This window comes from Fringilla coelebs (genome assembly GCF_963513975.1).
Source record: "Fringilla coelebs genome assembly, chromosome: 6".
Lineage (NCBI taxonomy): Eukaryota > Metazoa > Chordata > Aves > Passeriformes > Fringillidae > Fringilla > Fringilla coelebs.
The window spans coordinates 37,634,119-37,700,946 of record NC_140034.1 but is presented as its reverse complement, the minus strand read 5'-3'; the positions used below and the strand labels follow the sequence as shown (position 1 = coordinate 37,700,946).

General features: G+C 42.2%; 2 protein-coding genes across 2 annotated transcripts; both read left to right on the top strand.

The window, feature by feature from the left end:
- Window positions 1–13,674: 13,674 nt before the first annotated feature.
- LOC311154529 (carbohydrate sulfotransferase 9-like) lies at window positions 13,675–15,061 on the top strand (the record flags this gene model as incomplete). The annotated part of the gene is made up of 2 exons (XM_084207119.1): window positions 13,675–13,768; window positions 14,211–15,061. 2 exons carry the CDS (start codon window positions 13,675–13,677, stop codon window positions 15,059–15,061), a joined length of 945 nt encoding a protein of 314 aa, XP_084063245.1.
- A 16,086-nt stretch (window positions 15,062–31,147) lies between these two features.
- On the top strand, window positions 31,148–66,473 carry ITPKA (inositol-trisphosphate 3-kinase A; the record flags this gene model as incomplete). Its single annotated transcript, XM_084207956.1, has 7 exons — window positions 31,148–31,651; window positions 54,906–55,002; window positions 57,165–57,378; window positions 58,976–59,180; window positions 64,166–64,267; window positions 65,313–65,384; window positions 66,270–66,473. The coding sequence occupies 7 exons, from the start codon at window positions 31,148–31,150 to the stop codon at window positions 66,471–66,473; spliced, it is 1,398 nt and encodes a 465-aa protein (XP_084064082.1).
- Between the last annotated feature and the right edge of the window lie 355 nt (window positions 66,474–66,828).

Here is a 66,828-nt window from a genome sequence, read left to right as displayed (position 1 = left end):
TTATCTTGTATATTTTAGACAAATGAAGAGTTGAACAGAGATTCAGAAAGCCAGGAAGGAGTATCAACTTGATTTTTCTTGGTTCCAATAGTTTATGAAATGTGAAAAATGTATTTTCTCTACAAGATTAAAACTGCTTCAAGGAGAATTTTTTCTGTACAAAATCACTTGAACATGTGCCTATAAGCAAATTGCCGAGGCAGTACAGGTAATGACCAACACTGGTATTTGTTGACAATGGAGTCATATGTCCTTGGAACTTCTGTAATGCACTAGATGTAACATTCCTCTACGAGATTTTCTTTGAGTTTCCTCCCAAATTTGTCCTAAATCAGGATAGCTGGTATGATACAGTTCTTTGGCCAAGAATGTCTGTACTTTGACAGAATTGGATCTTTGGTGGAAGGCAGGCAAAAGGAATTTAATATTTTCTGCCAAGTGAGGATACTTTATTAAACTTGTGTGATCTGGAATTCTGATTAATACAAAGAACAAGCACATGAAAAAATTGTTAGATGAAGCAACCTGATTCTGCAGCCCTTTAACAAGGTGTGTCTCCATATTTTCTGTCCACATCTCATTTCACTCAGTTCTGTGTCTTTCATCTCTGATCATAATAAGTGGCCCCTGAGGCAAATGAGCTCTGTGTCTCGTTAGCAGTTGGTGGAGTAGCTTACCAGAGGGGCGGGCTTCAGCAGATAAGACTTCTCTAGCAGACTCTATTGGAATCCTGAGGAAAAAACAAATTTATGGCAGTTGAAACAGCAGTGTACAACCGTCAAATACCAGATACATTACCTTCTGGAAGATAGCAGTCCTTTTGCCAAAACTCTTCACATTTCTTATGAGAGCTCATGGGATTTACAGTAGAAAAAAAAGTGACATCATGCCAGCCTGGGCAGTGTTAAGCCCCACAGTGGCTTCATTGATTCAGGGTCACTATACTGAAATAACAGTCTGGGTTTGTAGAATTTAGTATGAAAACTTTGATAAATGTAGTTTTTGTAGAGAGGTAATTTGGAGCGTCTAAATTATACAACAGGATGAACAACAGACTTAAAGAAAAGGAGACTGGAAAGGACTTCATCTTGTGCATTCTAAAGCTCCAAAAGAGAATCAACAGTACCTCAGAAATGAAAAAGGATCTAATTTCCTTTACTGTTAACAAGACTTTCTTAATATTTAGCATAACCTTCAGTGTCATAGTTTGAACCCATCACTTCATCCACTACAGATAAAAAAAATTATAATTCCTCCTTACCTTCCTAGAGGTAACTTGTGTAGATGATAGTTCTCGTGTGTTTAGTTGTCTTTCTGTTCTTTAAGCTGAGTAACACCAATTCTTTCAATCCCCGTTCCTTGTGACTTTTTTTTTCGCAAGACAACTGACCATTTTCTCTGCTTTGCTCTGGACTCTTTCCAGTTGGTCTGCCTTCTCTTGGAACAGTTTTGCTTGAACAGGACACAGTGCTACTGGTTGCTGTGCTAGACAGAAATATAATAGGAGGTATTCCTTAATGTATCAACCAAATACACAACCAAAGCAGTTTCTCTTCCTAATATGCAGTTTGCATTCTTGATACAATGAAACACTACGTATTAATGAATTACTTGTGACTGACTGGTACCCCTCTTATCCCTTTTTTGGCAGAATGGCTGCCACATTTTTATGAACTATTATTCCCCCTTAGAACCTAACACTTGTAAACACAACTGCATTGTAATGTGTTTTCTCCTATAGATAATTTATCGTATTTGTCAAAAGCATTCTGAGTTTAATGTATAATGCAATGAGTTTACTGTTCACATGGGCTTATTGCTACCTATGAGGTGGAAGGATTGTTACCTTAATCCAAATCATTAATGACCTGCACCATTACTTGGCCCAGAATGGACGCAGCTAGAATCTTACTGACTATATTTTTTGAGTTAGATAGTGAATGATGAAAAACTAATCTTAGTCTGTGGTTTTGGTGTTGGGTTTTTTCTTGGATTTGTTTTCCTTGTTTGTTCCCTACGCCCAGGTAGTTTTTCACTCTTCCAGAAATAGTTTCACTTTAATATACTTCTGAAAATGTTATGAGTCAATGCTGTAATGTCAATAACATTATTAAAATTAAAACATATTATGTGACCTACTGCATCTGTATTTGTAAGACTTCTTGACATGCTAGAGAAATAATAGCCAACATGCCAAAAAATACAAAGCAATGTAGCTTGAGTATCTCCAACTTTTTATGAATAATCTACATTTTCATTTTTTCTAGTATGTTTTCCAGAATTGATCTCTTCTTTTCTTGACTTTATAAAGCAACGTAGCAATGTTCACCACTTCACACATTTCTGACACAACTTCGGAGGGTTTTCAGACAAAGCAAACAGATCTGACCTTTCTTCTCTTCATTGCCAAGGTACCTTAACACGCACTTCCTCAGGCCCAGGTGCCAGTCTGTATAGCACTTACTTCACCTCTTTAGCAGGCTATGAAGGAGCCTCCTGTATCCGTGCAGGGGTGTCAGTTCCTGTATCAGTCCAGGGACACAGTACTTCAACAACAACTAGAGAGCTCGCCTGGAGACGTGCTGTAGTGGTATATTTGAGGATGATGTGAACTGCAGTATATTCACATTATTTTTGGTCCTGTTCTTTTCCTATTTTAGATAGATTCTTTCTTGCTGAGTTTAGTTATTAGTCATGTAATTACAGTTCACCCTTTTCTGAAGAATGATGGAAAATGTACATCAGCCTTCTGTAAGTGAACTATCCTATCCTATACTAGGTTTTTCTTTTCCTTCCACATTTGTTTTCTTGCTATCTCTTATATCCATTGCTTTTTACAGTTAAATTTGTGCTTTATCCTCTATGATTTGGTTTCAGCATCTACTGCTATTCTTTCATACTAGTCCTTAGGAGTTTGACCTGGTTTCCACTTTCTGTACATTTCCTTCTTGTGTTTCAGGTCACTGAAGACTGTGCTGCTTAGCCAAAGACCAAGTTGGTCTCTGACTATACTCCCTATCCTCCTACTGTGTAGGATTTTTTGTGTTTGTACCCTAAACATAATTTCTTTAAGAAAGTGCCAACTCCGCTGAATTCCTTCTGCTTTGGCCATGTCTCCCATGAGAACTCACCTTCCAGTTCCCAGAGTCTATTGGAGTCTTCTTGTATAGAGTTCATTTGCTTTGAATTGATCTTGCTCTTGTTCTCCATCTAAAAATAATGCATATTATCACAACACAATTACTCTCAACCAAATTACCTTTGCCCTCATATTCCTGACCATCCCCTTTCTTGGTTGCTTAGCAGGCAGCCTCTTGGCAGGCTGCTCTTGAAGCACTTGGCAGTCTCTAACAGCTGCTGTAGACCCTGCGCGGGGAGTGGCTAAATGCTGCTCGTCGTACCTAGAGACAGACACAGCACAGGGCTTTGGAAAGTGCAACTGGAAGTGCTCACCTAAACATTCTCAGGGAAACACTGGCAACTTTTAGTGGGGCATTTAATCAAAGCAGAGACAAATACTACGTGTACAAAGTGCTTCAAATGCTCTCCTGTGAAAGCTTCTGTGTGGATATAGAAGCACTTTGCCCAGCCTTAAAAATCAGGTAAGGAGAACAGAAAATCTTTCCTCTATTTCCTTTCCATCCCTAGGCATAGAATTAAAATGACATGCCTCTCTGGACTGACACTTCTTTGATTCTTTGTTGTTTGTTTAGCATCACTCAGAGGCATGAGAAATCTCCACTGAGGTTGTCTGATTGGTGAGTAAAATTGGATTGTTAGTAGCTTTTCATGTCACATGATTTTGTAGGTATAGGTGAATCTCTGCAAGGAGATTTCTTTTTCAGAGTTGGTTAGGTTTTTTATTTGTTCATATATTTAGAAATTGACATAAAATATTTTAAGGCATAAACTGAGATATTGTTTAGCTTTTGAAATCACACTGTGATGAAATGAATCTACAGAGGACTTTTTTGGCAGCCTATTATTCATTGCTATGGCTTTCCTCAGTTAAGAAGCTGATGTTACAGAGATTCTAGTGCCTGAAATGAAATAACAATGGCTTTCATTCAATTTCTGACTTTATTAAGGGTGATATGCATCTTGACTCTTCTAATTTCAATACAGTTTGCATCTACATAGGATTTTGTAAAATTTCAAGCATTTCAGCAGAAGTTTTTCAGGCTAGATATCTGCCTTAGGGTATTTTTTAATCCGTTTGAGCAAAAATGATTTATTGATTTTTATACAGGAAATCTGTGCTCTTTTTTGTTCCCTTAAATGATTCCAGTGATCTTTTCTCTAAGAAGTTCAGGTACATCACGGATTTTGAAATAAGCCATTTCAAAAATGAAGTGAAGAGTTTCTCTTTTACATTTTCAGTGGAACCTCTTCTGCACAGGAGAGTAAACAATTCATTTTAAAGAACAAGCATGAGCAAGATTTCTAGGGAGAAATTGTTGGGGATTGCTGGCAAAATAGATTCAAGGAACAAAATCAGCAGGAAAATGTGTCTTGATGACTAGTGTGAAAATTGATGTGGGAGGGAAAGAAAAGGAAAATGTGTCAGTTTAGTTTGGGAGATACTAAAATAACTATAGAAGCTGAAGTGTAGAGCCTGGAACTAGCTGAGAACAGAACTGAGAGTGAGAAGCGGTGGGGCTGTGTGGGAATCTTGGAAGTAGAAGGAGAGACAGTTCTGATGAGCTGGGCTAGGAAGTGTGGTTGTTGGGGGGGGGGGGGGGGCTGTGAGGCTGACTGAGGAGACAAAGGGAGGAGTCTGGCAGGGGGAGCCAGCAAAGAGCTGGCTTGTAGATGAGGAAGGCTGAACAGCAGAATCAGTGAGATCTGATGGGTGTTTGGGAAGCTGGAAAACAGGATTTGCTGGGCGAGCTGCCTGGGGACGATATGAGGAAGGCTTTTGGAGGTGAGAATTTACTGGAGAATGGGTTAAAGTTTTGCCTGAGGAGTAGAAGAAGGGACTGGAAAAGACGGGGTCACACCTGGGATGGGGGCTAAGGGAAAATCTCTGGTGCCCATGCAAACATGTGTTGAGCAGGAGTGTGGGAGTGCTGCTGGACAGTGGAGTGCAAAGAGGTGGGGGTACCAGGAGAGGAAGGGTCTGGACAGGCCATGCTAATGCTGGGAGCAGCAGAAGCAGAGATGAGCTGTGCTATGGACCATTTTCCTTCAGTGCCAGGAATGGCATCCCACATGGCCAAGTCTCACTGTTTTGTTGCTGCTAGCAGGCAAAACTGGTGAGTCTGGGACTTGTCACTGTTGATGCTGGGTTTGTTCAGAAGATAGCAATCTGCTGCCACTGTTGGTTTTTCCGTTAGAGTGAGTATCATAAGACTGGTCAAGGGAGCTGATTCAACCCTGAAAATTATTTTTATGCATGTTGTTATGATACTTCACGAATACTTTTTTTGAGTACCTTTTCAACACCTGTTTTTTAAAGAAGCAAAATACTCCACACAACTTGACATGTTTGGTTCAAAGGATGAACATGTTCTTGAGACAGTCAAGGGCTGTCCAGTAGGATCCCCACTATCTATGGCAGATGAAGGAAAGTGTGCAGTAAACAAGGCCAGAGTTTTTTAGGAGGAGAGTGTGTGTTCTTTGTCTGCTATGATAATCCCATGTGGTGTGGGGTACCCACCTTTTCAGACACTCATTGACTGACCATTCTCCATTTTCTGGATACTTGAGCCAACTCCAGAAAGCAGATTTGCAGATTTTTCAAGCATTTGTATCTGCAATAGATTCCACAAGACTATTTTGAACTTAGAGTGTACTGTAGCATCAAATGCTCTGAAATGTCAAGTCTTTAGTTTCAAGACTGTTCTGCCAAAAGCAAGCAGATGCTTCATTTTATGCTCTCTATGATTTAACTTATCACTTTAATCCTACTGTCTCCAAACTTCTTAATTTTTGATACTGCATGTGTCATAGTATGCTATAAAAACATGTTTCATAGAAACATACTTTAAACATAAAATATTCTGCTGAACAGCTTGCCCTGCAACAGAGAGGAGAGCAGAAAGGAAAGAAAGAATAAGCCTAGATTCATATAGGAAGGGAGAAAAAGGTATACACACAGTTTGTCAGTAAGTGTCAGGATGTTTCAGGCAAAGAGGTTATTTCTGTAAAAGAGCAGACACCGAATCACTGGTGATAGGACTTGTACATGATTCCTGTAAGGGAGTCTTTGAAGGAGTATAAAAAACAAAGAGTGGGGGGTAATGAGAGTAGAGGTATGGTTTCAGACAAAATTAGTTTTGGATCCTGAAAATAAGGTTCAAAATCTAGGCTAGAAAGACAAGAGAAGCTGGAGGAGATAGGAGCAAAAAGGAAAACCATTTAAGCAGAAATGCTTTGTATTCACTGGAGTGTAAAGAGGGAAAGAGAGGTCATAGCTGTCATCAATTATGGTTAAGGGGTATTAGGGGTGGGGACACAAGGGTATAACAAGGTGAACAGCAAACAGGAGTTTGCCTCAGGGTGGTGTGCTAAGTAACTGGGACTTTTACAAACAGTTTTGACTGTGCTATTTGGTGTGCAATGGCAGGAATAAATGAATTAGGCTTGCACAGGGAGGTGGAAAGCAGGAGCAGACAAAGAGGATCTAGGTCTGAGACAAGGCAGGCAGACCTGAACGGCAAGGAAAACATTGCTATTAGTAATATTAACTGTGAAGAGAAACATGGGAGGGGACACTAAGACATATGCAAAGGCAGAGAGTTAGTTATACACGTGACAAAGCAAAGGAATGTTGTGAGGCCCATCTGTTATGAAACAAGCTTGGGAGGAGATAATTCATTTTCACCCTGGCCAGGGTGCATTGTTCTAATTCTTCCGTGCTTCCTTTTTTCTCCTTTTTCCTTCTTTCCAAGTTTTTTAGGCTTATCTATATTCCATAAAAGAAAGCAGTGAAGTTTGTTCCCCTGTGATTGGTTTTGCAGGATTTAAATGGCAGTTGATGAGTGCATGCAATTTTGAATTTAGTGTTTAGATAAAAAGGCCCCATAGCCCATTACCAGATGTCAGGCGCCAAAAGCAGTAACAGGGCACTGCCCAGTCCTCTGGGGCTGCCCCCACTGGCCACAACACAGGACACCATGTCAGCCACTTGAGGCCACCAGTCCCTGCCCCCGTGATGCTGCAGCAGAGCTGGTATCCAGCTTTCCTGGTTCCAGCCAAGCTGGGCCCACCCATGAGCCAGGTCTTCTCACTGAACCTCTCTCTTCTTAGAAAATCAAAAGTCCATGGCCTTTCTGCCTGCAGTTCCAGGAAGGAATTTTGATCACATACTAAGGGCTGGGTTCCAGTGCAAGAGTGACTGCAGTGTATATAGTCTCATTCCCTTTTAAATATCAGTGGTAGTTTATTGGATAATTAGCATACTGCTTTCTATACTCATTCCTTTGAATTTGTTCTTCATTATCTTCCCTGAGTTGTACTTTGTGTCTTTTTCAGTCCAGTTCTCAACCTCCCTTTTCCACAACTTACTTAGAGCAGGCTACAGAATCTTTCTATTTCCCTTGGCCCCCAGCTCTACCATTTTTCCTTGGGTTTCTGCTTCCTGCCTCTCTCAGGAGCCACACTGGCATCATAACTGGTGTTGGCATCCCTGAAAGGGAAAATTTCTAGGTGTGATTTTAGGTGAAAAATGTAATGGCTCTGTAGGTCCTTCTTAAACTTAATCCAAAAGCAGGGGCAGCAGAGGAGAAAGCAGGAACTGTTTCTTTGTTATCAAGGGCTAATGACAACAGGGGCTACCAATATGATGTATCAGAAAGTAAAGCTGAGCTTTTATTACTGCATGACAAATGATAGATAACAAAAAACTTTTAAAGGTAAAACAAGGGGATGACATGGAAGCAAGTAGAGAAGGAAAAACTAAAAGGCGGGCATAAGAAGTGGTGTAATGAGAACAATAAGCAGATTAATGATGGCAACAAGGAAGGTATCACTACAGCTGCTGAGACCAGAAGGAAGTCTGACGCAGTAATGGAGGGCTGAGGTGAGTGCAGAACAAGAGTATTAGATTGTGCTTGTAATGGAAATTGTTGCATTGTACCCACCTCAGGGCTGTGTTCTGTAGGACACCCTTGTCAGCCTTTTCCTCAGGAGCTCCCAGCCTAGCCCATATGTTGTCTCCCCACTGAGCTTCTACCCATTCTCACCTGACACCATTCAACCCTTGCTGCAAATGAGCTGATGTCAAATGCTGTCTCTTATTGGCAAAATGACACAGATCAGACACTTTTCCTAGCCCTTGGCTGTCTGCAACTTGCGTGAGTTTCCTAACCAATTACTGATTTTCCACTTCATGGACAGGTCAGCCTGGCTGCTAAGGCTCCACTTTCTGGGATCTTTCTCCCTCCTGTCCATCCATCACAAACTGTAGAGAAGCAAGAGTGCTGCAAATTTGGTTGAACAAGGGTCTTGCTCTTGCAATTCACTCTCATAGAACAGCACATGACGAACTGCACCCAGAGCTTGGTTTTCCTGTACAGGCTGTTCTTGGGGGCTTTCTACCCATCATCCCCTCCTCACCTTCTATTTACCCATGCACATATCAGTATGTATGTATTTGCAGTTGTCTTTTTGAAGGGATTAACAGGGCTTAAGTACAGAATGGGGTTCAGCAACTGAGAATGTTATCTGTTTTCAGAGATTTTTCCCTACCTTCCACTGAGCTGCTGTACTGGTACTTTCTTTTACTTCTGGCTTCAAATGTATCAGGAACACAAATAAGTATTGTTGCAATTTCATTCTTTCAGTCTGGAAAGTTTCACTTATCAAATGGGTGCAGAGGATCACCCCACACAGTCAGCTCTGACCAAGGTATGTCTGTGAAAAACTAGCTTAAGACACACCTTTGTAAGTTTATTATCAGAAGACTTTAAATCATTATCAGCCTACTTAGTTAGTTTACTTGGAGCAAATAATATGCCAGTGTAACTGATATTAATGTGTTTTGGAACTATTCATGTGTGTGTGTGTATATATATATATATATTTACACATGTGAGTGTACATGTGTTCCTGTACTTGGGTAATAGGTACCACATAAAAATACTTAACATTATTCAATATTTCCAGCTATAGTACTTCTTATTGTTTATGAAAGTATAAAAATATTCTAAAGTTGGTTTGTTTTGCTAAATTTCTTTAAATACTGAAGATTTTGCAATTGCAATGGTTCAGAAACTCCAGGAGAAGGATTAGGGAATGCTATATTATGAATCATTGTTTCAGCACTTCAAGGACAGAACGGTGTAAAAGTGATACCTATGCAAGGCAATGTAACCTATTCCTTTGGTGCCTGTTCTGGAAATAAATCTGCATGGCAGGAGGAAGAACTTCAGTCTGAGTGTGGATGTATTGGGTCATGTACTCATGTGACTATTATTAAAACATCTATGATGGGGTATTTCCTATCTGAAAGAATACTAGAGATTTTCTATCAGACCTGGTTTTGGTCAGAGGGAAAGGAACTCATAATAAAGCCAAAGCTGGTGGTTGGATAAGTGTGACTGGTTGTGGTATAGCTCAGTAAAAGTACCGACCACTAACAGACAGAGAGGAAGGTTGCAGAAAGTCTAGTAACACAAAAAGTAAAGCAAGCATGAGACAAATGAACCAATAAAAAGCAATTTAACAGAAAAAATATTCCCATAACTTCATCATATGACAGTTTTTTGATACCCCTGGAAAAGTACAATACAGAGATAGAATGCTCTTCTGAGTCAGTCTCACCTGCCATGCAGGGGATGTGCAAGTAGGTTTCCAGCGTACCATGTAGAAAAGGGAGTTGAAAGTAATTAAAAGCATAAAATTATCAGAAATTTCTTGAAGTAAACAGTATAGGAAGAACATTTTATGGTCAGCAAACTAGATAACAAAGATATGAACAACAGGATACAATGTTTTTGGCTTTGTTACTTGCAGTGTGTTTGTCAGAAAGAAAAGAATCTTTAAAATGGAATTGTAGAGGGCCTTGGTGGAATTATCAGCAGTGCAAAGAAGGCTTGAATTCAGTAAATATTTTTAATTTTATGAGGGCTTCAGGCCTTTTCACCATTTTGTATGCACATGAGATGATTGGCATTGCTTTCTCCAGTAATCTATTCCCCACTTCTTACCACTCTTGACTAGAACAATTGCTCTGGTTGTTATCATATAATATGGATTATGTTATAGGAAACAGATGTCACCAGACTGACGTACTATTTTTGCTTGGCTTTGGTTGATTAAGGCAATAGCGCTGATGTAGTGGATTTAGTACTATAAAAGTTGTAAATGCTTTAGTATAAAGCATTTGACAGGACAGCATGTTCTGGCTTAGGAGCTAGAAAGACATCAAAACAGCTGGACACACACTGAAGAAATCAAACACTAATTAACTGACAGGCCTCAAAAAATCTTCTGATAGCAATCCTTCTGAAAGACTCCTGCAAGAAAGGATTATATGAGGGTGATTCTTGCTGCCTGGCTTACTCTTTAGTAATGACCAAAAAAAGAGTCAGAAAATGATTTTTTATGTAATTTGCAGAATCTAGTAAGACATACAGATATCAAAAATACCAAACCATACCTATGTATAGTTATTTTATAATTATCTGATTTGAAGAACAAGGGAAAAACAACAGTACAGTGTAAGGCTCTTATCTGGAAGATTTTATGCTTCATTAAAAATTCTTTTTAAAAATTAAAAAAAAAAAATTCATCTCTCCCTCTGCTTTCCACCACTATGTACAAAAACAGTGCAGATTAATGCCTTATATTTAATTTTAAGGATCTTCTTTTCTGGGAATGTGTAAGATTCAAAGAGATATTTAGATTCCCCTGTTTCCCTGTTTTGTTACTTTTCAGTAGAAGATGCTTCTGCTTTTTTTGTTTCATAAGTCTTATGATGCTGTCTTTCCATCTTGCCTGGGAGAGCCCATACTGCTGCCCTTCGGTTACAGCAGAAATAGTCTATTCAGTATGAACTTGTTGTGTTTATAGATTTGCCATTCCTTTACTGAGGAATGCCTTGGAGTTACCTAAAATAACACTTAATTCAAGGTAGGATGAGGGAAAATACAAAGAGAAGTATTAACTCATTACATCTTAAACAGCAAACAAAATTACATGGGAAGGCCATAATAAATATATGGAAAAGTTCATCTGATTTACTGACACTAAGACCTACGGACAAAAGTGCTTTCCATTTTGGATTTTTTCCCTCCTTTTCAATTTTCAGGTGACTTGTCCCTCTTTGACAAAATGGCTCTCAGAATTTTCTTTCCTCCTCTTCCTCAGGTTTCCTTAGGTGATTTTCATCAGTGGAAACTTTTCATTACACAGATTTCCATACTGGGGTCTCACATCTGAAAACATCTTCTGAAGAAGGCTTTGGACTTCACCTTAAGGTAGCTTCATGTCGTGTTAACCTCACTAGTTGAGGACAGTGTTAACTTTACTGCCAGTCTGCTCTGTGAAGTTTTCTAAGGAGTCCAGAAAGATTTCACCTGTCAGCTTGGAGCTTGTTCTATCCCTTCTTATGGTCTGATTGTTCTCATGAATTTAATTAAAGATTCTTTTGCTTCCACACATATGCATAAGTCTTAGGAATTGTCTCCTGTGTCTAACTAGCTCCTAAACAGCTTCTTTCCCCCAAGGAAAAAAGTCTCTTCTATTCTCCTGTGGTGAGTCATTGACATGTTTCCATATGAAATATGTCTTATAGCAGACCTTATATTCTCTAGTGGTAATGTAATTATTAAATATGTATGATACAAGTATCTAAATAGGGTAAAATTAATCTAGTTCATTTTCTGATTCCTGAGACAGGTATGATAACATTATTTCTCTGAAGTGACAGCATTTAAAGTGAACAAAGCCCAACATCTTTCCCCTAGGCATACTCTAACAAGGAGTTTATGTACAGAATTGTTTAGTCGTATTGATTTTAATTGCTACAGTGTAAAGTTGTGTCTTCAAACTGCTTCTGAAGATGAATAAAAAGGAAATACTCAGTCTCAGTCCCCATGAGATCAATGAACAACCTGACTGACTTTAGCTGGCCTTGAAAATGGTGTCTGATGCATTAGGACTCAAGGATCACATCATGAAATGAGAATTGATGCACAGTCAAGGAAAGGTTAAAGGCAGATCTTCCCATAACCTTTCCTGTAGCCTTTACAATGATCTTATACAGCCAAGAAAATGAAAAAAAGTATAGGCTAAATGCCATTGTGTCTAAGAATACTGCATTAATTTGAATGAGTATTGTAACACTTGTAAATATGAGTAAATTTTTAATTCAGAGGTAGTGAACAGTGTCCCTCTCCATTCCCCAGGTCATACCTATGCTAAGAGAGATTTAATTGACAGTAAGGCTGTTAACTCTGTGAGTCTGCAGATATTCAGTAAAAGTGTGTGATATCAAAAATCACGTATCAGCCCTGAAAGGAGGAACTCTTGTGCTCGAGTACAGATTCAGCAATGTAACTGGTACTGCCTCTACTGCTGATTCAGAACACACCAGAAACCAGAAGTGGTCCTATCATATCTTGCCAAAAACAAAATCAAATAAGAAAAATTGAACAAAATTAAATTACATCCTAAAGGAATCCAGGCAATGATGTGTTTATTGCCAACAGGTTCAGGGTGAAAACTTGAGAAGTGGGAAAGGAAGACAGTGCTGTTTGACTTTTTTGATTGTGCAGACTTTATGGAACAGAGAGAGAATGACATGTTTGCCAGTAGTTATTGTTTTGCAATCAATTTTGCGAATTCCAATAAAAGCATGCTGATGAAGAACTCTCTACTGGGAGAAACAGAGTAAGATTGCACAGAGGATTTAGATGGGTCTCTCTCCATGAAGTGCCAGGAGACAAGGAGCACAAGAAAGAAAATTTGTTGTGCTGGAGTGCCTTCTTTCCTTCTTCTGTCTGGGAATATGGAACAGATCCTTTTCTGTTGTTTACCACTTTCTGCATTTCCTATCGTACTGAACCATTTTGGGGCTCTCCTGCTGCAGCAGCAATGGCAACAAATATATATGCATGGGTCTTTGGAGAGGGAAAATGGGAGAATTCAAGTTAGTGGTGTGGTTTCTCTGCAGGAATAGGGAAGAGTTTCTCCTGCAATAATTTATTTGTCCAAAGTACAAAGCTTCAGGGCAATAAATGGAAATAAATTAATCCTGAATGTGTCCTTGTCTTTCGGGATACACCTGTTACAGGTTATAGAGATCTTTATGTTCCCAGATTCTAAAGATTATAAAAAACTGCAACTTTGTAATTCTAAATGAAGTTATTGTTCCCCAACAGCTTTAAAAGACGAGGGAAGAGTATTTGCTCATAAGCAGTTCATTGTTCTGAAAAAAGGAGGAATTCTGGAAGACTTCAAAATAGACATATTATTTATCTATTTGGTTTAACAATATAATTGTTGTGAGTTGTGAATCTTTTCAATAAGAGAATTTTTACTTATTAGCAACATCTATTTCTATAGGGCTTGAAAAGTCTTTCTGCAGTCCTAAATTCTGTAGGAGATATATATGCTATCTCTGTTATATCAGTCATACAAAATCTAACCTGAATTATCTTTCCTTGTTGACAGAAAGACAGAGTTCCACTTTAGACACTACGTCATTTTCCTTCCTGTGAGAATAACATGAACCAGAAGGTGTTAGTTTTCCTTCTCCCAAATTTTGTATTTGGAATATTTCTTTTTGGGTTTTTCTGTAGGAGACAAAAAAACCTAACAGGTGAGTAAAGCAATTACGAACAAAATTTAATGTTTTATAGAAAGAGAGACACTTTTTCAAAATGTGTTAGAAAGTAACTATGGAGCCCAAGATATAAACAATACTGTGAAAATATTTAAGGCCTAGTCATTTGTCACTATGGTAGTTATCTCAGCAATATATGAGATGAGAGCACTACAAAAGCATGATGTTGGAACACCAAACTTGCTTAGACTAGTACTGCTAACATATTGAAGCTTTCATTTTAATAAATGTTTCACTAGGGAGGATAGTTTATTGCAAGTTTGCCATAGTCTAATCTGATTACAGTAAAAAAAAAAATATTTTGGCATCTTCATTAGATTTTGTATGCAGGGTGATAGAGTGCTATGATTGTCACAGAAAAAGAGATTTATACAAGCCTATTTCACTGAAATGGCTTCATTTTCTTCCTTAGTTACAGATGCTTTTTCCAATCCTACTGAAAATTGGCTGGCAATTCAAAATGGTCGGAAAAACACACTGGCTTCTGTCTGCCTGAAGAATAACCTTAATAAACCAGGAAGCATATTGGATTCTCATGTTACAAACCAGCTCTTCGTGGAGCACAAGCATAAATTTATCTACTGTGAGGTACCTAAGGTAGGCTGCTCCAACTGGAAGAGAATTATTTTTCTTCTTCAGTCAGACTTGAATGCAGAAGCTTCTGAAATTGAGCATGACAACATTCACCGTACCTCACTAATGAAAAGGCTTGTGTCTTACCCTCCTGCCTTACAAAAGGAATTTCTAAGCAATTACACCAAAGTGATGTTCACCAGACATCCCTTGGAACGGCTGGTTTCAGCTTACAGAGACAAACTCCTGCACTCTGAACCATTCTACAGTAACGCTTTTGCTAATAATATTAGGGCAATGTTCAGGAAAAATAAAAATTCTTCTGAAAAAGTGAGTTTCCAGGAGTTTGTCAGCTTCATTTTAGCAAAACCACCACATAATCTTGACGTTCACTGGAAACCAATGTTTCTGCTCTGTGATCCTTGCAACATTCACTATGATATTGTGGGTAAATATGAAACTCTTGGGTTGGACTCTGAGCATGTTCTGAAGGCCATTGGTGCGCCAGAGAGCCTGCAATACCCCAGCTTGAAGAGATATGCCTCAGAGAAACGAACTGATGGTGATATCACCTTAGAGTACCTCAGACAACTGACCTCAGAACAAATTGAGAAGATAAAAAAATTGTATGAAATGGATTTCTTTTTGTTCAACTATACTACGAAATATGAGGATTATTTTTCCCTGAATGACTAATGTAGGTTAAACAAAGAGCAGTTTCCTTTGTACAAAATGGGCAGAACTTGCCCTCACAGGCGCTTGATAGGTGGTTTGGTGACTGCTGCTGAGGTTATCCTGAAGTTTGTAGATATGGTTTGTCATTCTAAGCACTCTTATATAAAATCCCTGCCATGATCTCTTGTTCCATGCAGACCTTGACCTATTAAAATTATTGTCCTCCTATTGATCTTTAACAGCATATATTTGTTTCATGAAAACTGTTCATAAGTGATAGATTTTGGTCCATTGGTAAAAGATGTGGGAAGGATGAAGAATGTTGTATTTCACAATGAATATTTTAGAACACCATTTTTACATCTTTTTTTTTTTTAATTAGAAAACTGCATAAGAAGGAATAAATAATCTGCTTGAGAGTTAAACCACTCTATCTGCAAGAGCCTTGATCATAAATGCTGTAGGAAAGGAGCAAATAACTTCAGATGCTTGAAGCTGCATTACATAGAACCTAATGCCAGGATATATTCCTGTCTAGCTAGCAGTGCTCTGATCACAGCCCATCAGCCTCATCCCTCAAGCAGCACAGTTGTCAGCCTTATAGCTCTTAAAAATCTTCTGATGAGCAGATCTGGCATTCATGGTAGCCTTACAAAAATCTTTTCACCAGTTTTGTAAGCATTTTAGCAGAAGGTCTGAAAAATGCATTGGAGTTTTTTTAGAGAAGTAGTTAGAGGTACCTTCTAAACTGTTCAACTGGGCTGGTGCATGATCTAAAATCTCAGTGGAAAGGTGATTCTTATTTATTCTCCAAAAGCACTTAGCACCCAGTCAATGGACAGTGAGTGCAGTGGGGACAATGTTTGGGCTTTCACATTTGTACTGCTGGGATCCACAAGCCCCTGGGAGCATGGTACCTGAGCATGGCACTTGGGAGGAGCTGGGTAACCTTAGATAATACATTTCTATACATTTCTTCTACTTGTTGCTTTCTCACATTACAGGAGAATGACTGCAAATAAATTGTGGAGTTACGGTGAGGGGAACAAGGAAACCTGTGGGAGAAGCAACTCAAACCATTACCCTCTTATATTCCTAGGTGACTTGGTTTGAGATCACTGAGGGGTCTATAACTGCTATTATATTAAGCATGAGATTTGTCCCCTTTTAAAAAAATCTGTCTAGCCATGTTCAAATATTAATTTGTGACCAAAATAATTGTAACAAGTTTCAGCAACTAATCGTGACTATTTGCACTACTTCTAAGGGATGTCAGTCTCTCAGCAGCTGACTTGAAAATCCCACAAATGCACTTAGTTCCTCTCAGCTAAATCTGCAAGTGCTTAAAGGCTGGCAGAGTCTTGGACCCAAAGCTGGCTCTCAGCTTCTCATCACACAGAAAAGGACAGATGCAAAATAAGTTAACCACAGAGTAGCCACCAATCTGTACAGCCTTTGCTGCCAGCAGCATGGGCAAGGGAGAGGCAAGAAGAGACTGTGAAAAATTGACACAATGGGGTGTAAGTTATGAGGGTTTGGAGGAGCCCTCCCAGTGCAGGAAGTGGGTTGCAGGAATTATCTGCTCCAGTGGGAAGGTGCAGTGATATACAACATCAGTTGGAGGCAGTGATCAGGCCACAGTGACAGAGGAAGGCCCAGAAGGAAATGCCTTCTACCCCCCTTGATAGCAGATTGTACACAAGACAGGACTAGCATTCAGTACATCTGGCAGGTCTTGCCTGGCTATTTCCTAAATGGGGCAGCTTTGGCACAAGGAGAGATTCAAAGTGAGAAGACCAAGCAAGAACAGCAAAACAATTAGAAAAAAAAAAAAGAGGTTATGATTTTATGCAGAATTATTCATATTTGTGGATCTTACCCTCACCATCACCATATTTGGTGTCCCCATAAATCTACTATCCCCTGATACCAGATTGTTCATGCTTCCCCAGCAACTCTGTAGTCCATATAGGTTTTTCTTTTTCTTTGCTTGTTAGTTTTCTTTAGTCAGGGGAAGCTGGAAATTACTCCCATCAAAGTTAAGGCTATGCAGGAGGACGCAGTCTCTCTTTCCTGAATCACAGCTACATGCTTCAGATCATGCAGAGGTAGAGGGGAATAAGATTTGCTTCATAACTCACTTCTACATGAGAGATCTCTCCAGAGCTATATCTGAAGCTGCAAGAATATCTAAAAATTCATGAGTATTCTGGCACCCTCATCCAGCCTAGGAAAGCTCTGAAGAAATTATACTGATAGAGTTTTATAGATGTCTTTGCTATCAGCACTGTGTTAACACCCCCCTCCAGTTTCTTGCTGTTAGATGTGAGTGGTTTTCTATTCTTATTTCCTCTTTCACACATTCACATATTGTTCCTACAGTGGTTGCAGAAAAATGATGGCTAATTCATTCATCACAAGCATTAGTCAGTAGCAGAAGGGTATCTATTAAGGCAGAAAAATCTCTAACTTTTCACAGCTGACTTGGAGTTTTGCCATTTGCCTATAGGGAACTGTAAGTAGCACGTTGCCTCAGCTCACTGGCTGCTGTAACGCTGTTTAGCTGCTGTGAGTCTGAACAAAAAAAAAAAAGTTGCAGAGGACATATGTGTGCATGTGTGCCCATATGACAGCAGGTGTAGTCATTCCTACAAGTGCACTGTCCAGAACAAGGCTCTAAGCGGAGCTAGGCTCCCTCCTGACTTTTGCCCAGAGAATAATCCTCAGTGGAGCTTCTTTCCTTTGGATGCTAACCCTTGGTGATGTGTTTCTGGGAAGAAAATGGATTCTTGTAGTTGGGAGCAAAGGTGGAGGCAGTGTGGTGAACCTCCAGCCCTGGGGAGGATTTGAATGGGGAGGGAGTGTCATAATTCATCTTCTGGTTTATTGTTATATGCCTGGAATATAATCATTGCAATGTTCATTTCTGATTACCTTAATAAACTGTAGAGTTAACACATTAATCTATTTGTTCATCCTTCTCAATAACATCTGTTTGAAAACCTACCTCTAAGTTGTTCTATCAAATCAAAGCAAAGGCTGCACACTATTAGGCAACAATCAATACAAAACTTCTTGCCTCTGCTTTGCTACATTATTATGTCTGACACACAGAAATTTTAAAGAATTGAAAGAATTAGCAAATACTAATGCATGTTCCAGTCTGGAGAAAAAATACAAATAAGTAGAAAAAAAGGAAGAGAAAGAAAAAGTCTTGCAAAGTCAAGCTAGCATCTTTCCCACAAATCTATCTATCAGCAGTGAGAAAATAAGAGACCTTTCCCACTCTCATAGAAATCCTCACATGTGCTTTCAGGATAGGTGTCCACAAACCTGACATCGCACTTTCTTCATGGAAGTATAACAGATCTAACAGATGATCCATGTCTGTCAGCAATGGAGACCATATCACCAGCTGTTCCTTGAAGAAGATGTTTCCCCCACTTTAAAAACAATTATTCTGCCTGCAAGCAGTCATAATTTTTCACACAGTTTTGAACTTGGGTCTTAACAGGTAAACTGTGATTAGTGGTTTCTTCCTCAGAGAACTTCAAAGAGCAGGACAGCTGTGAAGAGAATAAAAGCTGTGAGCAGTGAAACTTCAAATGTCGGGTTTCCACAGAAGTGTCTCTGGCTAATGGGAAAAAGAGGAAACAGCACCCATGCAAGTCATTGTACATCAGACAAACCGCAGTACTCACTGCTCACAGCTACAAGGTGATTTCTGTGTTTAGAGTGTTAATAAGTCAAAAGCTTTTAGCTTGATGATAGCCAGTTTTTTTTGGCTTGTCTGTCAAAGAGGTAGAAAAAGAAAATTAAACAGGAAAAGAAAAAGGCACCAACACCCCATGACCCTGCCTTTGGCCTGACATGATTTCTCTCTGTCACAGCAGTTCTTACCTCCCTTCCTTCCAGAATTATAATTTAGGACATGCTTTAGTATGAAACAGAAAGTTATTGAATTGGGTGACACACATAAATCAATGTAAACCAAATAAAATAAAAACAGGCAGAGAATTTACCTGATAGAAATGTCTGAAATTTCAGGAACTTCCTCTTGCAAGTTCTGAACAGGTATCAAATGTACACGGGGGGAAGTTGCAATGATGCTTCTAGTAGGAACTATTTTTATAGAAAAAGCTCAAGAGATCATAAATCTCAGTCAGTATACTAAGGTTGAAATTCTAAATGAATCAGCAGAGCAAAAATGAGTGATGCATAACAGGATCAGATCTGAGAAAAGGAAATGGCTCCACACTGTTTCAGCACTACCCATGCAGACCTCACCTCTGCTCACCACTACAAAAACATTTCCTTTACATATTCAGGACCCTGATTATGGCTTCTTTTGGAGATGTACCAAAGCTTAGCAAGATGAAAAGGTTTACTCAAAAAGTCACATTTCCCATAACCCTGTAAAGCCATGGTTAACAAGAGTATGCAGCATTTGTGGAGTCCCATCAAAGGAGCAACAATCCAGCCAGAAGTGGGGCTCAGAGCAGAACTTTGCATGAGTACCCAAATCCAGGTAGGCATACTCCAGTTTATATTTCTGTTCTGTAGCAGAACTAGGGAGAAAGCTCTTTATGTACAAATCTATGACTAATATCCCGACTCTTACCTCACTTGATTGTGTTGCCCTCCATTTTTTCCAGATCCCTTCTTCAGTATTCACCTGAGCTGCATGCATGGACTCCTGCTGAGTTCCTACAGCTGGGAGCCTCCAAACAGGTGCTACAGATGCTAACTTACTCAGGCACAGGTTGTTGTCAGGTGAATTTGCAACTATTTTCAGCAGGCTTTTTGTGTCAGAAAGTTCTTCAAGCACCTGCTCCACCAGTGAGATATTACCTACTACAAGCTGAGATGTAAATATAAAGTGAAGGATGTTTTGAAGGCATTCCACCCCCTTAAAAATAAGCTCATCTTCTATTCAAATAGGTTTAGTGGTTAAGGAAGAAAGTTCTTTTGGGGATTTACTTCAGGTTTAAGAGGCTTCTGTTAATCATAAACCAAAAGCACCAGGCAGCCTTTTCTTATGAGGGGCCATCATTCTCTGCAGGGTTAAATTTTGTTTACCCTCAGAGACCTGTTAAGATTGGTCCTTAGGGATGCCTGCGTGGCAAAAGAGCCCCTAAAGATTTTTAGCTTGAAATAAGTATGGAAAAGTAGAGTGACAAATTTAAGAGAGAATCTACCTGACACCTGACATTAAACAATTTATTTTAGGTCCATCCTATCTCAGAAAGACAGCACGGGCAAGAAACCAATACAGGGAAAAAGCAAACAAATTAATATAAGCAGATTATTATCCCAACAATAACTTCTGGCTAGAAACTTTAACTCAGGACCCTGCCCACAACGCCAGCTGCTGCCTGCAACTGGCCAACAAAACTCTTTGTCAAGCTTAGCAAGCCAATTTTTCAGGCTTTGCACGCCAGCAGTGTTTCATTTCTGTTCACCTGTGCTGCCCTCCTTTGAATTCTCTGCAGATCCAGGTGTTTTCCAGCTCTCCTGGTGCACCCAAAGCTGGATGCAAACCCATAACTTTACAAATGCCACATAGATTGAAAGTATGAACCCAGGTATGTCACATATTATTAAGTTCCCATTTGTACTCTCAGTTCAGTGCTAATTCAATGCCAACCCTCGTAGGAACAAATCACTTATTGTGATTTAAAAATTGAACCATGATACTCCTTGAAAAACATCCCAGGACTTGAGATGTGTATTCTAATCCAAGCTCTTGAACCTGGACTGTTCAAGCTCTCCAGCCTCATAAGGCCAGACTTTTGGACACTGGAGTTTGTTTCTGTTTCGTTTTGTTTCCCGGTTGAAAGCTAGGATTTAGGCACTGAAACACCCGAAGTCTTTGGAGGAAGTATCCAATTATCATCCGCGTCCTTGTGGGGCCATCTGGTGGCGAAAGGGCTCGGCAAGGGAGGCTCTCCCGGACAGAGGTCCTTGATGGGCGCTGTGTTTCAATTCTACCTTTTTTTTTTTTCCCTGAAGCCTTGTATCTCAAGACTCTCATGTCTGTTCTTTCTCTCCCTCTTCTTCTCTCCCCTTCTCCCTCTGATTATCTTCCTCTTTCTTTGGACAAGAATTCAGTTTCAACTTGACCACTAGTTAAGCTTTCTTGTCCCAGTAGTTTTTTTACAGGTTCCCCACAACTTTCCTACCTAACTTGCTCGGTGGTGAGGACTGACCAGCTGCTGACACTGGAAGTTATGCTGTGCTGTCCCAGCAACAACTTTTTGTTTCTGTACTGCACTTAGCTTCTTCCATGGTGAAAGGAAGAAGCTACCTTTGTAAAAATTTTTTCTGGCCTGTAACTGGGCAGGAAAAAAAATGGCATTATGGATTTGATTTACAATTAAGCTCTAACTGAACTTTATGGTTCCATTTTATATAAAATTATTTATGAAGACAGTTAATATTCATTTAATTATATTTGGAAAGGCATTTTCTTTTGTGCTGTGACTCAAATCTGTAATTTTTTTTCAGGAAGATATTAATCCATTCAGTCTCTCTGAATATCTCTTTATGACTTTTATCCTCATTTGACAACCTGAAAAACAGATATGGTATATGGTAATATATGAATATGTAACCTGTCATTAGGCATTTTCTGTATAAAGTGCAACTCAATACCTCCATTATTAATTTCAGCCAAAGTTCTGCTGAACATGATGAAAGCTGAAATAACATTATTTTCCAGGAATCCATATGCATGTGTATCAAAGTGAAAATGTTTTCATGACAATTACAGACAGCTGCCTATGAAAGAAATGCAATTTCTAGAGTGAAAATGAAATCCAGCAAACAAACTGCAATCGGTGTCCCTGTATTATCTCAGCCAATTTCTGAAGGTGCTTATGCTCTCAGAGGCAATTTCTCAAGCTTTTTGGCAAGACCCTTGATAACATTATAAGGAAAATAGGATTCATTATTACTCCAACTGATAAACAGAAAAAAAAACTACTACAAAAATATTAGCTTCCAGTTAGTAAATATCACAGCTAACTAATAGCCACACTTATCAGCTTTGTAAAGCAAAACCCAAAAATTGCTTCTTCAGCTTGATAACTACCCCATTAGGGAAGCAGTGGTCTTCTGCTTGGAATTTTGAAGAGGATGTGTGTTTCTCTTTGCTTCCCGTCTAGTCATCAGGCAGCCTTGCAAAATTGTACTTACCTGAGACAATGATGCATTTGATGCATGAATAAAACACCTCTGACAATTTTTCTTCATTTTCCTTGATGTTAAATGCTATGTTAATATCTTTTATGCCAGAAAAAGCATGGAATATTTTTCCCCTGCTACTTTTGCAGGGCTACTTTGTTTATCACTGTTGATAAATTGTGCTACTAGTCCCATGGAAAAGACAAAACAGTGGAAAATACCTGGAGTTCGGGAGGCTGGAGGAATGCTTGGTTTCTGTGCCACTTACTCTCTCTGAGGAATTAGAAGAATTTGGTGAGATTGGCTACCCCTGACTCATGCAGCTCCTTACAAGGAAGAATGGTTGGTTTATTTGTCTTGTTGTCAGTGTCTTTTTTTCTAGCAATCTGCTCATATGGGAAGAGAAACAGATGGAAATCCAATCTAATGATCTACAATCCCAGTTTAGTTACTGAAGAGAACTCTGTGTGCTCTTAGCAATAGTGGGAGCAGCAGAGACAAGACTGCTCCTGGCCAGCTCCCCCCAGTTTATGTACAGGGTGTGATGTTCTGTGGGATGGAGAATCCCTTTGGCCCGTTCGGCTCAGCTGTCCTGGCTTTGTTTCCCCCCTGCCCGGCTGTTTGTGCTCCTCCTCACTGGGAGAGCCTGGGAAACTGAGAGGCCCTTGGCTTGGGGTAAGCACTGCTCAGCACCAGCCAAAACAGCAGTGTGCTGTCAACAGTATCCTCATACTGAATCCAAAGCTCAGCACTGTTACTAGGAAGAAAACTAACTCTATTCCAGCCCAAACCAGGACACTGTTTAAGAACCATATCTGACATTTTGTAAAGGCATTACTAGAGACAGTTGTGTTGGGGATTTCAAAATTATGACAGAATATGGGTACCCTGTTTTGAAGACAGAACTACATATGTAACTGAGTATAAACATTAGGGTCTGTGTTGGTTTTAAACTCCGCTGTGCCGCCAATGGCCCTAGCTGTCCCAGTGACCGTGTCCGGCAGCGCCGGGGACCGGCCCTGAGCTGTCCGCGGTGCTGAACGGGCCCGGCCCGGCGGCCGCGTTACCGGCGGGGCTGTGCGCCCGCCTCTCTGCCCGCACCTCATTTCTTCTGCTTTTGGGGAGTTTCAGAGGCCGCTCTTTCCCCTGACACGTTTATGATCGACTGGAGGAAGCCGTTATGGAATGCACTCCTATGCAACATTCTCTGCCTGAAAAATGTCCAATACCTGTAGGCAAAAACTTCTTTAAGACAGTGACAACATGGACATACTTAGTGCAAATTCAGTTCCTGTGACCTCAAGTGAAGAAAGTACTTCTCCCAGGCAAAAAAAACATAAAGCATGCAATATTTGATTTTATGAAACAGAAATGTCAAAAACGCCAGGAAAAAAGTTTTCTTGGTATTTTTTTCAAATTATTTTACTTTTTATTCTCTCTTGCATTACTGTTTTTATTCTATATTTGAGTTGATTCCAGAGACAAACAGTCAAGTCTTGTGAGTAAAAATCTCTGTCAAGTTCTGTGTCATGCTGTGGTCTAGTCCACAAAGCTGGGCAAATGTGTGTGCCAACAGATGCTGGGAATACAGAGGAAAGAGTGATCTTTGTAAGAGATGTATTGGCACTAATTTGGAGTTATGGTCATGCCAAAGAGCACCTTTATATCCTAAAAAAAACTCTACAAACCATTTGGAATCCTTCTGCACAAGCACAAACCAGACCCTTACATTAAAACAAAACTGTTTGCTTGTTGGTTAGTAGTTACTCATGCTTAGATTTTTTTCTTAAATATACACTCATGTGGCATCATTCATCTCACTAGGGTGTGTCTATGAGCTTTCAGGATGTGTTTGATTCTTGATGCAGCACTGTCAAATGAACTGGCAAAGCAAACTGTGTGGACAAAAAAATATTACTGTACTTAGTTCCTCTAGCTCCAGCATCCAGGTAGTCAATTGCTCAGTAAGAAGTTTTATGAGTTTTCCAGAGATATCCCTCTTGCAAAGGGAAATAAAAACCTGTGACTGTTGAGATACAAATTTTTGGCCACGTTTGGGTAGTAACACCATTAAAAAGACTATTTCAATTCAGCTACCATGCCACATTGTTGTAAAAAATAATAGTAGTGATGGTTTCCGTGGAAAATATTATATTTAGCTTAAATCTTTAATAAAATCTAGTTATTTCAGACTTTCAGTTTTGTTGGGTTTTTTCCCCATAATCTACTGAGGGTTTTATAATTTTATTTGGTTTGTAATATATATGGGGGCTACAGGATTGGCTTCTTTGAGAAGCTGCCAGAAGCTTTCCCTGTGTCTGACAGAGCCAATGCCAGTCAGCTCCAAGAAAGTTCTGCTGTTGGCTGAGGCAGGCAGTGATGGTAGAAGTGCTTGTTTCTGGGATAACTTCTGAGAAGGAAAAAAATATTATTGTGCAAAGCTACTTGCAGACACAGGAGAGAGAAGTGAGAATATGTGAGAGAAACAACTGCACAGACACCAGGGTCAGTGCAGAAGGAGGGGCAGGAGGTGCTCCAGGAACCAAAGCCCAGACTCCCCTGCTGCCTGTGGTGCAGACCTTGGTGGGGCAGCTGTGTCCCTGCAGCCCATGGAGGTCAACGGGGGTGCAGAGATCCTCCTGCAGCCCCAGAGGACCCCAGGCTGGAGCAGGGGGATGCCCAAAGCAGGCTGTGACCTGCTGGAAGCCCAGGCTGGGACAGGCTCCTGGCAGAACTTGAGGACCCATGGAGTGAGGAGCCCATGCTGGAGCAGGTTTGGTGGCACCTGTGACCGTGGGGCAGACCCATGTTGGACACTGTTCTTGAAGGACTGCAACTCATGGAAAGGGACCCACACCGGAGCAGTTTGTGAAGAACTGTGGTTTGTGGGAAGGACTCGTGTTGAAGAAGTTTGTGGAGGACTCTCTCCCCTGGGTGAGACCTCACACTGGAGCAGGGGAAGGAGTCTTTCCCCTGAGGAGGAAAGAGCAGCAGGAACCACGTGATGAACAGACCGTAATCCCCATTCCTGTCTCCCTGCATCTCTGGTGGGGAGAAGGAAGAGAAATGAGAATTAAAAAAAGCCCAGGAAGAAGGAAGGGATGAGGAAAGGTGATTTTTAAGTTTTGTTTTACTTCTCCTTGTCTTAGTCCAATATTGATTAATAATAAATTCAATTAATTTCTCCAAGTTAAGTCTGTTCTGCTTGTGATGGTAATCAGTGAGTGATCTCTCCTAAGCCTTACCTCAGCCCATGACTTTTCATTATATCTTCTCTTCCTTGTACAGTTGAGGAGGAGGGTGATAGAATGGCTTTGGTGGGCACCTGGCATCCAGCCAGGGCCAAACCACCACAATACTTTATTTCTTTAAATGTCTCAAAAGTGGAATAGTCTTTTGCTGAAGATGTCTTTTAACAATAGAACCATGATTTGTTCATTAAGCACACCCACAGTTTGCAGGATGAGCAGGTAAAATTAAATTTCTTGAAACAGTCTGTCTGTATTCACTAGACACATTCCCCTCTTCTTTACACTATTATAAACCAGGAGTAAGTCCACAAAATTTGATGTGTCACCACAAATACAGGCAAATACATCCCAGTGTTCTGAGGGGTTACAAATGGCTGGTCAAAAATAACAACTATGCTTAATTACAAAATTTTTGTGTGGATTTTCTGCTAAAATGCCAGCTGTGGAAGATAAATCCTTTATTTAAGGCAAAAACAGGGAAAACATAAGCAGAAATCATTAGAGGATCTCAGATGCTCTTCTGTGGAGCTACAGGAAATTTGAGGAGGGAGCGCACAATTCACATGCCAAACCAACAACCTGCAGCCAGCGATGCTGCTACCTGGTTGTTCCTTTCAGCACACATTTCCTGTCATGGAATACTATACCTGGGGCCCTTTCTCCTCCCCCATTTTATTTTATTGCCTGGATACACTGGCCCCAAGGGCAGCAGTAAGACTGTGAGGGATAAAAGTAGTGAGAGGGAAGTGACAAGAAAAGGCATTTCTCTTCCTCTTCATGCCGAAGAACAGCAACTGCCTGCAGCATGACATGGTGCAGATGTGGGAGAAAAATGTCTTTTCTCCCAGGTTTTTCCCTCTCTGTGGTGATGTACACCTTCTGTGTAGCTCTTTCTTTCCAGAGTATTTCCCTACCCTTTCTTACAGAGTCACGCTATGCTCTATACACCAGCAGACATTTTGTTAGCAGGGGTGCTGCACACACTCTTTCCTCCCCTTAGGAGGCCTCACCCTTTGTGTCCTTTCCCACTGCCATAGCTATCACCTCATGATCTCAAACACTCGAACCCATTTTTCCAAGGGGACATTGACTGTGCCTGAGGCGCGTTGTCCCCCTCTCTCCAGTTTAAGTATGTGAGGTAGCTGAATAGTCGGAGATACTTTGTGCAGGCGTTACTTGGAAATGCAACTTTAATTCCAGCCACGAGGGGACCTTCATAGTTTATTGTCTCTTTCCTGCAGGTTCGCCTGATCCATACACTTAGATCAGTTACAGTTTTGCTTCTTCTTTGGTGAAAAGACATTCCCTCCTTTTTCTTTTTAATAGGATTTCATTTATTTGGTGTCCAGAGTTTATATCAAAAATATATAAATGCCTTGCATAGAGAAATTCAGCAAATAGTCTACAAATATTAATCCCAAAAATAAAGAACTTCCACTTATTGCAGCAATTGCTTTCATGTCATATGACCTGTGTTTGGAGTCTCATTCTCCTCTTGCATGCAGCAGCTGTGTACTTGCATAATTTGATCTGGTTGTGTTTGTATGACAAAAAGAGGATGTGATTGTAACATGCACTAACTTGCTCACTTTTTCTAATGTGCAGCAAAGACAGAAAGACTAAACCACGTGGCCAGGGTCCCCAGCCTCTTTGGAGGTGGTGATGAGCCACTGAGGCTGCCTGCTGTCCCTGCTGCTGCTCCTCTGCCAGCTCCCCCGGGCTGGTCCTGCCTTCACCTGCCCTGCTCCCACCTCCTTGTGCAGAGAAGCACCATTCCCTGGCACAGCTGCTCCTGACACCATTCCTGAGAGGCAGGCAGCCCACCCACCACTTTTCCTCTTGGCTTCCCAGGAAGAGATGTGCTCTTCATCTCAGCCACAGAGGGGAAACTGCCTCAGGCATGAATGGCTGTGGGCAAGTTGGGATCTTCCCTTAGGCACTGCCAGCACTTGGGCTAAGTGCCTTTCTTCCAGTTCTGAAAAAAGGGACTTTCTGTATAAAAACACACCCAACTCTTTTCTCCTCAGCTATATCCTGAAAGAGATATGGTAACTACTAATAAATGCTTGTGTTTGTTGCATCCTGGAGAGACTTGCGAATCACAGCGCCCAAGTACTTCCCAGGCATTCTGAGGTCACGCTCAGCATGGAATTGAAGAAGGTGGCATTTCTCAGCTGTCATGCTCTAAGGTCTCTGAGAAATCTCATGTGGGAGTGAAGAATTATATACATACTTTAACCCAAGGCCCCCCTCTAGATCATATTTAAACTGCTGTCTTAATGAAATCTTTCTAATCTATTTAGAAATGTCCGCTGCATCTTTGTATTGTCAAGGCTTAGACACCCTATGGGAACACCAACTGAAAGGAAGTAGAAATAAGCCATATGTTAATGATAACAATGTTTAGAAAGGGATTTCATGGGAATGAAATAGACTTTTATTTTTGCCAATATAAATAAAGGCAGAAAGCTGTTTTTGTAGCAGGCGTGTGTGAAATGTGAAACCCTGGCAGTGCACAGCAGTACCGATGTGAGCCAGAATGACTGCGATAAGCAAAACGCTTCACCCCTGGAGGTGGGAATGTGATCTGGCAGTTACAGTAGCACAGAGCAAATCTGAAGCTCCCTGCTCCTGCCCCCGACTGACTATATATCTGTAGTCAACTCGTGTACCGTCTATCAGTTCACCCATCTGTACAACAGGGACATATTTATCTGTATCTCATCAGAGCCAGCTCTTGGCAAGCATCACCAGTGGATGCGGGCAGCCCTGTCCTGTCAGGAATGCAGGATTTCACAAGTGAAAAGCACAAGTCACCAGCACTTTGTCAGGACACAGAGTACCATTCCATTTGTTAAAACTGCTGTACACTTACAAAGAAATGTGGTGATACTGACTGAAGAGTCTCTTTATTCTCTGGGTAGCTTCGAAAGATTTTGAGTTAAATCTTATACAAACTTCAGACACCAGTAGCTCTCTAGAGCGATATGCTATAAATGAAGTTAACGAAATCTATCTAACCCTATCCAAGCAATCACTACTAATCAAAATTACAAAAGAGCAATTTTTATTCATGTATTTATTAATATGATAATGTATTGCATGTTTTTGTTTTCATCTTTAGTTGAAAGTAAATTATATTTTATAACTGAACCAAGTTGCTAGTCCCAGAACCGTTGCCAAGGTTAAGGTTTCCTAAATAAGGTTTCCTAATCATAGACCACACATAATCTTGTAATTGCAGTATTAGCAGACAGAGCAACGGCTAAAAGAGACTGGAAACTGAAATGTCCTTCCATATGCAGCAGGCCATCTCCTGGAGGGCTCCTGTTTGCCCTGTGAAAGCTCACATGTAACCCCTCTCCTGTGAATAAATTTATTTTTCCAGCTTGCTTATTTACAGACAGAAGCTGCCACAGTGACATAAAAGTTACATGGGTCCAACCTGTGTGTATAATCTTGAATACCCATTTAAAACTGCCCTCTGCATTTTCTGCTCAATTTATAAATTTATTACTGTGAGTATTCTTATAAAACCATCAATTATAAAATCATGCTTTTGATTAAACTGTTATGGCTTTAGGTATATATTAGATCTAATAAATTTTCATGTTTTGAGACTGCCTTTCTGCTACATGAAATGTGAAACTGATTGCAAAATTAATAATAAAAGCAGTGACTATCTTCTTTCAGAAAGTAAATCCATTACAGTTTACAATGAACGAATACCCTCCTACAGGTACCCACAGTGGTGCTCTCACTGCCTGCTGGGGAAAAGTTGCATTGCCAACCACTTTACTGTGCACTTTACTGGTTGTGTTTTCACAGACTTTGGCAGCAGCTATCAGCCCTGCCTCCCCCATCACACACACCTTGGGAGAACTCCCACCATGGCTTCTACACAAAACTAAGTCCACCACGAAGCTTGGCCATTTAAGCTGAAAATCCAGACTTCCCAAAATCCTGTCTAGGCACCATGTAGTTTCAGAAAAGTGTCCAAAGATGACCGATTTTTTTTTTTTTAAGTTTCTCAGCTGCCTTTCTGTCTGCTCCTTAGCATTCAGAAGCTCTGGGCCCTGTGAGAAGCACAGCAGCCACCTCAGGAGAAGGCACGTTGTGTGGTGCCTTTTGGAACAGGCTTTTTCAAAGGTAACCTGAAAGATCAAGCTGTAAAATAATCAACTGATTATTTTACAGATAATCTGACCGAATCACAAGACAGGTTAACAAATCATTTATAGCATCATCAGAGGGAGGAGTGCCAGCCGCGGCCCGGGCTGGGACTGCGCTGGGTGTGGTGGAGCTCCACAGCCCCTTCGGCAAGGAGCTCCTAGCCCAAGCACCAGGCAAGAGAGAGCAGATGGTGAGAGACAGATGGGAGAGGACAAGGAAACAATGAGATAAATGAGCAAAAACTCAGCTGAAGACTTCAGCATTTGGTTCCAAAATTATTAATTTTAGTAATCATTTCAGCTGATGTAACCCTATGGTAGAACGCCTTCCCTGTTCCAAAGGTCTTAATAGCTACAATTACAATACATGCGGCAGCCCAGCACGGGTTACATTTAGGTAAAGAGTGGGAGTTCAGCAGACAAGAAGTACCAAGGCAGGGGGTGTCAAACGCTGAAATTTCGTTCAAGGGGGCTTGGGTATGGCAGCAACCGGCGGCTGAAGGCAACCTGATTGAGCACTGCTCAACAGTAACTCGCTGACAGACAGACAATTCGGGCTTCCCGGAGGCCGGCGCTGCCCCAAGCCCCGGGCCCACGCCGCTCGCAGCCCGCCGGGGATGCTACAGCGAGGCGTGGGGACCCGCAGCGCGGCCGGGGGAGCGCCCTCAGCTGCCGGCACCGCGCGGTCACTCACGCACCGCCACCGGTCCCCCGCGGGCTGGTGACAGCCCAGTCACATCCCCGCCCCGCGGGGGGCGCTGAGCCACCCCAGGATGTCGCGGTCCCGCCACGGCAGCCGCGGAGGCCTGGAGGTGGCCCCGGTGCCAGCGCGCACCGAGGGGATGGCCACCCACGGACCCCAGACCGCCAGGCGCAGCCCTGAGGGGGTCGAAATCCCCGGCGAGGGTCAAAGGCCGCCTCCCTCGCGTCCCCGGCCGGGGGTGGGCTGTGGGGCCGCGCCGCCCCTCCGGCCCGCGGGCGGCCGGGGCTCGCCGCGCTGCGCAGCCGCCGTGCCCGGGGAGCCGCGGCCGGCGAGGGGCGGCGGGCGGGAGCGGCGGCGCGGAGGTAAGGCGGGCGCGGGGCGCCACACTCGGACGGGCACCGCGACACCGCCAGGCCGCTCCCCGGGGGCCGCCGCAGGGAAAGCGAAACCAAAAGGGCGGTGATGGTGCTGGTGGTGGCGGCGGGAAGGGGCGGGCAGGGGTTCCCGCGGCGCGGCTCGACTCCGCTGGGCTCGGCTCGATTCGCTCCTCCCCTCAGCGCCGAGGCGGAGCGGGGCGGTGGCGGCGGGCGGGCGATCGGGCGGGCTCAGCGCGCCCCCATGGCCCTGGCGCCGGGTCAGCGGGCACGGTAGCAGCCTCCGGCTGTCGCCGCGGGTGACTCAGAGCTGCCCGGGCAGGGTGGGTTGGAGATGCGCCTCTCCGCCGGGCTCCGGGCAGCCGCGGGAGACTGACTGAGCCACAAAGAAGTTTCCCCGCCGGCGGCGGCGCGGTTCCCCCATGCACGCCTCCGGCCGCCGGTCCTGGAGCGCTGCTCGGCAGGCGCCCGGCGCCGACCCCGCCATGGAGCCCCGCGCGGGGCTGCACAGCAGCCCGGAGCTGAGCCGGGCCAAGCGGCTGACCGTGGGGGAGCTCTGCTCCCTCTTCGAGGCTCGCTGCGCCGCCGTCGCCGCCGCCGCCGCTCGTCAGCTGCCCGACCGGCCGAAGAGGGGCTGCCGACCCCCGAACGGGGTTCTGCCGCCCGTCATCCCTCGGCTCACCGTCACCGCCGAGGAGAGCGAGGAGGCGCAGGGCAGCCCCCAGGCGCGGCAGCCGCGGCCGGAGGGCGGCGGGCTGAGGACGGGCAGCTCGCTGCACCTGCAGTCCCGCCGGCTGTCCAACTCCTCGATCTCCTCCACCGGCTCCTCGTCCCTCCTGGAGGACTCGGAGGACGACGTGCTGAGCGACACGGAGTGTAGGAGCCAGGGCATCGTGCACTTGGAGCACGGCGAGGACACCAGCCAGGTAGGGGCGCGGGGTGAGAGGTTCGCCCGGGACGCGCTGCCCCCTGGCCGGGCAGCTGGGCGCCTGCCGGGCTCCTCAGGGGCCAACAGATGCTCCCGCTTGGAGTGAGGTTTCTGTGACCCAACTCCAGGAAAGCTCCATGAAACTCCTGTCCTGGGCTGGCAGCAGTGCGCTGCGGTGCACAGGCTGCTGTGCCTGTTGGAAAAGCGGTTCTGCACGTGGGCTCCTCAAAAACCCGGCCAGGTGTGCGCTGTTTCTTTCTGCTGTGGAGTTGTACTTTACGTCCCAAGAATATGGGGAGATGTTTTTTGATCATGAGTGGGTTGTTTTTTTTCTTTTTTCCAGTCTCCTGTGTCAGATGCTCAAAATAAAATTTTACCAGGCATTTCCCAGCAGGTATTTTTTGTCTCTTTCAGTCCTGGAGTCTGTGGTTGTCAATTTTTGAGCCACTTCTTGCTGTGAGCATGACAGGAGATGGGGAGGAGCTTGGAATGGATAGAATGCATGCTTTTGTCCATTCTGGCAGCAACACATTCTTCTCAGTAAATCCCCTCTGTAATTTGGCAGCTTTCATCCATGAAGTGCACTTTTAAAGGCATATAGTTAGTTGCTTTTTAATAGTCTTCAATGTATATTTCCCTGACTCCATATAGCGTGCTTTTCAGGCTTTTGTACCTGAAAAATGTAGCTTTAGTGAATTCCCCCTCCCACCCTCATTGACACTGCTGCTTAAATTGTTGTTCTAGTGCCAACTCATTGGTGCTGAATTGTTTTCAAGCATAACATATGCTTTGGTAAAAAAGGTATAAAGAAGAAGTAATGCAACTTGTAGGTGATACCTCCAGCTGGACTTTTCTCATGGTAATTGTGGGTTTACTACTTTAGAGGACACATAGTACAGGAACTAAAATGCTGTGCACAGTATTGGTTTTGTTTGCATCAACTTGTGGCCTGATTTTGGAAGAGGAAAAAAAGGGGTTTGTATTTTGTCATTTTGAGTATAAAGAAACCTCTAATAATAAGTCTTAGTTTGTGCTTTTGATTCTGAGATAGAATCTGGTTTGCACAAAAAAAAAAATCACTGTTGTTTTGCTTCCTTTTCTAAAAGACATGCTATGCGATTTTGTGAAAGGAGCAGGAGAACAGAAATTAAAGATAATAAAAGGCCATGGAATAACTCATTATCCCTGCTATGGCAGTTATGTGTGCAGTAAGAATTAAGTGATGGTGCTTCAGCAGTAAGAGAACTCTGAGATGGCATTGTGGCATCTGGTGTGTGAGTATAGACTGAAGTAAAACTGATTCTTCAGATGAGAAGCTGTGCTACGTCAGAGCTTATGCTTCTGATTCTCTGAAGTCATTGGTACTGAATGCAATATTGAGACCTAAATGATTGGGGCTGTATCCTTCCCTGTAGTCTGACATGCATGTATCATGTGAGTGCTACTACTTTCTTTTAGGAAGTCTTTGTAGTCACCTTTTAATTACAGGGAAAGAAAATATTAAAAGAAGAAGATCTGTAACACTGATTCATAGATAAAGTAAAAATATCCACATTATTAATGTTTTAAACTCTGGGAGACCATCCTGTTCACTTAGGTGTGTGGAAAAATGAGAACTTCAATAGTATTATAACAATTCAGTTTTTGAAAAAGTTTAGTGCAGCTGCAGGACTGTTTAATTCCTCCTTGGTAAAGTAATTATTCCCTCAACTCAAGTGAAATGATGTTTTAAAAGGCTGAATTATGTTTCCATACCTGCAGTGTAGGGGAAGATGCAAACTGCACCCAGGAACTTGCATTCTGGCTGATTTTCTTTATCTCATTATCCCTTCTATGGCAAGTTGTCAAACCAGAGCAGGGACTGGAATCTAGGGCTCTAAACCAGCAGAACTTCATGGCACTACCTAATAAATTAAATGGGCTCACCTGGTCAGTGACTGCTTACATGGTTCATCCCTCCCTTCCTTGCTGCATTACCCACCAAGAGCTCAAATCCCAGGAATCTGCTGTGGTCAGGTGCACTGCCCTTCATCTCAACTGGCTGCAATGCTTGCTCACCAATACCTGGAGGCATCCAGGACAGTTCTTGTGATTGATGTCTTTTGGTCCTGGACAATGCTGTCCAGTCATTTCTTCAGCAAAACAGTGACCTCATGCTGTGCCAAAGTTGGAGTCTATGCTTTGAACCTCTGGGGGTTCAACTTTACGGGATGTGTCCTTTCAACTCATAAATCTTGAGGCAGGATGAATGTTTATTTTAGAGTGGAAGGCTTTGGGTTCAAGGCACTCACATGCAAGTGAAAATAACTACAAATTTTAGGATAACCTATGGAATGGTTTTATATTTTGAAGATTTTCTTTAGAGGCAATTTGAAACATTTTGTTTATATTTATTGTTTTCAGTGTATTTTAATAGGTGAAGATTTGTTCTAAGAGTGGAGCACAAAGCATAGAGACTTTTCTGAAGGAAACGAATCAGAGGTGGGCCAAAAATTCTGTTTCCTAATTCATGGGAAATTTTGACATTTTAAAATTTCTCTTGTATTGGGGAATTCCCTGAGACTTTTCTCTGGAAATGTTAGAAGTTAATTTGGAGCCTGGCGCCTTATGATTATGCTCAGTCCAGTGCTTAGAGAACTGCTGGGTTGTCAAGCCTACCAGGCTCCCCAGTGCCTACCAGGGACCTTGGAAACTTGCCCAGGTCTTCAACTGTGGGAGTAGAAGTTCTGATAATGTTCCTGTTATCAGAGCTTCAAGGCTTCCATCTGGAGACCCAGGAACTTGAGACCTAAGATGAAGAAGGCCCTCCCAGGGCTCTGTACTGTTGACCTGGAGATCAAGACCCAGCTGAGTCTGAAATTCTGTGGGCTCTCAAGCTACCTGTGCAGGACTATGTGTGAGATGGGGAGCTCAGGAACCTCTGTGTCCGAGGCTTGCTGTCCTGGGGTTCTCAGGCCTTAAATCCCAGGATGGTATGCTTGGGAGTGCTGTCTCTGACTATATTGCTTGGAGGAAAGTTCTCCTTGGTAGTTCGCTTGGAAAACAGCTTTGCAGGAGGAGGAGTGATTCAGTTAAGTATTTCACAGAGCGTTTGGGGTTGGATGGATTGACACATCATGATGATGTTAAATTTTTGTTTCTTCTTGAGCACGGTGTGTGGGCATGTCCCTGGAGTGTTGGGGGCAGTGAATACCTTGAGGCTGCTGGCTGACAGTGACAGTGCAGTCCCAGCCTGGCTCCGCTGGGACAGTTCAGCATCTGGGCAGGCCCACCTCTGAGAGCAGCTCAGTGGGTGGTGTTCCAGTTTCTCTGCATAAGTTATTCATGCCATTTTGCAGTAATTAGCAGAGGCTTTGAAGTGGGGCTGTCCTGGCTATCCTGAAGGAAGACTCTTCCAGCAGTGAAGGGATGGAAGTGTGAGAGAAGCATATTCTGATGCTGTCCTTTTTTATGCAAGTTGGGGTTTGAGAAAACCAGTGGTACAAAGCTGTGGTAATGGAAACTGCATAATGCCATATTTGGAGCTTTGTAACTCTTGGCAGTAACTTAAAAGAAGAAATATTGGTTATTTTTTAAGTAGCCAATTGAAAGAATAGATTTTGCCCTATGGCAAAAGCTAATGTTTCTGCATTTAAGTGGGAAGCATACCTTTGTAGCCTTGCTTCATGCCACTGGAAGGTGCATATACACACCTGAATCTTGCAGTGAAAATACCAGTGGTGCCTTTATAGTAATGGAGAGGATACAAGAGTTATGCATTTTTGTCTTTATTCTGTGAATGAGCAGTTTTAAGAAATACGAAGTCTGGTTAGCACTTTCTTTGTTGGGACAGAGACTTTAAAGAGTGGTTTTCACAGAGAATAAATACCATGATGATGTACAGCAGCCTCTTGTCCTCTTTATAGGAGAATGTTATTTACTAGATAGAAATATGCCAAATAAATCCACTCATTTTCATAGCTGTGACCTGTCATTCCAAATCCCTAGAACCGTAACCATGAGAACAGCTGACAGTTTGCTAGAGAAAAAGCAGTTCAGTTCTTGCTTGCAGTGATACCAGTCCAGAAACTTTGGGGGATATTTATTAGTGAAGTGCATTTGGTTTGGTTTCACTGATCTTCTTAACTGTATTTTTCATAACATCAAGTACCTTAAAATGGACAAGTGTATAGAAAGGCACACAAATAGCTAACAAACTAAATAAATTAATAAATACAGGATGAAAGTTTTAACTACTTTGTCTCAGGGGTGGGTTACATAAGCTAATGCAGTAGAATGTAATTGTTATTTTTAAATGAAGAATAGGAATGACGGGATGACATAAGTAAGACTGTTAATGGGATTTTAGCCTACTCTCCAAAGGAAAGAAGGCTTGTGTAATCACTCTATCAATTCAATTTCAACTGCTTTAGTAGGTTTCAGCCAAATTTGGCAGTGGCATAGACATCTCAAAGTTTCTTCAAGAGCTCTTTAAAGTTTCACAAAGGTCAGACTGGGTGGAAGAGAGGAAACCAAAATAAGTGCACACTTTTTATTCTCTGGGGAGAGAGAAGGTGCCAGAGGAGATAAACAGCTGTCTTGTGTTTTGCTTGTTGACTGGCAAATTGCCATGTGCATACTGGCTAGTCCATAGGTGCTTCCATGCTGAATCCAGCTGCCGCAGATAGTGTCTCCTCTCCTGAGGGAAATTTGGAGAAGGTGTGGGAGGGATCATACACTGCTGTGGGCTGGTGAGGTTAGGGAATGTGGAAGGTGCTAGTTGAGGAACAGGGGTGAAAGGGAGGAGGTTATGAGGAGGTGTGGAGATGTTAGGGAATTTGGAGGGCTTTTAGAACAAGTGTATAGGAGACAGTGACAAGCTGTAGATACTCTGATAAGGGTGCAGGACAGTAAATGCCAGTCAAGTAGAAACTAAGCTTCTCTAGTGTTCTGCTCATGAGGCAGCTGCTTTTGATGGAATACATTTCATACTCCTAAAAACACGCATATTTGTAATGGCAATCCAAATACTGAAATCTTCCCGTTGTATACTGAACAAATTTGAGGCAAACAGCAGTAATGTTCCATGTTTGCACAATACTTGGAACAAAACTCTGAACTAGGAGTCATCTCTCACTTTGAGGATGAATTCTTCACCGCTGTACATTGCAGTGGTGGAGTATATCAAACCATCAGCAGTATCAGGTCTAATGGTGACTTTTTATTAGTAGTATGGATTCTTGTCTGTAAGGAAATTACTTAGCTGTTCCCAAATCAGGTGAGAGAAAGGCAATTAAATGTCTGATCAGATAAGAGTTTATATCCTGGATATATCTGAAATGGTGACTTAGACGTTGCAAGATTCTTCTCTACTGAATCAATTTTGCTCTGATAGTTTTCGTTTTTCATATGTTAAAGGACATGTTGTTTGGGCATACAGTCTAAAGCTGAAAGAATTCTGTGATAACTGTTTCCTTATGGACCTGCTGTGTTGGGTGTATTGTAGAAGTTTCTCTGTATCTCTACTTTTATAATTCAAACCTTATTATAATGCTTGTTTCAACTGGAAAGGCGAGAAAAAAGTAACAGCAACTCAGCATCACTGGATGATGCATATTTAAAGAGGTCATACCTAAGTGTATTTTTCTCAAGCTATCATTGACTCAGATTTATTTGTGAAAACCCATGGCAGTCTTAAAAGGAATGAGGGTAGTGGTTGGAGCAATAGTTTGGAGATTTTGCATGTCTGTATATTTTTGGCTTCTGACACTATTACCCTGTTAGACTGGTTTGATTAGAGTTGTTATTATTTTTAAACTGGTTTATTTGATTACCACATGTAATTAGTGTGGTAGTTAACATATTCAAAAATCACCTCAACACATCTAAAGTTTATTATAAATTGAATGTGTTAAAGTGGAATGGTTTGATTAAATGCTCACAATGTGATGCAATTTAATGTTGGAAGCTGAGAATGCACATTGTATTTATATGGTAAATAGGGGCTTTGTTTAGCAGTGGCTGAGAAAAACTAAGGATCATCATATGGCATTTTGTAGTGACTATCTGTAAAATGTGGTGGTAGAAAGAGTAATGTTAACCTTAGACATCTTGGAAGGAAAAGGTGATCCTATGTACAGCAGCAGTCAAGTCTATCTCTCTTCTTCCTTCACAGTCAGGGTAGTTCTTGCAGTGAAAGGGGGCCGAGGCAGAGAAAATTGCCTTGTCAGTCCATGTTAATTTGGATCTTGCATAGCGTAGGTTTAAATGGAATTTTTAAGTGCTCTTCTCTACCAACAGAGCTTCATCTCGAAAGCTCACAAATTAGGTAAGATAGCATTGTCTCTCCAAAGCATAGCATACCTGAGGAAAACATAATAAAAAAAGGAGGGGAGTGGGAGCAGGTGTTTGTGTTCATCAACTCCTTGAGAATAAAAGCATAGGGAACAGGAAGAGGCTACCTGTTCACCCAGTGTCAGGCTAGCAAATAGCCTGGCACTGGGTGAACAGTGTGGTGGTGGTGTTTCCAGTGGTGGTGTATTGGTATATTATTTCCAATGCTTAGCTAGTTAATTCCTGTCAGTACTGGAGAATGCTTTCTGGGATAACCTATAACCAGCATTTGAGTGGATTTTTGTACTGATGAGTGATGAGCTTCTCGCAAGGGATGAAATCTTTTACATTGTGAAACATGTAGGTGTGAGACAGATTCTGTAGAAATCTACCCTGAACCCATCAGGCCTGGCTATTGTTGCTTGTTAGCAAATCTTCTGTTCCTTTACAAGCCAAAGACAAATTGACAACTCATGTGAAGCAGTGATCATAGACTTGACATGATCCAGATATAGAGCTTGGGACAGACTCTCCAAGCCAGTTGGTGACTATAGCAAGCAGAACACAGACACTGCTTTGTGGGAGCTTGGCATTAACCCAGAATCCAGGAGCACTCCATATTTACAGGCTGAAATATCCAAGTAAGGTGATGCAGTGATGCAAACACTTTAAACAGTTTACCTCAGCCCACCATTATCATGTTTATTTTACTCACATTCAGCTTCAGTCTGTCGCTCTTATTCAGCCTTCTGACCTCATCTGTATGTGAGTTGCATTCTAACAGAGGTGTGGTTAGAGGTGATAAATAATATGTATAGAAACTTGTTTGGTCTGGGTGTCATTGGTACTGAAATGTGTCTGATTGATCCAGAGGATTTACAGGAAGCTGGGATGTTGCAGAACTGTATGAGTTAGTTAGTGGGAATAGCACAATTCACTTGGGATGTATCAGCAGAAACTGCTTCATACAAATTCATGTGTACTTTGTACAACTTTCATGTGATAAGAATAATGTCTCTTGATAAATTACATTGAACATTGCATGGGGAGGGAAGGTCTTTGTTTTCCGTGATGGTAGAAAATTATCATTCATTATCAAGATAACTGATTTTGTCTCCTGATCTCTGCCACATCCCAACATAAAGTGATCCACTCTTAGTTACAGCTGCATTCACTACTCTGAGCTGCTACAGAGAACACAGCTTTCTTTGTGTCTCAGCTCTTTTCAAGCAGCTCCGTATAGCTGAGAACACTGCAGCGGTTCTTTCTAGTGATGTTCACTCAAGACAGCACTATTTTCTGTGCTCTACTTCGTTTGCTTCCTGTGGTGGAGTGCTGAATCAAATGCAGGCTTCTACTTCTCACCTTTGAGGTGCTGGTGCTAGTCAGAGTCTGTGTGTTGTGGGCACACAAGAGATCGATGGAGCTCAGCTGTGAGGGATGTCTTCATCCCACTCCAGGCACAGGAGGTGAGCTTGAGGAGGCTCAGCTGTGCACCAGGCAGCTGTGAATTGGGTTTTCCCATACAAGAAGGCATCTCTCACCAACCAGCCAGCTCTGGCTCACTCTGCAGCACATACTTTGGAAATGGAGGGAGCATTGTTGCCATATGTCAAGACCTTCCACTACTGGAACCACTTCAAATGCTCTGAAATCACCACCTCTGCTGAAAATCTTCAAAGATTTTGAAGCATCTGGCACAGATCTGAGCATGTGGCACAGGTAGTGGTACTGTCATGTGCTTTCAAGTGACCAGTCTTATGGGTACACGTATTGCAAAGGGCAGCTGCAAGGTTCTGATGCAGGCTACTCAAGAGCAAAACTTTGGAGATGCAGGGGGTAAGAGGGTTGTAACAGCTTCAGGTTATGTACCATCAGACAGAAGGGGAGTGACTGACAGGGGTTGGGAAGGTTACTGGAAATGCGAGGGGAAGAGCAAAACTTAATAGGCAAGCAGATTATTGCTTTAAAATGCAAGGAAAATACGTTCTCAAAAAAAGCAGGAGAACATGTGACAACTATATTAAGAAATCATCAGTCAAACATTGAAAGTATATGTAATGAAAGAACTCACGTGCCTGCAGTGTGGGTATGTTAATGTTCTACTGTCTTTCATTACAAGTAGGCATAGCACTTGATGCACAGAATTCATGACTTTCAACAGTTCTATATTTTCCGTCAACTCAAAGGATAAGTTACAGTTCCACAGTGACTGATGTCATGTATTGCAGAACCTCTGTTTATTCACAGATAGCTCTGCAGCAGATCACAGAAGGGAAAGGCTGACTTCCCAATTTAATGCTGCTGAATGCTGATGTGGAGAGCTGCTGCCTTTCACAGTTTCACAGTCCCTCTTTGCCTGGGAAGAAACTGGGAATGTTATTTATGGAGACTTTCACCATGGCCAATAACTGTATTTTTTTCATTCTCCTTTAACTAACTTGAGAGCGAGCCTTACGAGCAGAAACACTGAACATTTGTGCATACAGCCAAAGTTAATGGGAGCTGTTCTACAACAGTATTCTACAGTATTGTATAACACTGGGTATTAGGAAAAGCAAAGGTTGATAGCTCAGTTTAAGCTTTCAAAATTAGTTATACTTTTCACATTAACCTATCTTTCCTTCGGTATTTTTCCCTATAATATATGAATAAAACCCTTCATTTAACAGGTTGTGAAAACAAATTCGCTAACGTTTGGGAAGCAGTGTACTGGTGCTGTAATGGTTGTCTTTAAGTTTGTACCGAAAACTTCAATTCTGAAAATTTCCAACTTCTGAGTACTCAGTTTTGCGTTTAAGGCATCATTAAAGTTCCAGCTCAAATGTAATTCTGGATCTGAACGTGTTCCAGGAGCAGAAGGTGCTGACATCTGGCAGTGATGTTTCGTCCTCCCCCCATTCCCGAGGCAGCGCTGCCTGGCCCAGGTGAGGTGCCCATGCTGGAGAAGGCACTCACAGCAGGGCTGCACTTGGAGAGGCTCTTCAGGCACTGTGGTAGGTGTGGGGAAAACCTAGTTCACAGCTGGGCCTCCTCAAGCTCCCCTCTTGTGTATGGCTGAACACATCCCTCACAGCTGAGCTACACTGATCCCTTGTTTGTGCTGTGCCGAGCAGTCTCCACAGAAGGTAATTAAATACTAATGAGAGTCTACTGCCAGTTAATTTGAGGTTCTTAAAATTTGCCAGGCTTTGTCAGGTTGACTTCTCCTCACATTGCTTACTCCTGCTTTGAAAACACTCCTCTTCCTAGATTTCAGGTTCCTTCCTCAAAATTCAAGGTTAAAAAGCTTTTCAGAGGATTCACTAGAAATTTTGTAGCGGGGTCAATATGAATCTTTTTTTAGCCTTGGAAACAGCTAAAGTTTTTGTTAGAATTGCTCAATCTGAAGCAAACCAAAGAGTTTTAGCTCTTTTTTGAGGTGGTTAACTTAGAGCAAATCACCAGAGAATGAAACACATATAAAGAATTCTTGTGCATTGGTGCTTTGCTGATTGTGGAGGAAATCTGGGTTTTGGGACCCTGGTCCTCTGAAAGAGGCAGAGCTAGAAAAGTCTGTATGGCCTTTGTACTCTTCTCCATCATTCTGCTTATGTGATGCAGCAGAAAGGATAAAGATCTGTGTGAACAGTGTTTTTGCATGCAGATCAGCTGTTATCTTGTGTGGGGTTTGAGTGGGTTGTTGGCTAAGTGCACTTGACCTGAATATTCTAATAATGTTAAGCTCTGCTTGGTGTGGGCTCCCTCCTTTGCCGCCCATGTATGGTCTGTAGGGACGGTGTTGCTGACCCCACAAAGGGTCAGCTTTGTTCAGAGGAAAATATAATCTGAAGAAACTAAGAAACCTTCCTATGCTTCAGCTCTCACTTTTCATAGTGCAAAATGCTGAGTATCAGAATTTTGAGCTGATAATTTGATATAGTTTGTATTGTCGTGCTCTGTGGCATTTAAATAAGGAACTTTTTTGCCTTCTTTGTACTAACCCAGAAAGAGTAAGCAATTAAATCCTGAGGTACTCATTTCAGGACAGATCCTGCCATTCTGTTGAAAAACCTATAAAAGGATTTTAAGTGACTCTCAGGTGCTTGAGTTTGGGCACTAATCAGGCCCCTATAAGAGTTTCATGAGTTGTTTTCCCAAAATTGATAGCAAGACCATAGAAAATTACTTGCTTTCAGCAAAGACGCCAAGAAAGGGAGCAAGTCCTGAGCTCTGTAACAGTCCAGTGATAGTTAATCACTATGCCAACAGTCTCCAAGTCTTTTTCCAGTAATAGGACTGGCTAATGCCCTGATTATGATTTCTCATTCCAACTCATATTAAAACCGGAGTGACAGATAGTTAATCATCTGTCCTCTGTCCCTATTTATCCATTGGGATTTTCCACATCATCTCTAGAAATATGCCCACTTCCATTGCTATAGTTCTGTGTCTTGCTGCTAGTCTGCCTTTTCAGTCCTCTGATTTTGCAGAAAACAATCCTGTCTGGGACTATAGGATGAATGTAGCCAAATCACAATATTCTTTTTACATTGCATTCTTCAAGAAAAAGAGTAGATGGGCTGCAAAATCAGTCTTGTCTTGTGAAGTAACTTCTCTGCGTGGCCTGTTCCCCTATGTCCAGCGTAGGTCATCGCCCATCTGCAGATGACATTTCAAATGTCTGTCTTCTCTTTGTTGAGCCCTGGTAAATTGATATTGTTTGCTCTTGGGTTTTGCTACCCGTGTCCAATGTGGCACAGAAGCTGCTGCTTGGTCCATATATCAGGAGGCTGGTGTAGGTGGTTGTGCAAGATACGGGAGTGTGGCTTGCAGTTCTGTTGCTAGGAGCCAACAGTATGAAGTTCTTTGAAGTTTTATGGGGGTTTTTAAATCTCTTTTACCATGAGATAATAATTTTGGTAAATAAATTGTCCTTATAAACGACAATCTTTTTATTTTACTTTATTTTTAGGTGAGTTTGCATCTTAATAATTGGCAATTGATGTTTATGCTTCTTCAAAGGTGGGATCTCCAGTATCCTGATGGTGAACACACATTTACCTTCCGGGCAGAGGAAGCATGCTCTATAAAACACATTTGCTATTGTTCAAACACCCACAGCTCTTCAGGAAGACAGATGCCTTGTTTCAGTTTCAGTCTTTAGTTGAGTCACTCGTGCTTATGTAAGGTTTGAATTTGATTCTCTTTCTTAAGGCTACATTATGGAAATTAAAATCTTAAATAACCCCTTGTCTCTGGGGCTAGCTGCTACTGATACAGAGGAGGAATTCAACTCACTTCTCTTATGTTGTTCTGTTAACAGAAATTGTCTTTTGATCCTGTAGCTTTGCTCAAGGGGGAAGTCATCTTTTCTCTGTATTCCTTACATAGTTCTTAGGGCTGACTTGGGGAAGGAAGAGTTTCTCTAATCTTAGGTTTGCGTCAAAAACAAACCTTGTAAGCCTCTTGCTCCAATGGGATAAGGTGAAGAGTCCTAATTTCCATAGAGTTACAGGCTTCTTAATCATTGCCACATTCCATTAATAGGAGTGTGGATTTTGTTTGGTTGGGGCTGGTTTTTGTTTGTTTGTTTGTTTGTTTGTTTGAAAATCCTTTCAACAGAGAGGTTTGGAATAATCTCAGAGTTATACTGTGTTGAAGCTTGGAGTTATTAAAGTGGTTGAAGGATGTGGCTTTCCCCTAGGTAAACACCACACCCTGCTCAGTAGCAGTGCCTGTTGCATGTTGACACTTGCATTCCATTGCCAGGGGTGGGCCCTGTTTGAACAGTGCAGTGCACTGCAGGTGAGGCAGTAACTCCTTATGCTTCCTTAGAGGATATTGGAAGAGGCAGTTCAGAGGAGACAAGGCAGGAGAGGTGGAGTACTGGACTTTGTCTTATGATAGATGGAAGAGCATTTGGCAAAGTGCTACTAGTATACGTGTGGTCTGTTTTTTACATGACATATTTTTAGACTGTCATAATCCTTTTCACTTAACACTGGATTGTTGCTTATTTGAGTACTTGCCTGTCTTATTTGAGTGCCTCTAATTTAGTTTACAAGCACTAATTACTGAAATTATTCAACAGCGCTCTGAGGTAGAGTTGTTATAACCTGCAGTTGTAGAAACTGGAGCAGAGAAAGGGCACATATCTGGACCTAGATTCCATATTTAAGCAGTGAAATTTGCTGAGATCTTTTGCAAGCGAGTATCTGACAGTTTAGGATGTTAGAAGCTGAATTATCTTGGTAGGAAAGAAAAGTTAGGTAAAAACGTTTTGAAAATCAATATCTATCAGTAACCTCTCTATATTTATGTGGATGTATACATGCAGGAACCTTAATTCTGTCCTTGTGCTTCCTGTCCTTTCCTATAGAAAAAATTATTTACAGTACAATAGTCTTCTACTGTTACATTTCTTTCAGGCAGAATCTCAAAGTTGTGTGGGATGCAGTTTCTGAGACTGTTACATGAGGATGTGCTGAAAGCAGGGTCAGCTTTCAACAGGTGTCCACTAACCCAAACTGCTGGGGATAGAAAGAGAGGGCGGGATCTTTGACCAACTAGTAGAAAACAGTTTTGCAGTTCCTGTTGGATGGTAGTGGTTTCTGGAAATAGGAAAGTGTAAGAAAGGATAAGCGTTAAAATTTTATTTCTCTTTGTCTGTTCAGACTGGAGGTTCTGCTGTGGCCTCTTGAGTCCGTGGGATGTTGAAGTGGTGGTGTGCCTAGCCCTGAGCTGCTGGGCAGGCAGGATAGAGCTGTGTCTCCAGGTAACAGACTGCACCACCATTGCAAATGAGATGAAGCACATGCTCAGCTTCCTTCCCAAGTTCACTCAGGGGAGATTAGCTTATTGAAGTTATTTCCTGGCTTCTTGCCAGAACACAGTCTCCCTTGATGTTACACAGAAACCACACCTGATTTAAACTGATTGGCACTTCTAGTACGTTTGGATTTGAGGTCATGCACAGTTCACAAATGACAAGTTTGCGCCTTGTGATTATGTTTTAGGCTAAAACTGTTTATTGGTCTGTGCACAGAGAAATGTGGATCTGTTGGGTTTTAAGTATTCCCAGATATTCATCCTGTTTGGAACTGATAGTTCTGTGTCCTACCTGATAGGATGTTGGGCTGATTTTATCACGTAAAGAGTGTTGTCTTTCTAGATGTCCCCTTCTCATGACTGGAGATGTCAGTCAGTGACCCTTGAGATGTGGAAGACAGGCAGAGAACTGTCGAATTGCTAGACTGTTTCTGAATATTTAAACTGCAGTTGTTTTGGAGGTTAAGAAAGATTTCTTTCCTTCTGCCACACCATCTGCTAAAGTGATGTTTGATTTACCACATATCTGTTCTGGGTGATGGACAGCCTGAATAAATCTTGAATGTTTGGGCTCTGAGTCAACTTTCTTATAGTGAGAAACTTTCCATTTACTTCTTGGATAGTAACATTTCAGTTTCCAGCAAGACTGATGTTCTGGCAGAGCCCTGGTAGGAGCAGAATGTCATCGATTCAGCTTTCCTGTGCTCAGTAGGGACAGGTGGCAGAGCTCCATCCTGTTAGAGACCCAGCGTCTCTCAGAGCAGACCACAAGCTGTGAAAATAGGGATAGTGGCCATATTTATTGCCTGCTATGGAAGACAGACAGTTTAGTATCCCTTCGAACAGAAAACATTTATTCTTGTTGAATTAAAATCTGTCTTTCAATCAACAACATCAGCTTTTAGAGCATATCTGTGAGATAAATGAAGGAAACCCTTGTGACAAGGCACCTTTGAAGCCATCTAACTTTATTATTTTGTCTTTTGGCCTGGGAATAATGTAGAGGTTGCAGAAATTTCAACTGGTAATAACTGGAAACAAAATGCCAACATAGATCCCTGCAGAATAGTCAGCAGATTGTGGCTCTCGGTGTTCTTTGCAGGAGGGCAAACAAGGCTTTTGCTTCTTTGTAGTTAATTTTCCTCTGATTTAGAAGGGATCTGCTCCTGGACTGTACAAGTAGAATCCAGCTATGGAGTGGGACATGGGATTTTGTGCTCCTAGTAATTGAGTCTGATACTGACCATCCATTTCTCTTACCTTCACTTCTTCCTTTAGTCAAGACATAATGAACACCCAGCAGGCTTACAACGTATCCTAAAGAGTAGCAAAACCAAATTATGTGTGCATCTCACTGCATGGTAAGGCACCACGGGGGAGAAAACACAGGAACCTGAGGCTTCTGACTTGCAGTGTTGTTTCTGCTTATTGCATTGAGTGTTTCTCATGACTCTGAAGATTTAGCCCAGCCCATCCTGAGTGCAGCACAAACAGGAAATGGAAACCCTGCAGTCAGAGGATCCACCTGCCAAATGCTGGTTGAGCAGCTGTGGCCCTCACCCATGGCTGAGTGCAAAGCCAGAAGCATCAAGGGCTAAGAACAGGCTAAGCACTGTTTCTTCTCTAAGGCTGGAGGCTCTAGGGTGAAAGAGAGGGAGGGAGAGTTGAAGGTGTGTTCACGGTTTGCCTGGCAATCGGATGAGAGGTGCCGATCAGGAGGTTGCTTGTGTAGCATGCAAACTGCTGCTCTTTAGGAGTGCATGTTCTCCCTTGCTGTTGATTATCAGTCTTACAGCTCCAGCTGGCACTCCTACATCATGGGAAGATCAACTGTGTGACAAAGCAGGGAGTGTTAAGTTCCCTTGGGAACTTAGGTGCAGGGCTGCAAAGGCATCCAGTAGGTGGAGAGGACTCAGGGATATCCTTGACCAGGGATGTGGTTACACTATTCCTTGAGCAACAGCTGACAGCATTTGAAGTAACACAGCTTCCCTGGCAGAAGGCCACTTGCTGTGATTTGGCCAGATTATCAGTTTGCATTGTTTGGCGTAGATCTCAGTGTGAAGAATGATGCAGTTGCCTGTCAGGGCACAGACTGACTGCCTAAAGCCGGTGCTCGCAGCTCCGGACTCTGGACCAGGATCGTACCCCACTCATCGCAACGCAGCGTTCTGGCCCCAAACTGCTTTTTGTCTAGTCTGAAGCACTGGCTCCTCCATGGATCAGTGTTTGGTGCTTCAGGAACCAGTTTCCTGCCCAGGACCAAGAGAGGGTGAAATGTGGTAATAATGGGGCTAAAGTGAGTAGCTGTAGGAGCCTTAGCCTACCTTGGGAGCTGAATCAAGTGTTGCACTCAGAAGCTCAGTGATAAAGGTTTGCGTGAGGGTTCACTCATATATGTTTGGGGAGCATTCTCCTACTTAACTTGCTCTTTCACCTCCCACCCATTGAGATCTTTGTCTTGATTTGTGATTCATGTCTGATTCAGCCAAGTGGGTAGTAGACTTGGCAGCAAGAATCTCCTGAGCTTGAGGATTCCAGGAACATTTAATAGGGGGCAAGAGCACAGAAACTGGCTGCTGAAAGTATAAAGTGCCTTCTGTGGTAAATTCAGGGATTTGCTGCCGTTGTTGTTTGGGGCATTTTTGTTTTAGCTGTGGGAGAATCTTGCACCTTACTTCCCTGCACAGAACCTTTGTGGATATTTCAGTTATTTTTCTCCCAACAAATATGGTAAAAATGTCACATATGCTCACTTGCTCCATGTCTTGTAATGTGTTCTAAGTTTCTTCACATACCAGATGATCCCAAGCCTAGGACTTGTTATAGTCTGGATAATTATTTTAAAAAGTAATGGAATTTTGATCATCTGCAATTAAAGGCTTTTACTATATGCTTTAGGTATTTTAAAAGCATGCACAAACGTGTATACATATATTACTAGAAGAAACAAGATAATTTTGTTTTCCTTACATTTGGCATAAAAATGTCAGCTGGTTCAGGATCTGGATCTGACCAAGATGACTGCCTGCCTGTTTCATATCTGCAAAGACAACTACACTAAGCCTCAAACTGAAAGAACTCAAAACCAGAATCCCTTGATAGGCAAATTTTGTGACTGTAACCGGAAAGATACTGTGTTGCTCAGCAACTCTCACTATCTTTTTAATTTTTTTTTATATAACATCACTCAGATCCTCGGTTCTCTCCATGAGGTGAAACCATATGGTGAACTGTCCCAGAGCTATACTCCTTGAGAAAATGAAATCCCTAATAACCATTGAAGCTGGCTGCTGGGAAGCTGCACCCATGGAACAGTATTTGGTTTGGGGAAATTGTGCTGATAACAACTTGTCTTGGTAGAGTACTGTGATTTTGACAAAGCAGGAGATACTTTGCTTAAGTGTTATGTTGTTTATTTTTTAGTTGATTGTAATTATAGTGCTGTTGTTATTGACTACATTCACACAGAGAAAGAAGCAGATCTAATTACTCAGTAATTAAATTAGGCCAGTAATTTTCTTGGTTGTGATTTGCTCAAAATTTTTTCTCAAAGAACCTTTTTATAGTAGTGGCAGGTATTGACTGTGTTGAAACAGATGAAAAGAAAGTTTTGTTTCGGCTAGGTTTAGTCCATTAAAATAATATGGTTAATAGCTTTAGACCTACATTTAAGTTCTTTACCTGTGTAGGTCCAATATGTCGGGTCAAAGCCAATTCAAATAAAGTGGCAATCAGTAGTAGTGCAAGCAGAGAACAAATATATTATTTTAATTTTCTAAATTATTTAAATAATTGAATAAAATGCCATAAATAATTAGGAAAAACAAGTCAGCTTTCAAACTGATTTCAGTTTTAATAAACTATGGTAAATAAAGCAGCCAAGGGTTTTGTAAATAAAATTAACTCAGAGGTTTTAGAAAACATTTTAAGTAAATGTATGTAAAAGTTAAAAAAGTGTATATAAAAAGAAAAACTGGAGGCCAATAAGGCCAGTGGTATCCTGGAATGCATTAGGGAGAGCATTGCCAGCAGGTCTAGGGAAATGATTCGACCCTTCTACTTAGCCCTTGTGAGGCTGCATCTGTGCTCCTCAGTACAAGGGAGACATGGAGCTCCTGGAGCCGGTCCAGAGAAGGGCTTTGAAGAGGATTAGGAGGCTGAAGCAACTCTTATGAGGAAAGGCTGAGGAAGCTGGGCCTGTTCAGCTTCAAAAATAAAAAATTAGAGGGGACCTCATCAATGTCTATCAGTATCTGAAGGGAGGGTGTCAGAGGATGGAGCCAGGCTCTGCTCGGTGGTGCCAAGCAATAGGACAAGAGGCAGGGAGCAGAAACTGAAGCACAGGAAGTTCCACCCGAATAGGAGACAAAACTTCTGCAGGTGGCCAAGCACTGGAACAGGTTGCCCAGAAAGTTTGTGAAGTCTCCTTCACTGGAGATAGTCCAGAACCATCTGGATGCAATCCTGTGCCACGTACTCTAGAATGACCCTGCTTGGGCAGAGAGGTTGGACCAAATGACCCACTGTGGTTCCTTCCAACCTGACCCACTCTGTGAAGCAATAATAAAAGTGTAAAAGATACAGAGTTTAAAAGAAACAGTTATGAACAGAAAGTGACGGGCTGCTCATGCTGATACTTAAGACACCTGTCTGAGTAATATTGTGGACCTCCTGAGGTTTTGTTGTGTCACTCAGAGTAGTGTGGTGCTAGTGTGTGATCAGGAAGGAAGAGGAGAGGGGCAAAAAAGCCAACCCAGCAGAAAGGTGAGCCTCTGGAGAATGACTAATTCTGTGCCTAGATAAGTCATAACTGGTACCCAGTTTAGTAATTCTTGGTATTATTTTTGGGCCTCATAGAAGGCCGTTCCAGCCATTGCCTGGCCTGATGAGCTCCCAGACACTTTTTACTTTTCCAGACACTGTTGTGGTTACTGTGCCCCAAAAGAGGCCAACACATCACCTTCTCATGTGCCTGCTGCTCACTGTGTTGGCCAAGATCCCTGGGCAAGGGGTTGCTCAATGCTCCTGCATTTTGGGCACATGGCTCTTACAGGATTGTTCTGAGATGCACATAGTAACTTTTTGATAATTATAGTTTTCTGTACTCCTTACAAGTCCCTGTGGAGGAACTTTGTTCCTTCTAGGAGTTGGTGAGACACTGAGTAGGCAGTGGCAACCAGAGTTACAGATTAGATTTCAGCCCCCATGTCCCAGAGTGACAGAATTTAGCCTAAATGATGTAAAGGCTTTAAGAGAACAGTAGATAATGATGACTGACAATTAAGTGCTCTTTCTTAAAGCCTTCTTGGAAAAAAAAGAATTACTAAAAAAATTTCTCATTATCCTTTTGTTTCTTGCTGTCATAATAGCTTTCTTATGTAGGCTTTGTATTATGCACAAAAACAAAAAGACAAAAAAAGACAACAGGATCTTGGGTAAAGATACGGCTGAAATTTACCCCATAAAATGATTCAAGGGTCATTGTTTACAATCGCCTAGCAGAATTTCCATGATGATTTACCAGCTCAGGCAAGAAACTACACCTCCACTCTGCTGCTGATGGAATCATGGATATTTTTAAAGACCCTGTTGATTTATATTGAGTTTTAGTGTTCTTTTGTTCTTCGACTCATTATAGTTTCAAGTAATATGCTAGAATTTTAAAAGCTGAATTACTTCATTTTTCTGAAGAAAAGGTTTTTCTTATTCCCCCAACGCTTCCTAATTTAGATGTGACTGATGTTTTTAATTATTGTAATTGCTGAAAAGTCCTAAGTGAAACAAATTCATATGTATGTTACCTGTTTGTCATTTCTTGCCTGAGGGTAGTTACGTGTGTTTCAGACATTCACAGAACTGAGATATTATTGTTTTATCTTTACCCTTAAATAAGTGAGATATTTTATTTATTTTTCCATAGAACAGCAGAGCATTCAGGTCCCTATCCACCTTGCCTGTAGGAATCAGAGTGGCTCTCCTGTTCCTGAGGAATTCAGCATATGCTCAGAGAGATGCTAGTTGTTCTGTACTGCCTGTAAAACAACCATAGCAACTAAAAAAGCCCCGTCCAGTTCATGGAGTTTGCACTAATCTCTTCAGTGAGCTCGCTTGTTAGGATGTTACAGCTCTTGTCCTGCAGCAATGGGAGGGTTTCAGGAAAGCCTGGTAGTTCTTATTTTTGGCAGCAGTGGGGTCTGAGGCCAAACGCCTTCAAATGGGTGAAATACCTCCCTGAGAGTTCAGTGGATTTTCATCAGGCAAATCCTCTGGTGTATTTGTGCAGGCTCATCATGGCTGTGCCTATGCACACTGGTTGTGTGTGAAGTTGCATGATTATCATGAGAAAAGATCTGGAGAAAGGTGTGCTCACACAAACCACTGCTGCTCTTTGCTCTTCCTTAATGGATAAACACGATGGCAGCAGCAACCTTTATCCAGAGTGGAATAGATGGGAAATACCTCATCCAGCCAGCATCTTGTCTGTATAGGTACTGAGCAGGTCTCCACATCTGCTGGATGGATGTGAGCTTCTCTTCAGAGCTGTGCTTAAATTTAGGAAAGTGAGTCAAGAGAGTAATCCAGCTAGCAGATCAGACACCAAACCACAGTTCCTTTGCATGCACTGTGGCTGCATTGCATGAATTGCTTCTCCCATTCTCTTCCCTGAAATTTTGTCCATTTGCTGCCAGGGGCCCACTTGCCATGGCACAGACTGTCGCATGGTCTGCCCCACTGGCAGAAAACTTGATTTTCCCTCTTTAGTAGCCCACACCTTTTATTGCTCAGGGGGGTTTATATCATGTGTCAGTTAAAGTTCACATCGAGGAACTTACGTGCTGAGTCTAAGAATGTTAATATTTTTCAGGTTTGCTTCTTCACTCTTTTGGAATGCCTTTCTTCTTACTGTTGGAAAACTCATGAGCATATTGAGGCATATAAAACAGCATCAGTGATGTCAATTCAGACAATCCTGAGTGCAGACACAATACAGAGATACCTGAGTTTCTCTTGGGAATCTAGAAGAAGTGAGGTCTTGGAGAAACCCAGGCAGAGAAAAAAATCAAGGAGGAGTGAGCAGGAATCTAGAAGAAACAGGGGCAGAGGGAGATAAGGCTGCAAATACAGATGGGCAGTGGTAGAAGCCCTCTTTGCCATTGCAGCACAAAGCAGTGATTTGAAAAGCACATAATGCCATTGCTAACAAAGAAGAAGAGATCTTGCTTTAGAAATAGAAGTGAGAATGATTCCTCCTACAGCAAGCACACAAAGTTTTCATCTTCCCACTCACACCACTGCTCTACCAGCATGCAGCCCTGCTTGCATCCTGGCAATTTGTACCCTGGGTTGAGTGAGCTGTGAGACTAGAAATTGAGGTAGAGGAAAGTGAAACTGCTGAACTCCTGCTGATGGCAACACTCCCCACAGTACAGGTCTGAAGGCAATCCTTTCCCTCCTAGCTTGAGCCTTCTGCTTCCCTATTTTTAGGGGGAGGAGAGGTTTGTGAAGAGATTACTTAAAATTAAAAAAGGTAAATAAAAATTGTCAGTGTCTCTTTATTGGATGAGTAGCTTAAACATCCTTATCCAAGGCAGCTGTAATCTAAGCAGCCAAAGTCCACTTGAGCTAGGGCTGAATTTGGCCCATTGTCTCTCCTTCACACCCACAGTACAAATAAAAGCTTCAGCTTCTTAGCATTTGGTGGGAGGGAGGAGGCAGGAGAGCCACTGGAGTGTGATGTTGCACTGACAGTTGATGTGCATTCGTTGAGAATCTGTGGTGCCTCTCGTTACTGATGCGTGCAGCAGTATGACAAGTCCCTGGGAGACAGGATGCCGTTTGTTAGGAATGGAACATTATGATGCGGGGGGGGACTTCATGGCAGAGTTATGGAGCAATGTTGACTTCTGATTAAGGGATGGGGAAAAACCAGTGTTGCCCTGAAAGCTGGTCTGGAATCCCAAAAAACTAAATCTTTGTCAGGCGCTACATGCAAAGAGGTCATTTTACTTCATAATGGGTTTTTTTCAGCTATTGTTTAAATAACTTGGGGCTCTCTCCTTCTGAAGTAGAAACAGCACAGTAGCCTGAAGAGTTTCTGCTATCAGTGAAATCTCACAGATAAACTAGACAAAAATAATTTCTTTGCTACTTGAAAAACAGTATTTACGTTGCACTTTCCTCCAGAAGGAGGCTATGGACATGTTTAAGTGGTCTACAAGAGTCTCTCTCATCCTCACAGAACAGCAACTGGGTCTGCAATAGACACAAGTCACTGTCAGCACTGCAAGGCTGCAGTTTGGAGCAGCTTAAGGCAAATTTTAAAAAATATGAAATCCAAATAATAGAGCATATGAACCTGCAGAAGTTAGTTATGCAATTGGAGTTGAGCTAGAGCTAGTAATGTCTGTGGAGTTCTAATAAGTGCAATTGAGTCTTCATAATTCTCAAACATCCAGGATTTCTCTGGTTGCTTCCTCTCACTGGCGTAGTATGTTTTCAAAAGTATCATTGCTGCATGGGGCACATATCTGACTAAGAGTGAATTAATTTCAGCTTGAATTCCATTAAAACCCAAAGTTTAATAGGTAGAAGCAATCTCATTTCACAGTAAGTATGATCATATGGCAATTTTGTTGTTATGTCAGTTTAATTTGAAGCATTACTTAAAACTTTCTTGTGAAGGCAAATTCTTAAAAAAGAAATCACTCGTGTCTGTGGGTTCATATATGTTCTTGATACAGTCTAAGATAAAACTGCAGGTTTTTGCCCTCACACAGTGACCACTGTTGCTGGAGGGTACCTTATAAGCAATGTTGTGCAAGTTTGTAAGTTTGGGGAAGCGTGGCCAGGTCAGAGAGTGATCTGAAGAGCAACATTTTGCCTGTGTATCATTTCCTGCAATTTCACATTTTCTGCTTTACACTTAGAGTGTGGAAGACAATAAAAATTACTTATCCTAATCTTCAGATCAATATCCATGCTAGAGAAGACACAGTTGTTTTGAATGTGTATTTTCCAGTTGATGAGCATGCACCTAAACTTGTTTTCAGTGACATTAATACTTCCACTGATTTTGGTGATTTCCAGTTGAGCTGTTGATAAACACTTCTGTAAGTGCAGCCTAATCCCCAGCTACACCTGATCCCGACAAAACCCCCTGAGCACTAAACTGTCATGCCATAAGTATAATGCAGCTCCATTTTTCTTCTCCAGCAGGGTGTTATGTTCTAGTGATAGAAGAACTGAGCCTGCTCTCCTTGTTTGTAAAGCACTTTGGGATCCCTCCAACTGTAACGCGAACGTTGGTGGGCTGTAGTTCTCTCCCATCTGGGTTTCAGTTCCAGAGCATGAGACTTTTTCACTTTCTACTTTTTTTTTCCTGCCTTTGTGACAGAGCACTCAGCTGCTCTTTGTGAGCAGCTGTTCTGTTTCCCTGTCTGCCTGCAGCAGTACCCAGACAGCTGCAGCCAAAGGTTGCCAGAGCAATGCCCAGCTTTGTTAAAAAGTAACAGGACTGGGAAAGAGGGGAGGGAGTAGGAAAATTCATGACCTGGAGTAGATTCTACAGCACGCTGTCAATGGGTGCTGAGAGACCTGGGTGAGCCCCGTGTCCAGCTAGAGATACGCTTTCTGTGCAGGCGTCCCAGTAGGATTTACCTGCTGACTCGGGGAAAGCTGCTAATCTTGAGGTGATGCCGAAGTTCTCTGGGAAAGGAAGTGTTGCTGACAGTGACAAGCAGCTTATGTGCATGTCTCATGGAAACTTAAATGTGCGTGTGTGTGCATGTGTGTGTTCGTTCAGCATCTGCTGTCCGCATACTCTGTGACTCACACACAGAGGGCGAGGTGTGGCTAAGAACAGGCCTGTGACGTGCAGTATGACTTTTTTTTTTTTCGTCCTTATAGGCAGCTTTCTTGTGCATGGCAGGGTGTTATCTTTATTTGTCCATTCTTGGGTTTGTGTGACTATTTTTCCAACAATGATGATAGTGTTTGTTTTGTGGTCCCACCTTGGAGCGCTTACACATTAGTGAGGAACAATTCAATGTGCATGAAGCTATGTAACATATTTGTGGCGTGTCAGGATTTCAGCTTTTGCTCAACTTAAGATTTCTTTTCTTTTCCAGAAAAAGGCATGGCATACAATTAAAACCATGGTTAACTTACCAGTCATCAGCCCCTTCAAGAAACGCTACTCATGGGTGCAGCTGGCTGGGCATACAGGTGAGAGGGGTGTCTTGAGTATGTTTGTCTCTGGAGTGAGGATGACTGCAGCATGGACAACAGTCTTTCCTTCCTTCAGGTAAAAAGGAAGCAGGCAGTATCACACAAATCTGTGACCTAAAATATCCAGTTGTGGTGTGGATAGGGAAGTGGGAGTGATATGCCTGAATAATGAGATCAGCAGAAAAACAGTGGTCAGACTCTGGAGAAGGGCCAGGCTTGTAAGGTGCCATGTGTAAAATACTTGTTAGAGGGAAACAAGAGGTTGGGGAGCTAAAGCCCTAATCTGTCTGGTGCCATTGGTTGCGGTATGGGATCATTTTTCCTGACTGAGCAGCCAGTAGTTAGTTCTCTAGGGGGAAGGATTACTGTCCATTCCTGTATGTGCTTCAGCCCTAGAAAGGACAGTGTTTCTAATGCCACTCCAAACCCCTCATCTGAATGTAGGTCCTTGGGTGGGAAACAAATAGGAAAATTGCCTTGTTGACCATGTGTTTTCATCGTGAGTCTGTCATCGTTCACTGTACGAGTGCAAGGAGCAGCTCAATTGGTTGGTTCTAGTTTTGTGTCTGTAAAAATTGGTAGGTGTGCTCCTCATAGAGGCTCCTCATAGAGGCTCCTCATTAGTTTCATTTGTAAGTCAAAAAGACAACAAAGAGAAGTCATCAGGTTTGTGCTTCATATAATTCCTGTGCAGTGTTGGTGGGGGTTTATTAGTACACATGTGGGCAGGCACCCACGCTGCATCGTGCTGTAATGCAGTACGTGAACCACCTCTGTGTATGTTGATGCCCTAATATGGTGCACTTCAAAGCTGTGCTGAGAAATTTACTGAGCCCTAGAAATTGAGTTGCTGCATTTTGCACAGTGCTGTTGTTGGGTCTGATTTGTATCACACAAAGTGCCAAGATGACCCAGCCTTAATGCAGTTTTTGTCACAGAAGTGTGGAATTGGCTTCATCTGTGTGGAGTGAGGCACTGGTCATGTAACCATAACCCTTCTGGAGACACATATAGTAGGATGGAAGACGAGAGTTAAGAGTTTAATAGAAGCTGATTAGGAAAGATACTGTTCCAGTTTCCTTTTAGCAGTGTTCTGTGGCTGGGTTTACTCCATCCTTTCTGCAGCTGTTCTTCTCTGATATGACAGTTTTTTTTCTGAACTAGAACCTGGGCTGTTACCAGCCTTGCCCTTTTGCCAAGGCAGTGCCTGTTCTAGGATTTGTCAGAGAAGAACCAGTTTGCAATGGCTGAAGGATCCCACTGTGGTAAAGGTTGAATGTTATCCCCAGGGTTAATGAGCCTCCTGCTTTGGTGCCCAATTTATTTTGTCTCAGTTAAAGGGTGCCTCTGAATGAAATGTGCACTTTCCTCAGATGCTGTTGGCAGGTTGCGAGGATAGGAGAGCGTTTGGAAACTCTGGACAGGTGGAGGCTGATTACTGCTAATTGTGGCCTCTGCAGATGTCATTTGTCCTGGACACCATTCAGACACAGGGCTGTAAAAAGCACGGTCGCCCTCTAGGCTGTACCTGCAGGGCATTAGCAGATAAGCAGGTTTCCAGAGGAGGGGCAATACCTGCCGGCAGATGCAGGCGCAGTCACAGTGTGTGTGTGTGTGTGTGTGTGTGTGTGTTTGTGTGTGTGGAAAGGGCAGTGCTTGGCTTCTGGCTGGTTCTGCCTGTTTAAGTATCACTGATTGACTGCGCTGCCTCTGTCTGGACACGCTCGGCAGGTGTACATACCCTGTGTGAGGATTAAGGACAAAGCCAGTGCTGGCAGTGTTATGCAGCTTTAAAATAGCCTGTCAGAGGATTAATGATGAATTCTGGCTTGTGGCTTCTTCCTGTGCATTTTAGTAAGTATAGTACTGTTTAATAACCTAGCAAAGACTAGCATGGAAAAAAAATCCAAACAGCCCAAAGGCCTGAAGCAACCGCACTCATTAAAGCCATAAATTCTGTCATGGGAATGTATCCAAATGGACTTTCACTGCTAACAATTGTTTGTCCTGTGTGTTTTATTTTTTATGGAAAGCATCTTATCTCTTCAGGGGAAACCTTTAACTGCTGCTATGATAGATGAAACTGGAATGGTGGGGGAAGGGGTTTTTCTTTTTTGCTTGTCAGTCTTGTCAGCAAGTGTTTGATATTCTTTTTTTAGGGAATTTCAAGGCAGCTGATAGTGGGAAGATTCTCAAACGCTTCTCAGAGAATGAAAAGGAGTGTTTTGAGCGATTGATGAAAGATCCACTACGCTCCTGCGTCCCTTGCTTCCATGGTGTGGTGGAGAGAGATGGCGAGAGCTACATCCAGCTGGATGACTTGCTCACTGATTTTGAAGGGCCAAGTGTGATGGACTGCAAGATGGGGATCAGGTGGGGTGAATGAAAGAGAATGTACTTTCTCTGCATTTGAAGGAAGAGAGAGATGTGGTCATGCTCACAGTCACCTTGGACAACCTGAGGACAATATCTCCCATTATTGCCAGTTTGTACATGGGTTCTGGAAACTAACTGATCTATATCCTCAAAAACTATCCACATCAAGAAATGTTCAGGGGTGATATAAGACAAAGTTTCTCTGCAGTGGCCTGATAATACATGGGAAAAAATGACATGATTTATTCACTGCCAGTTCATTGAATCTTTGTGTATGCAGTGATTCAGAAAGTCTCACAAAGTAAAATTTCCATCTCCCAATGCAAATGACTGAATAGCAGTGTGAAAGCCCATTTCCAATGCTTGAATGAGTCTTTGCTGGTATTGATCTTTTCTTTAAAGAGTCGACCATTTGCTCAGGACTGACCTGTGTTTTTTCCTACTCTGACATCTTGAGGTGTTGCCATCTCTTTGTTCTCCAGGTTCTTTCTTTTCCATTCATTGTCTGTGATTAAGACGAAAACATCAAAAATACTATCTAAGCATAACAAAGAGATAGAGATTTGTTGAGATCCTGGAGTAAGGTAACAGTACAGAGAAGTATGAGCTGTCATAGTAACCTTTCAGCTGGGATGTCAGCTCAGATGCTCAAGAGTTATTGTCATAAATTAGTTATTCTACTTACAGGAGTGCAGATATGCCTTTTCAAATAGATGCAAAATTTTAAATTAATTAGAAAGATGTAGCAGTTCTTCTGAATTGGTATGTTCAGAAGAAATAGGAGAAGGATTTGCAACAATACACGTTTTGTTGAAAATGGGTGACGTCATCTCCTAAATGCCATTCCGGTTTGTTACACTGTGATGAAGAAAGTAAACTTCAGGCACTTCACAAAGTGCAAGCTTTAGGAATCCAGTGTAATGTAGAAAACATGGATAATGCCTTTCTAATGGCTACCAGATTACCAGATTGAGTGATAAGAGCAAAATGTGGAAGTTTTGTGTCCCTTCACCTTCCTGTTCTTAGTTACCTCTTCTGGTTTCGAACTACTCTGATAATCTGCTTTACTCTAGTTTTTTCTATATGAAGAGTGATGCTGTCTTTCACTGAGACGCATTAAGTAAAACTTAAACTTTCTGAGGCCTAAAAAAATTACCCATGACTGTTTTAAACTTTTTTAAGGAGAGAGAATCCAGTAAGTCTTCAATAGCCCTATTTTATTTTTAATTTCATTATAAGTGAACTCTCCTACCTGTCCTCTGAAAATGCAGATCTATTTTATGGCACAGTGGGAATTCACCTTCCTCCTATTCTGTAACCAGGAAATAATCATAACTTGTAACAGTAAGTAAAGGTATAGTTAGAACAAGAAGTGGAATTCCTGATTCCTGGGGCTGTTTCACTAAATATGCCTGTGTACTGTGTGCAGTAAATATGCCAGTCATTGCTCTGCGTACTTTGGTTTCTCCGTATGCAAAACTGGGGCAATGATAAGGCTTGTTTTCCTGGTGTTGTTTCTTGAGGCCAGTTTGTGAGCTGTAAAAAGCAATGCTGAGGAGGTCCTTAAGGATGTGTTGGGATGTGATGTTTGCAGAACATACCTGGAGGAAGAGCTGACTAAGGCACGGGAGAAACCAAAGCTGCGTAAGGACATGTACAAGAAAATGATTGAAGTGGATCCTCTTGCTCCCACGGCTGAAGAGAACGCCCAGCACGCTGTCACCAAACCCCGGTACATGCAGTGGAGAGAAACCATCAGCTCTAGTGCCAACCTGGGCTTCCGCATTGAAGGAATTAAGGTAATTGTTTCACCTCTGCCTGTTCCTCAAGACTGAACTTTTTTGATTAGTCAAACAAGCTTGTGCACATCAGTAGCCAGCTTTTCCAAAGGATCATGTGAAAATGCACTAACTGAAACCACAGAGTTCACTCTATTGCAGTACTAAAGCCTTCATTCTAATTGTAACAGAGAGTGTCAATGAATTTAAACTTCAGATACACATCAGCCATATTTGAATCAACTACAGAGACCTTACAAGAAGGACTTGAGGAGGTACACAGTGCAGATAGAATGAAAATGAGACTGTTGTAAGGAGGAATTCAGAACAGAAGTATTAACTCCCTCTCTGCATGCAATTACTTTTTTTATCCAGGAACTATACATATTTATTCCAAGTGAATCACAGTAAAGTGGTTTTGTTGCAATTACGTTTATTGGGAAGGCATGTTAAAAGCATTTGCTTAAATACTCTTGGGATCAAGGAAAACACTTTTCCTTTTAAATACGTGATGAGATCCAGTATAGCTGGAATAAAGCCAGAACAATCCAAAATGAAATTTCTTCATCAGCCAAGTTCACCTGCTGTTCTTGATGGATAAGTTTGTGTACCATTCCTAGGATACTACCTTACAGCCACAGTAGAACCTTGGCAATTTTCTTTCCTACCTGTTACTTACTTATCTTTTATAGAATCATAGAATAAACTGGGTTGGAATGGACCTTAAAGATCATGTAGTTCCAACCCCCATGCTGCACTAGACCAGGTTGCGCAGAGCTCCATCCAACCTGGTCTTGAAAAATTCCAGGGATGAGGCACCCACAGCTTCTCTGGGCAGCCTGTTCCAGTGCCTCACCCCACTTGCAGTGAAGAATCTTTTTTTAATACCTATTCTAAACCTACTCCCCCTTTTAAAGGATCCCTTGTCCTGTTATGGCCTGCTCTTGTGAAAAACCACTCTCCATTTTTCTTGTAGGCTCCCTTCAGGTACTGGAAAACCACAGTTAGGTCATCCCAAAGCCTTTTCTTTTCCAGGATGAAAAAACCCAGTTTGCTCAGTCTTTCCTCATAGGAGAGATTTTCCATCCCTTTAATCAATTTGGTGGCCTCCTCTGCACTTGCTTCAACAGGTCCATGTCTGTCTGAGTTGGGGACCTGAATGCAGCACTGCTGGTGTGGTCCCACAAGAGAGGAAGAGATGGATAGAATCCCCTTCCTTGCCCTGCTGGCCATGCTACTTTGGATACAGCCCAGGACACAGCTGGCTTTCTGGGCTGTGAGCACACATTGCTGGGTCATGTCCAGCCTCCTATTCACCAGCACTCCCAGCTCCTTCTCAGCAGGGCTGCTCTTGATCTATTCATCCCCCAACTTGGATTGTTAATGGGGGCTGCCCTGACCCATGTGCAGCACCTTGCACTTGAGCTGCATGAGGTTCCCATGGGCCCACCTTCGAGCCTGTCTGTGTCCCTCTGGATGGCATCCCATCCTTCAGGTGTGTCAACTGCACCACTCCAGAACTTGGATTAGTTTTGTTTCCATTTCACAATGCAAGCACATAGAAATAAGGGATAAAAGATGGTGATGCTGCTGAACAGAAGCTCTTTAAATACCTCTTTCTTCCTCCTTTGCTTTGCGTCCTCTCCCTTCCTTATTTACAGATTCTCTTGCTGTGATACTGGAACTGGGGCTCCAAGCTCATGCAGTGCTGGCCCCTTGTGTGCTGTGCCACCCACTCCTGGCTGTTAGACACAGGCATCCTCAAGCAGGAACTGTCTGGGTGGTAGCTGAGTAGATGATCTGGCTCCAGTCCAGCCAAAACATAGGATCCTGTCTTGCCCTTTAGCCAGCTAATGATGTTATCAAGATACCTGTTTTATTCCTGTGCAACTTATGTTCTTTGTATGCTCCCCTGTGTAATGGAATCAGAAACCCAGATGATCTTGAGGGTTTTCATGTGTGTTCTTGGAAAGATAGTTGGTGAGTGAAGATGTACAGTCCCAGAGAGTGACTGAGCTAAAGGAGATCATGGGAGCTTCAGGAAAACCTCCTGGCTTGTTCTTTGTGGGTTTATTTCTTGTCAGAAGTAGGAGCAGTATGACACATAGACTGTGTAGTGTTTCCCTCTGAGGAGACACTGCTGTAACTGTGCACAGAATGAATACTTAATCCTTGACTAAGTACAGGAAGTACTTTGGAGCACATTCCCTTTCTCTCTGTCTCCCTGTGCTGTTATGAGAAATGTAGGTATCATTGTTAAATTTTTTTAGATGGAGAAAAGGTGGCAGAAACTAAATTGTTCAGGCAATACAGTTAGTCAGTACTCCCTACACTGTTCCACTGAAGCTGAACTGTATATCCAGTTCTGTATTTTTGCAGAAAAGCAAAGCCATTCTGCAGGGATCCCCATTTTGGTAAGAAACCCTGTAAAAGTCAGTGGTGCCAGCTAGTGGTTGATGGGAACAAGGGGATGTTCTCCCTGACTGGACTGATAACTCCTGGAGTTAGCTGATGAGGTATGTTTGGTTTGGTCATTCTTGCCCTGTGACTGCTTGAATAAGAAGCAAAAGCAAAGAAAGTGAAATTATAAGCCTTTCTGTGAATTGGCTGCTGATAAATGAGATCCGATTCACCATATGCACTCCTGCAGTAATGGGGTATCTTTTATCTTTGGGTTGATCCATTTCTTATCCTTGCCTTGCTTCTGGATCTCTGAAATCAAGTCAAGTTCATTTATGGGATTTGTCACTTTTCCTCCTATCAAAAATATTCTGAACCATTTGGTTTCCCTGCAGTTGGAACCTGTTGCTCAGTATCTTGTGCCTGCCTGATTCCAAATGCACATTTCCTCTCTGGCAGAGGCTGTCTGAAGGCCAGGCATTGCAAACATTTTCTCTGTAATACTAAGCTAATGCCTGGGGCTGAGAGTTGGGATTTCTGTCTTCCCATTCTGTCAGTTTGAAAAGTTTGAAAAGTTACTTCTTCCTTTGGTACCATTCCTTTAGCTGTAGATCAGGGATAACCATTTTCCCCGGAGGCTATCAGGTTTGATTCCTAAATCTGTGTGAATCCATTAAGCTAACCTAGAGCCCTTTAAGGGAAGCCTGCAGAGGGCTCTGAGCAAGACCCCATGATTTAAGATGAATAGCGCTATTTTATGGAGCTGTGACACTTGCCCTCTGGTGAGCCATGTCACTGTCACATCTAATAAGAACTGGCCCACGAGCTGCACTGTGTGACAGACTACTCTGCTGTGCAGGAGTGTATGTGGAGTCCTTAGCAAAGGTATGACTTCAAGGAGTGAGTCAGGCAAGTGCCTCCTGAGGATCAAGTACGTGCAGGGCCAACATGGTTTACAGTACTGGGGTGGTGCCATTCAAACTCTGGATATTGTTTACAGCAAGTAAAGACAGACAGTAATTATGTTTCCTGCCAACCACTGGAAAGGAGCAAAATCATAAAAGTGTTAGAAAGGGAAGCAAGCAACTAGTTTGTCCAGACACAAAAGGTTAGCAAGGGAACAAACACCAAGCAGCTATCCTAGACATTGCTCTACAATCTGCAGCATAGGGAGAAATTATTTTTATAACAACCTTACTCCAGTGAAGGAGGTACAAGATGAAGTTTCAAATTTCTATGTGCTCTTGAGTATTATCATACATCAGATCAGATGGCTTCTAACTTTCACTGCCTACCTGCTGAACTGCTCTGGCATAACTTGCACATCTCCTCAGGCTGACATGCGGCGCTTGTATCTGTCCAACAGCCTTGGAATCAAATTCTCTTGCATGAGAGATCTGGAGTTTTAGCGTTACTGAGTTTTAGCGTTATTGAGTTTTTTCTAATGCATACATTTTTCTAATGTATGCATTAGAAACCAAGTTCAGCTGTGGAATAGTGTTTCACCTGCTGAGTGAATTTGTCGTTTTGGTGTAGTGACTTAACATGTAGGAGACAACATATTTTATTGACCTGCTGATTTACTAACAATGAAAATGAGGGATCGGACTTAAACAATGGAGAGGAAAACACTTTGATAATCCTGCAGGCTTTTAGTGGATTTTTGTTACCTATTGTAATAATTGCTGTATTTTACATGCATATCCTAAAATCTCCTATTCGTGTCTCTTGAAGCAACAGAGATGCTCTTGGAGACATGCATATTCATATATTCTGTGTTTACAAATACCTCCAATTAATGCACTGCTCTTATTTACTTGTAGCTCCAGAAGCACATAAAAATACTTGTTTTTTTCAGTAGCAGGATGCTTCTGTACCGAATCTTACTACTAACACAAAAATACTCTGAATTTCTCCAGGACACACTTGGAACAAGCATGCCTGCATTGTCCTTTGCCAGAATTCATTCACCTGCTTTGTCACTGCTAGCATTGCAAATCCCAGGTTGTTCCTGTCTGCAACAGATTTCTGTTCTGTGACTTCTGTGTCACATTATATGTTCAAAGGTATATTTGGAACTGAATCAGAAACAACAGAAACAACAACAAAAACCACCAGCAGCACCAGCAGAAAACCCAAATAACAACAACAAAAAAATCCATACCAAAACCCCCAAAAGAAACCCCCAAAGGGGGTTTCTAAAAGGACTAATAAAATTGGTTTTGGAAATGTTCCCTCGCACCTCAGCCAGGGTTTCACTAGCCAGACAAGACTACAACCAAAGAGGTCTCTGTGGTTTGCCCCACTGAACTTTGCCCTGCTAGCACTGATGTGAGAAAACCTTCCTGCAAGCTGGTAATATCATGAATTGTTTATTTTTTTTTTTGGCTTGTACTCAACAGGAAATACACTGCCAGTGCCATTTAAAGCTATCCAATCAGCTTTTGTATCTCTTTTCTTCTTGCTTGGTTTCTCTTCCTGTTCAGTTGCTTACTTTCATCTGGTTAGCAAGGGCTGAGCTGTTGCTGGTTCAAGAGGATTGAGTGATGAGGGGAAATGATATGAGTGCAGTATAAATATTCTCTCTCTGTGTGGGTTCTGTGCAGAAGGCGGATGGAACATGTAACACAAACTTCAAAACAACGAAGACACAGGAGCAAGTTCTACAGGTTTTTGCGGAATTCATTGAGGGCAACACAACTATTCTGGTGAGTCTGAGCTCTTCAGGTGCACTGATCTTGGACCAGTGCTCTTGCTTCAGGGCCATGCTTTCTTTGGTACAGGAAATAGGAATTAGAATACCAAGGGGGCAAGTGGTTTTGACTTCCAGTTGCTCTCAGGAGATGGGGTGGACATGGGGACTTGGTGGGTTGTGAGACCAGTTTTACCAGCTCTTGCCAGGAGTTGACCCCAAATGCCTCATGCTATCAAAATGTCATTCAAACTAACTAACTTATGGCTTGCCATCAGCTTCAGTCATGGGTGTTAGATGCATTAGATGGGTGATATCTAAGCAAGGATTGTGTTGGCAGGAAAACTTGTGATTTGGGAATTCAGTCTGGAGAAGATAAAACCAGAGTGTGGAGGCAGGAAGTGAGATTGGTGACTAGCTGTGTTCCCATGTGTGAAACTCGTCTCAAAGAGGAATTCCTGTGTGCTAATCCATGGGTAGCACAACAGGCATGTGGTAGATGGCATAACACATCTCTTGTCTTTGGAACTTCAAAGGATGCTGTAACGTTTTGCTGCAGTGTGGAAGCCATTATGAAGGCAGACTAGCCCTTCAGGAGGAGTGTGCTTGGTAGCTCAGGGCAGCTTTAAAAATCTGCACTAGAACTTTGTATATTAGGCCTTGATTCTTGTCATTCCCCCTCTGCCCCCACCATGGTTGGAGCTCCTTGTTTCTCTAATACAATTTCTTTCTTTTCCCTTTGGGGAGCTGGAAGATTTTTAATTCCTTGAAAACTTTTTCTCTTTATTAAAAAAAAAAAAAAAAATTGCAGAAATCCTGATGATAAATATGCCTGGTGTAACACATGCAGCAGATGAACTCCAGTCTGTTAATTCACTATGAAAACTTGAAATGTATTTTCAGATTGACTTTCAAATGATGAACCTGTTGTTTTGAAAGACCTCTAGCCTAAAAATGAATATGATCTCTTAATTCTATTGACTCTTGTAAACAGATTATCTTTATTCAGTTTTCAATAAAATGTTTATGGGTTGTTTGGGGCTTTTTTTCTCTTCTTCCAGAAAAAATACCTCAAACGTCTGCAGGAAATTAATGTCATTCTGGAATCCTCAGACTTCTTCAAGCGACATGAGGTGAGCAGTGAGTGTAAAGCTGTAGAGGTGCATTGCTTCTCCATTTGTCATTCAGGTGTACTAAAGAACAGCCTGCTGTATCAGTAGAAGGGGTTGTGTGAAGGGAAGGGAAAGCTAATACGTGTTGACAACACAAATACCACAAAGCCTCCACCACGATGATACAGGAGATTAAACTAGTTGAGGAATAATAAATCCTCCTGTCTTTATGACATCCCAGCACTTATAGCTCTGGGCCACTGCATGGAGTAGTTTATTAGTACCAGTTTCATACGGTTTTTCTAACCTGGATGTTTTCCAGTGGGAATTTACGGGGGAATGGCGTCATGGAAGTTTGCATTTGGTACAGTAGCATTCAATTATAGTTTGACAATGAAGGCTGTATTACTTGTAATGGATTTATGTTGAAATACCATTTAATTCTGCTGTGTGTGTTCTCTGTGTGCTTTGCTGTGCAGAAGACATCATTAGCATTATCATTTCTCCTTGTTAACAGCTCAAGATTTTGAGGTTAGACATGTTATGGTACCTTGTTGATGCTCTCTTATCACTAGAAATTTTTTTGTTAATCATGGGTCATGTTCTGTCTTTGAAAGGACTTATTGGCCTTTGCTGAATTGCTCAAATTGAGACCTGATGCTAAGTAAGATGCTTTTCTTCCTGTTTTCTACTGAGTCCCATTTCTTATCTACCCTCCCATTTGTACTTTACTGATTGATATGGTTATGCAAATGGGGCATCTAAATCATCAATTTGTAAGTGCAGCCCAAAAGTCTGTTGGGTCACAGGTGAGATGAGGAGATGATCTTCTTAGCAGAAAGTGTTAATTGATGGGGGAGGGCTGAAGATGTATTTTTAACTACATTGTCTCAATCTGTCTTCCAGGTCGTAGGAAGTTCACTACTTTTTGTACATGATGGCAGTGGGAATGCCAATGTGTGGCTGATCGATTTTGGAAAGACCACCCTTCTTCCTGACGGGCAGACACTGGATCACAGGATCCCCTGGCAAGAAGGCAACAGGGAGGATGGGTACTTGTTGGGATTGGACAATTTGATCGGCATTTTGGAAAGCATCACTGAAAGATGAGTTGAGAAAGGCACAAAACTTGCAGGGCTTCTCTGTAACTTTCTGCTTTACTGAAGTAGAAGGAAACTCAGTTAGAAGGAAACCTTTAACTCCAAACTCCTGAGGTTGTCAGTGCAGAGGGAGCTGCATCCAGAACCCAGCAGTCAGTGATCAAAGTTACTTTGCATCAGCCCTCTGTGAACTTAAATGAATCACTCCAGATTGGTCTGTATTGCACCAGATGAACTTGAGACTGGTCCTCAGAGAATGAAGATCTCCATACTTGGGAATCACACCAGCATGAGTCAAGAGGTCTGTGTGGTAAGCCAGAATGATTATGATTTCTGGCAAAATGGGACTCCAAATTACTTCTTAG